The sequence below is a fragment of the Sturnira hondurensis genome, unplaced genomic scaffold (assembly GCF_014824575.4).
Source record: "Sturnira hondurensis isolate 20B ecotype Veracruz unplaced genomic scaffold, ASM1482457v3 Scaffold0005220, whole genome shotgun sequence".
Classification (NCBI taxonomy): Eukaryota; Metazoa; Chordata; class Mammalia; order Chiroptera; family Phyllostomidae; genus Sturnira; species Sturnira hondurensis.
In genome coordinates, this window is record NW_028077851.1 from 2989803 (window position 1) to 3061891 (window position 72089).

General features: G+C 38.1%; 1 pseudogene; it reads left to right on the forward strand.

Annotated features, from left to right (window-relative positions):
• The first annotated feature begins 20954 nt into the window (after nt 1-20954).
• On the forward strand, nt 20955-53056 carry LOC118987268 (lysine--tRNA ligase-like; annotated as a pseudogene).
• Nucleotides 53057-72089: the final 19033 nt, after the last annotated feature.

Here is a 72089-nt window from a genome sequence, read left to right on the forward strand (position 1 = left end):
AAGGCTAAACTGATTAAAATGAAGGGAAATGCACAGGAAACCAATAATGATGGAAAGGAAACTGGGACTGAAATCAATGGAGTGGATCAGAAGGAAGAAACAACCAAACAGAAAAGAAGGAAGAAACAATAATTCAAAAAAATGAGGAGAGGCTTAGGAACCTCCAGGACATCTTTAAATGTTCCAACATCTGAATTATAGGGCTACTGGAAGGGGATGAGGAACAGCCATGGGTGGAAAACTTATTTGAACAAATAATAAAGGAGAACTCCCCCAATCTGGCAAAGGAAATAGTCTTCCAGGAAGTCCAGGAAGCTCAGAGAGTCCCAAAGAAGGTGGACCCAAGGAGGAACATACCAAGGCACATCATAATTACACTAGCCAAGATTAAAATGAAGGAGAGAATTCTAGAAGCAGCAAGAGATAAGAGGACAGTCACCTACAAAGGAGTGCCCATCAGACCATCAGCGGATTTCTCAAAAGAGAGCTTACAGGCAAGAAGGGGCTGGGAAGAAGTATTCCAAGTCATGAAATCCAAAGACCTACAACCAAGACTGCTCTATCCAGCAAAGCTTTCATTTAGAATGGAAGGGCAGATAAAGTGCTTCTCAGATAAGGTCAAGTTCAAGGAGTTCATCATCACCAAGCCCTTATGATATGAAATGTTAAAGGGACTTATCTAATAAAAAGAAGATAAAAATATGAACAGTGAAAGGACAGCAAACTCACAATTATTAACAACCACCCCTAAAAAAAAGCAAACTAAGCAGACAGCTAGACCAGGAGAAGAGCCACAAAAATGGAAATCACATGGAAGGTTAGCAACAGGGGAGTGGGAGGAGGAGAAGGGGGGAGAAGGTACAGAGAATAAGTAGCATAGATGGTAGGGAGAAAATAGGCGGGGGGGCGAGAGTAGTTTGGGAAATGTAAAAGCTAAAGAACTTATGACACATGGACATGAACTAAAGGGGGGAATGTGGGTGGGAGGGGTGAATGGGAATGAAGGGGGAACATGGGACAACTGTAGTGGCATAATCAATAAAATATATTATAAAATAAATAAATAAATAAATAAATAAATAAAATGCCCAAATGGCACTTTTGTAGTTCCAGAAAAAAATCCCACTGGAAACTTCTCTCTATTTACAGTTTATGGAATAACTGGCATATTTCTATGAAGGCAAGTATTTGTTTTACTTTTTAGACATTTACTTTGCCTTGCCCCAATATACTAATTTTCTCCAATTGTGAGTATATTCTGCCTCAAATTCTTTGTTGGAATGAGGTAGGATGTAAATCTATACATTCTTTCCAAGGATTCTTCAGGTAAGAGAAAGCACATGCTATAACAGGGCCTGAGGCAACTTAACTAAGACAAAAATAGTGTTATATAAGCAATTTCCATAAGGTTTTATTTTTGTAAATATATTTCTAGTGGAAAAATTTTAAATCATTTTCAGGTTTTTACTTGGCACAAACAAAACTCAAGGCTATTATCTAGCTGGGGCTTAATGAAGAAGCACAAACAGAACCAAACAAAAGCACAGACTCAAAAACAAATCAAAGACCAGAGAAATAGACTCTGTTGCTCAAATCCAATATTTGTCCAAAAGCCTAATGGATGCAACAAAAAATATTTTTAAATCAAATGCCTGCCAGTTGATCAAGAGCCACAGTGGTAGAAAACTTCCCCCAAAGACAAGAGACTAGAAGTACATTGTCTCCTTAGTGAAATGAAAATGGATTATAAGAGAACATGGAAAACATGCAAGTGAATTTAATCACTCATTTCACACGTAAGATGGAGCAACTCTGTGTGTCAGTCTCTGCTCAAGATGCTAGAGGCATAAGTGAACATGTCAGATTAAAGTTTTGTCTTCATAGAGACTATATGCTAGTGAACAAGACACTAATAGGCAACTAAAACTAAAGAAATAAATATAAAACAGTGTCTGGTGTATCTGTTAAAAAATAACAAAAAGTAAGGAGATGACCATTGAGAAGAGGTGCTATTTCAGCCAAGGTGGTAAGAGAAGGCTGTATAAAAGGGAACATCTGAGCAGAGGTCTAACTGAAATGGAGGAGTAAGTTTTTCAAGGATTTTAAGGGAAAACATATAAGGCAGATAGAACAGCAAGAACAAAAGCTCTGAAGTACAAGCCACGTTGGAGTGTTCCAGTGTGACTCATCAGAGTGAGCAAGGCTGAGAAAAGCTAGAGATGAGGTCAGAGGCATCATAAAAGCTAGGTCACACAGCACTGTGACAGTTGTTTAAAATGGCCACAAATTGACATTCCTCTCATTGAGAATTGCAGTCTAAATTCCTTCTTCTTGATCTGGTGGTCTTTGACTGCTGCAACCAATAATGTACAGTGGAAGTGACACTAGGTGCCTTCCAAGTTGAGGTCATAAAAAGACCATGTGGCTTCTACTTGGTCTCTTGGATACTCATTTCAACTATCCTGATATTGTCATGCTGGAGAGGCCATAATGTAGGCATTTCACTCAAGAGTTGCAACTGAGCCCAGTCTCGCAATCACCCCACCAAGGAGGCAGGAATGAGAATGAAACTATCTTGGAACCTCTAGATCAGTCCATTCACCAGCTGAGTCCCCCTGAGTGACCTCAGTTGATTCCATGATAATGCAATAGAAACAAGGAAGCAATGCCTGCTCGAGTTCCTAAAGTGTCATAAAATGGTTGTGGTTTTAAGCCACTAGGTTTTGAAGTGATTTGCTATACAGTGATAGTAACTGTAACCAGGGCCCTTGGGCTACACTAAGGATTTGTTTTTCATTCTCATTATGATAGCAAGCCATTGGGGAATTTCAAGCAAGGAAATATTGTGATATGATATACAGACTTAAAAAGTCATTCTGGCTGACACATGAAGAATCAGAATAGTATTTTAAGAGTGCATGCAGGAACAACATTATGAGGTTCCTGCATAATTTTAGCAAGAGAGGATGGAGTCTTGAACTAGGGAAGTTATAGCAGAGAAGTGAGAAGTGATTGGATTTACATTATACTTAGAAAGTAGAGCCCACAGGATTTGCTGATGGATTATATGTGGGATGTGGGAGAAAGATGGAACTAAAGGATTGCATCTTAGTTTGTGGTCTAAGCAACTGGGTTAATTGTGGTAGTCTTTCAAGACTAGGGGAGGAGAAGAAGATTTGGGAAGAAAAATGGGGTATTAAGCTAATTTTGGGATGCATTAGGAGTCTTAATGCCCAAATTGGAAGTGTAGAATTCATATATCAGTCTGAAGTTATAGGGGAAAAATACATAATAACTGGGATTTATGTATCTGAAGTTCAAGGAGAAAAATCTAGGCTGGGGACAAAATTCAGAAAACATCAGTATGCTTTTAAAACTGTGAGAGTGGATTAGATCACCAAGGGAGGTCCTCTAGATATAAAGGACATAGAAGAGCAGTGGACTAATGTAAAAAAGATGCTGAAAAAAACCTGGAAATCCACATGGAAAAGAATGAGTTTGGATGCTTGCCCTTTACCATGTGCAAAAATTAAAATAAATCAAAGGCCTAAACTTAAAAGATAAACCTATAAGACACTTATAAGAAAACAGGGGAGAGTATTACATTATTTATGGCAAAGACTTTTTGAATATGACACCAAAAGTACAAACAACAAAAGACTATGGTGGTGGTGGGGGGGGATGGTGGGGAGTTAATGTAGACAACTATACTTGAACAATAAAATAATTAAAAAATAAAAATAAGCCCTGGCTGGTGTAGCTCAATGGATCGAGCATGGGCCTGTGAACCAAAGGGTTGCTGGTTCGATTCCCAATCAGGGCACATGCCTGGGTTGTAGGCCAGTTCCCCAGTAGGGGGTGTGCAAGAGACAACTACACACTGATGTTTCTTCCCCTCTCCTTCCCTTCACCTCTCTCTAAAAATAAATAAATTTTAAAAAATAAAAATAGAAAAAGAAAGACCAGCTAAATTGGACTTCATCAAAACTTAAAAAATCTGTGCATCAAAGCACACTAACAAGAGAGTGAAAAGACAACCCACAGAAGGGAAAAAATATCTACAAATTATGTATGTGATAAGGGATTAATATCCAGAAAAATAAAAAAGACTTCTACAACTCAATAACTAAAACCACAAATGACCCAATTCAAAAATGGTCAAAAGATTTGAATAGACATTTCTCCAAAGAAGATAGACAAATAGCCTATAAGCACATAAAAAGATGCTCAACATCATTAGTCATTAGGGAAAAGTAAGTCAAAACCACAATGAGATACCACTTTACATCTAATAAGGTGGGTATATAAAACAAAAGGAAATTAACAAATGTTGGCAAGGTTGTGGAGAAATTGGAATCCTCAGGAAAAAAAAAACAGCACATTTCTGGTGGGAATAAAATGTAAAATGGTGTGGCATCTGTGGAAAACCATTTGGCAGTTTCTCAAAAATTTATGCAGAGTTACTATATGATCCAGCAATTTGATTCCTAGGCATATAGCCAAACAAATTGAAAGCAGAAACCCAAAGAGATAGTTGTAACTGATATTCATAGCAGTATTATTTTTAAAATATATTTTATTGATTATGCCATTACACTTGTCCCATTCCCCCTTTCACTCCCCTCTACCCTGCACACCCCTCCCCCACCATTCCCCCCCCTTCCGTTCATGTCCATGTGTCGAAAGTTCTTCAGATTCTGTATTTCCCATAGTATTCCTGCCCTCCCCCTTGTCTATTTTCTACCTATCATCTATGCTACTTATTCTCTGTACCTTCTCCCCCCTTCTCCTCCTCCCACTTCCTTGTTGCTAACCCTCCATATGATCTCCATTTCTGTGGTTCTGTTCTTGTTCTAGTTGTTTGCTTAGTTTGTTTTTGTTTTAGGTGTGGTTGTTAATAATTGTGAGTTTGCTGTCCTTTCACTGTTCATATTTTTCATCTTCTTTTTATTAGATAAGTCCCTTTAGCATTTCATATAATAAGGGCTTGGTGATGGTGAACTCCTTGAATTTGACCTTATCTGAGAAGCACTTTATCTGCCCTTCCATTCTAAATGAAAGCTTTGCTGGATAGAGCAGTCTTGGATGTAGGTCTTTGGATTTCATGACTTGAAATACTTCTTTCCAGCCCCTTCTTGCCTGTAAGGTCTCTTTTGAGAAATCCACTGACGGTCTGATGGGAATTCCTTTGTAGGTGACTGTGCCCTTATCCCTTGATGCTTCCAGGATTCCCTCCTTCATTTTAATCTTGGCTAATGTAATTATGATGTACCTTGGTGTGTTCCTCCTTGGGTCCACCTTCTTTGGGACTCTCTGAGCTTCCTGGAAGACTATTTCCTTTGCCAGATTGGGGGAGTTCTCCTTTATTATTTGTTCAAATAAGTTTTCCACTCATGGCTGTTCCTCATCCCCTTCTGATAGCCCTATAATTCAGATGTTGGAACATTTAAAGATGTCCTGGAGGTTCCTAAGCCTCTCCTCATTTTTTTGAATTATTGTTTCTTCCTTCTTTTCTGTTTGGTTGTTTCTTCCTTCTGATCCACTCCATTGACTTCAGTCCCAGTTTCCTTTCCATCACTATTGGTTTCCTGTGCATTTCCCTTCATTTTAATCAGTTTAGCCTTCATATGTTCCTCTAATTTGTGGCTAAAATCAACCAATTCTGTGAGCATCCTGATCACCAGTATTTTGAACTGTGCATCTGAAAGGCTGGCTATTTCTTGGTCACTTAGAATTATAGGCTCTGGGGCTTTGAGCTGTTCTTGAGTCATAATGTTTGGTCTGTTCCCACCTGTTATGTATGAGGGGTGGAGCCTTAGGTAGAGCAGTTCCAATGGTTTCCCCAGTTCACCAGTGTGGGGCAACCCAAGTGGCTGGGTTGTGATGCTGTATGTGGGGGCAGGGTCAGAGAGGGGAAAAAATGGTGCTTTGCTCTGCTCTGCTCCCTCTCAGATTTGTGTCCCCTCTGCGGCTTCCCACAAGGAAATTGAGCCCCTCTGGTGCTGGTTCCTGGGTGTGTGGGCCCATGTACTCTCCAGGACCCTGTGGGTCTCTCCAGCGAACTCTCTGTGAGCCTGGGAGCCTCTCCTGGCCCCTCGACCCCGAGAAAGTCTTTCCAGTTGGTGCTTTCAGGGTCTAATTCTCGTCACTTGGGCCCTAGCCTGAGCGGTCTGTCTCACTGTTCACTCCTTCACTTGGTTTGTCTGCACGCGAATGTGTGATTGCAGTCAGCCAGCCGCCCTGCGCCCTCACTGGGTCCACCCATTGCCACCCCACACCTGGGATTTACCAACCACATAGCAGCATTATTTACAATAGCCAAAAGGTGGAAACAACTGAAATGCAAATGTCCATCAATAGATAAATGAATAAACAAACTGTGACATTTATTATTTGATCATGAAAAAATGAAATTCTGGTACATTATATATAACATGAATGAACCCTCAAGACATTATGCTAAGTGAAATAGGCCAGAAACAAAAGAATATTGTATGATTCCACTTATGTGAAGCACCTAGAATAGAGGTTGCCAGAGGCTGGGGAAAGGCAGAAAGGCAGAAATGATGACATGGTGTCTAATGAGTACAGAATTTCTGTTTAGGATGATTAAAATATTCTGGAAATGGATAGTGGTGATGGTTGCACAATATTGAGAATGTACTTAATGTTACTGAACTGTACTCTTAAAATGGTTAATTTGGTAAATTTTATATTATATTTAGTTTTCTTTTTTCTTTTTTTCTTTATTTAACTTATGTTCAAGTACAGTTTTCTTTCTTGTATTCCCAGCCCTGCACCCCCCCAGTGCTCCCCACCCCCCTCCCATCTCCGCCCCCGTCTTAGTTATTGTCCATGTGTCCTTCATACTTATTCATGTGAGTCCATCCCCTTTTACTCTGTGCTTCTCTCCCCTCTACCCTCTGGACCCTGTCAGCATGTTCTGTATTTCAGTGTCTTTGGTTACATTTTGCTTGCTCGTTTGTTTTGTTGTTTACATTCCTGTTAAAGGTGATATCATATGGTATTTGTCTTTCACTGCCTGGCTTATTTTGCTGAGCATAATGCTTTCCAGCTCCATCCATGATGTTGCAAAGGATTATTTTTAAAAGTCAGGAAGTGGAGGTGAACCAGCAAATGAGACAGAGAGGAAGAAGCCAGGGAGATAGGATAAAATCCAGAAGAGTGTGTGGAGCCCTTGAAGCAATTGGGAAACAGAGAATTACCAGTTTTCAATGCTACTGAAATGGTGGGTAAGATGAGGGCTGAGAATTGTTTAGGTTCAGCAATGTGGAGGTGAAAGTATTCTTTATAAGAGCAGTTCCAATGGTACAGTGGGGACTAAAGACTTAACCCAGACTGAAACAGCTTAAAGAGAGAATATGAGCTGAGGAAGTAGAGACAACGAGTACAAACTAACCTTTAGTGAAGTCATGCTGTAAACAGTAAAATCCAGGGAAGTAAAGTAAAAGAGTGACAGCAGGTCTAAGGACAGCTTTTGGTAATAAGCCTGATTGTCACTGGGAAGTAATTGTCAGTTGAACCAGAAGTGATTTTATGTCAGATAAAGACCTAATTTCCATAACCAATAAAAGACTGAACAGTATACACTAAAAAGCAAACAAAACACGGAAATTGTAACTAGTAAGAACCATGAACTAATGATTCCAATTAGTCACATGACTTGACCCCTTTCCAGAAGATGGGGTTCATTTACACGTTCTATAGGTAAGCAAATGTGGAAAATTTAGAAGTCATCCAGGGAAAATCACAATTATGAGAAGTCTTGACAAACAAGAAATAGAGAAGTGAAAGAAAAAAGAAAGAAGAGAAAAATAAAGGATTTTTTAATAATTTTTTTCATGTAACTATAGGTCATTTTTACAGGGAATTTGTGAATATCTTCATCATATAATGAGAGGAATAATAAAACATATTAGTAAAATGATATAAACAACAGGATTGAACTTGAGAAAGGCAAAACAGAACATACTACATATTACATACCAATTATATATTACACCGAAAAAATTGAAACATTGGAATGAGTTTCTGGTTACAAAAGCTCTTTGCTATTGTTTGCAAAATCAGTCAAGTTCTATTTAATATTGTTCTAGAATTTCTAGCCAATAAAATAGTATATTAAAACCAAAAAAGAGGTATGACTATTAGCAGGCACAAGAAAGAATTTTTATTATTTGCAGACCTTAACATTACACACCTAGTTAAGGCAAGAGAATCAATAGGAAAACTATTAGAATTAAAAACTACATTCTAAAAAGTGACTGGATGCAGGGTTATTATCAAGAAATCAATAGCTTAGGTTATAAGCAGCTAGAAACATAATGAAATGCAATAACATAGCCTAAAAATTACCCTAGAAGTAACATGTAATAAGAAAAACAAACACCATATGATCTCACCTATAAGTGGAACCTAATCAACAAAACAAACAAGCAAGCAAAATAGAACTAGAAACTTTGAAATAAAGAAAAAACTGACATTAACTTGATGGGAGGGGAAGGGGGATAACGGGGAAAGAAGGGGAAGGGTTGTCAAAGAACATGTACAAAGGACACATGGACAAAGCCAAAGAGGGGATGAGATTGAGGCTGGATGGTAGGGGTGGGTGGAGTGGAGGGAGTGATTGGGGGAAAATGGAGACAACTGTACTTGAACAACAATAAAAAAAGTTAAAACAGAAATACTTGGAATATATACATATATACACACACACACACATACACACACACACACACACACACACACACACACATATATATATATATATATCTTTTATTAAGAGAAATAAAAGAAGACTGGGATACCAAGTTCCTACTTGAGCAGACTTAATCTTGTAAATATGTCCATTCTTCCCAAGTGAAGGGTGTTGCCATACCAATCATAATCTCATGAGGATCAATTTTAATTTGATGATATATTTTAAAGTTCATCTGGAAGAATAAACAAGCAACACTAACCATGAAAACTTTTTAAGTGAAATGAGAGTGAGCTATTTACAAATCTCAAATAAGTGAAATAAGACATCAGTGAAAGATTTATGGAGGGAGAAATAAAACATAAGAAATAATACAAGAACAAAACTCTAGGATTGATAGGTATTTATCACATGATGGAGTAGGCGTTACAAATTACTTGGTAAAGGATGGATTTTTCCATAAGGAGTGTATAGTAGAAATGACAGCTATATAAGAAAATCATATTAAACTGTCACAAACCATGCACCAAAATTAACTTTAATAGATTAAAAAATAAACATAAATAGTTGAACTATATAAAAGCTAGACTAGGTATATGATTTGTGAGTGAGGAAAGATTCCTTAAGTTTAAAAGTAATTTTTAAATGGCAAAGAAAAATATACACAACAGAAAAAGTAAATGAACAACTTGAGAAAATACTTGTGACAAATATGAAGGACTAAAATTAATACCCATAATATGAGTTCTTAAAAATTGGTAAGATAACCCTAAGATATGATACAAAAAATGGCCAAAGGGCAACTTAAAAAAGAAGGAATACATTATGCTAAGTGAAATAAGCCAGGCAGTGAGGGACAAATAGCATATGATCTCACCTTTAACTGGAACATAATTGACAAAAGAAAAAAGCAAAGGAAATATAATCAGAGTCATTGAAATTAAGAATAATCTAGCAATAGCCAGAGGGGAGGAGGGAGGGGACAGTGGGGAGAAGGGTTTTCAGGAACTACTATAAAGGACACATAGACAAAACCAAGGGGGAGGGTGGAAGCGAGGGAGGGAGGTGGGTTTGGAGCGGGTGGGGGAAGGGGTGGAGAGAAAATACAGACAACTGTAATTGAACAACAATAAAATAATTTATGTTAAAAAATAAAAGAAGGAATACAAATGGCTAGAAATAACCTCGTTCACAATTGAAAATAACCAAATTAAATAACAAGTGTGGTAGAGAGTAATAATAATGGCTCCCACTGAATCACACCTCTCTGTGTCCATGCCCCATTGCAATGTGACTTTAATACTCCTTTCAAGAAGAAAGACAATGTATTTCCCTACCCCTTAAAACTAGGATAGCCTTGTGACTTGCTTTGATCAGTAGAATGAGGTAGAAATTAATCTGTGCTAATTCTGGAGTTTAGGCCTTATGAAGCCTTTCATTTTTCAGTCTTGCCATCACATTGGAACAGTGAGACTGTGAAGAAGCTCAGTCTAACATATATTTCAGGATGAGAGATCATTATGGGGAGAAAAAAATGTGCTCCAGCCAATAGCTAGAAGTAACTTCCAGATATTTAAGGGGCCATCTGAACCCCTTCATCCCCAGATGAGCTGTCAAAAGACTACAGATACATAAATTATCAAGACCATGAGAGGAACCACATTCAAAAGTTCACTTCCAGACAGTATTTAATATGGGTGAAAGAAGATACTTAGAAAATATTTGTGTCCACAACCACCTGAAATATCATGTCTGGTATTTTTGGATTCAAGTAAAATTCTTTGATGAGGAATGTCCCTGGCCAGGGGGACCTGTCTGGCATGTAGTAGGTGTTTAATAGGCGTGTATTTGTTAAAAGCACAATACACCTTTCATCTTAATCCCTGATTCTGTAACTGAGAAAACACCCCCTACTTTAGGCTTGGTATTCCCCAAACACTCTTCAGATTTAGGCTCAAGCAATATTGACCACATTATGTTCTAGGCAATGTGCTAGATATTTCCATATAACTTTATCTCATTTAGTACTCATCCAAACCCCATGAGATGGGCACCTATTATTTGGTAGGTGAGAAAAATAGAGGTCAGAGAAGTTAAGTCTTTCACCAAAGCTAGGATGTATACAAACAAGATTCCAAAGTCAGGGACTGGGCATCTGTTTGTTGGTCGGTTGATTTTAAAGGCCTCAAATTCTTTGACACTCCTATTAAGAAGGGGCTCCTTTAAGATTGGTTGCCTTGACTATAGTCAGGCTTGTAAATGTTTGGACCACAAAGAAAGGTGAAGATGATTCTATGTGATTCCTGAGGCTATGTCATGAAAGGCCATGCAGCTTACCCTGGCTCTCTTGGGGCAGTTTTATGCAGAGCCTCTTCTCAGAACCCAGCTGTTGTACTGTGAGAAGCTGAAGCCACATAGAGAGGCCATGTGTAGGCCCTCTGGTCCACAGTTCTGCTGAGTTCAGGCACTGAATCACTATAGCCCAGACCCCAGGCATGTGCCGGAAGAAGCCTCCACATGATTCTAGCTCTCAGCCATTTTAGACACCCCACACCAGCTAAGAACCACACGTTGTGGATCAGAGACAAGCCACCCACACTATGCCTTCTCTGAGTTCGCAAAAGCTCTGAGCATTATAATATGATGGTTGTTATTTACACTACCAATTTGGGGTTGTTTGTCAAACAGTGATACTAACTTTAACAGCAACCTTTCCCCAAACTATATATTCAGTGCACTTGTGATGACATAAGGGTCTTAAACTCCCTTAAGACCCACAGACTGTTGGAGACTCCATGATGTCACACAGATCCCTCAAATTTACAGGGGAGCAGAAAGCAGGGATTTTGGCCCAAACTTTGATTTGAGCTTTATTTCTCAAATTCTGGCCTTTGCAATTTATCACTCTTTCCTGATAGACCTTTTCAGTATTTTTTTCTATCTGGTATCTCGTCTTAGTCCTACAAAGCATCCTTTGCCCCTCTGGCCCTCCTTTGCCCTTCTGATCCTTCTCAGCACGGAGGTTTCTGTGTTTGTTCTTCATAGTTCTCCCTCTGTCCCCTAAAATCAGAAAAAAGGCAGTTTTTCTTGCTGACAGTCTCAAGACCTGACTAGTAAACCTATTTAAGTTGAAGTCACTATTTTCCACAGATATCCAAGCCTCCCCACCCTAGAGGCCTGCCTCCCATTCTTTCAACCTAAGCATGAGGCCAGGATGGCACCCATCCTTTTCTCCTCTAGGGTCTTCTCTCCCACAAAGAACATAAGTGTCAGATCAAGGGTCCATCTTGACGGAAAGGGCAGAGCATCCTTAATAATCATTGAGACTTAGTAAGAATTTAATTTATTTTTAAATTACCAGTACCATTCAGTCCCCGTATTTCCCTCTCCCCCCAGCAATCACCACACTTGTCCATGCCCATGAGTCCTTTTTACTTTTTGTTCAGTCCCTCTGCCCCCTAATCTCCCCCTTTAATTTATTAAGCTTTTCAAATATATGCCATTTGTTTATTTATTCAATTACAGTTTACATTCAGTATTATTTTGTATTGGTTTCTGGCGCACAGCATAGTGCTTAGACAATCATGTGTTTTATCAAGTGTGCACCCCCCAACATTCCCAGTACCCACCTGGCAGCATACATGGTTATTACAATATTACTGTCTATATTTCCTATACTGTACTTTAACATCCCATGACTATTTTGCAACTACCAATTTGTACTTAATCCCCTCATCTTTTCCACCTAGTCCCCCAACCCCTCTCCCCTGTGGTAACCATCAGTCTTTTCTCAAATACGTGACTTTTTTAAAATGAAGTATGTATGGTATTGCATTAAAAATTTCAATCAGATAAGAACAACGAACTCATCACAGAAGACTGAATTCAACATAATTATCCTAACACTTTCTCAAAATAAAAGCAGGGCTTTGGAGGATCTTTCTGTTTCAGAGATTTTGATCAGGAACAACACTTCCCTGAACAGAGCAAGGCACACCTGGGGCTAAGCCAACGGGCTCTAAGTTTCACAGTCTGTGGTTTCTTATCTAAGCAGGCTCTAACCTACACCCTCAGATAGCAGGCACGTATTCTGCAGAGCGAGAGCTGAAAGGCAACAGAAATTTCTCATCTCTAGACACAAAGACTAAGTACACAGTAGCTAATGTCTAAAATTCTATTCTATTTGGCTTAAGGCTTTGTCCCCCTTTAAAATACAAATGTCTTATGAGTTACTTAAACTGAGTGATAGTGGCAGGTCCTGCTAACTGCCTACCTAATATTCATTTTCCTCTTCTTTTTCTTATTAGAGCACTCCAATTTGGGGGTCAGGGGTAGGAATGTGCCCAGATTCTATCTCAGCTAGGGGTAGTCATGTGACCCACCTTTGGCTTCTGAAATGTAAGTGGAAATTATTGGGAGAGATTGCGCAGAAAGCTTATTTAAAAGGGTAGACTTCTAAAAACAATAGTCCTTTCTCCTTTGAATTCTTCCTTCACAAAAGATGGATACAATTCACGGAGGCACGGCAGCCAACTTGCAAACCCAAGAACAAGAGCTACAACTTAGTAATGGCATAGCGGGAAGATAAAATAAGCCTCATTTGTTGATAGTTTCACAGAGCCACTGTACTGGCACTATAGTCAGCCTACCCCCTCTCAGATGAGGGGCACCCTATAGGGCTTCCATCTCTAACAGATGCAGTGTTGCAAAAATTTGGGAAATTATCCAAACAGTAAGTTTTGAAACAAGCAAGAAGGCACAAAGAAGTGAAATAAGCCAGGCTGTGAAAGACAAATACCATATGATCTCATCTATAAGTGGAACCTAATGAACAAAACAAACAAGCAGGCGAAATAGAACCAGCTGACAAAGAACAAACTGACAGTAACCAGAGGGGAGGGGAATAACAGGGGAAAGAAGGGGAAGGGTCATCAAGAAACATGTATAAAGGACCCAGGGACAAACCAAAGGGGAGAAAGATTGAGGATGGGAGGTGGGGCAGGGGAGAGTGCTGGGTGAAAAATATAGGGACAACTGTAATTAAACAACAGCTTTTTTTTAAAGGAAGGCACAAAGAAATTATGAGCTTTAAGAACTGTATTAAAAAAAAAGGTATCCCTGAAGAAGAAAACAAAACTGGAATTAGAAGGTATGTGGCCCTGAAGATTAGTTTATCATGAACAACTTTAGTTATATTCTACCCTGCATCTAAACTAAATAAATGGAGAAATAAGTCCATGACTTTCTGTAAGTGGGAGAAAGAGAATTTCTTTATAGTATCTTTATGTAACAATAATTTGAATACTCAACATGCTAACACTAAAGGATAGATTTTCTGGGACAAATCTAGGTGAATTACAATTCTAGTCAAAAGGCTTTCATAAGCAACCATAGAAAGCCAAAAATTTCTGTGAACGATAGCTCCACAGGAACTGGTGGGGGGTATGAGGTCATTGATTAAAACAAATGTGAATTGCTGTTTTTGTTCTCCTGAAGTGCAGTTATTATTGGCTGGACATTGGCAGTGCATAAATGGGTGTAAACATAACCTAAGGCCACTTGAAATTTTTACCAAGAGTTTTGTTATTTAAGAGCTGGAAGATTAAATGACACTGAAGAGAAAAATATGATCTAATTTTAACTATTAATCTAAAATATTAGTGCATACCTCAATTTCTTTTATGATTTCATGCATAAAATTAAAGACAGGCCAAGATTCAAAATAGTGGTGTTTCCTTTAATTTGGAATTAACTATACTATCTATCATCACCTCTCTTTTAGGAAAATGTTGCCATAAGTTGTAGGTATTGTTTGTGAAATCCCACCAACAAATCAATAGGAAGGAATCAAGTAAGTTACAATATTTTTAGTTTAACCCCACAAATAATTAGCCAATTCTATGCCATTGGGGTAGAGCAGTGCTTCTCAAACTTTAATGTGCAATATGAATAATCTAGGCCAGGGGTGTCAAACTCTTTCACCAGGGGTCACATCAGTCTCACAGTTACCTTCAAAGGGCCAAAATAATTTTAGGTTTGTATAAATGTACCTACTCCTTAACTGTTAAGGAGTTGAAATTATATTCAGCCTTTTGAAGGCAACCGTGAGGCTGATGTGGCCCCCTGGTGAAAATGAGTTTGACACCGCTAATCTAGGCCTTTTGTTAATATACAGGCTCTGATTCGGTAGGTCTATGGTAAGGCCTGAGATTCTGCATTTCCCAGGTGGTGATGATGCTGCTGATGCTGGTCAATGGACCACACTTTGACTAGCCAGAAAGTAGAGCATAGGCTAACCTGGCTGCTTATCAGAATCACTAAGGGACCTTGTTAAAACAAAAACAAACTTAAAAAAAAAACTCATAAAGTCTTGGGTCACATCCCAGCTCTGCAGAATCAGAATCTCCGGGAATGAGGTGCAGGAGTTTGTATTATTAACTGTCTCCCCAGGTGATTCCTATTCAACTGTAAGCTGCACCTGGTCTGCAATGAGTAGATCAGCATGGCTCAAATAGTAGCTGTGCACCTCCTAAATCAGAACCGCCTGAGGAGCTTGGTGATCATGCAGATAGTGCTCTGTAGATACCTCCCTTCTGCTGCCCAGGAAGGAGGCAAAGGGTGGAGGGAGTAGAAAAAAATAAGGAGACAGTATAAAAATAGAGATTGACGTCACTTCAACTCCCACCTGGCAGGAGTAAAGAGGGCCAATTCTCCTGGAAGTGACAGCATGGAACGTGCCTCCCGCTGCCTGACCACCTGCACCTCCTTCCTTTTCTTCCTTTCCCTGGCAACTGTAGCAGCCAAGGCAGCCCCCTCCGGGGCTGCTGAGGGGCCTGGTTAAAGAGGAGGAAGAGGAGTGAAGAGAAAGAAATGGGTGTGTAGCTAGAAAAATAAGATGAAGGTATAGGAATTATAAACAGCCTTAGGCTTTTCTGTTCATATTGCAGTTCAATTAAATGCAAATAAACTGATACTTATATTGATATCTGTGCTTGGGAAAATAACAATATATATATCATTTGGCCAAAAGAGTGTATTCCAATTGTGTAAAATTGTGTCTATGTATGGAAGAGTGTCCGGAAGATTTTGAACAGAATTAATCTCCAAGTGGTGAAATTTAAGGTAGTGTTTTCCTTACTTCAGTATACTAAACTGTAATGTTTGAACATTTTAAACTGAGCATGGATTGTTTTTATAATGAGAAATAAATAATAAAGCCATTTTAATTTGGGGGAACAAAAACAAAGGGTCACTAAGGCTGAAGCACTATAGGGGACAAATTAAAGAGTAGCATACAGGCTCTTTCTTCAAGAAGCTCACATACTCAGTAGTGAGAATCGTGAATGCATTTTGAGTTGCAGAGATATGAAGCTAGGTGTCCCCACACTCACCTGCAGGGAACAGCATTTGGTTCAAAAGTCCAAGATGGATTTCAAGTATATGTTATTGAGTGCAGATCTGGAGAGGAGTATAGTATACTAGAGGAGGAAAACTTATCAAGGTTAGTTAGTATGAATAAAGTAGCTCTTGGAGGGAAATGTATGGGTCACAGGGATCTAGGAAAAGGAACTATAATGCTACAGAAAGATAGCATTCTTGCAGCTATAACAATGAAATGAGCCAAGAGCTCAGCTACAGATTAATCAAGTAAACCTGAGACCTCATCAAAGAGGGAACCACTCCTGGTTGCCCTTGGGCCTACTCCTTGTGGTCTTAATATAATAGAATTGCCACATGCAAATGATTAAATAGCAATTAGGTGTTGTGAAACAGTGATCTCAGTAGAAGTTTTGGTTGGCTTTGTACATCAATGGGAAGATGAGCTCATGAGGGCAAGAATCTGGGTTAAACAGGGTCTGTTTACTTGGAAATTTCTTGGGTACTGCAGACCTATGGTATCTCCCACTGACTTTAGCTGTAGTCATGGAAAATAATAAAATAAATGTTTGTGGGTCCATACTGCCTCAGTTTCTTGCTTAAAGCGTAGGGAGAAAAACTGATAAAGCAGCCTGGAGGGAGAAAGTCAACAAATTAAACGACCCCTGTGAATTTGAAAGGTCAGAAAAATTCCCTGAAACTCCAAGTTTCTGGACTTGCATTTTTGCCATCCACAACCTAAAGAGATTTTTCTGATTTAATTCCATTATGAGGCACCTTTTTAACAGTGGTTAATGAGGCAGAGAAAAGGGAAGAGGTTCCACTTTGGAACTGTATGATATGCTTTGGCCTCATGGAGACAACTGATTATATAGTACAATATCATGACAGGTGGGTGCAGTGGGCATCTATGGGTCATATCTTGTCTTCTGATATTTCTATTGTTTATATTACCTGTGTGAGCAGCAGTTAGGTAGTTGCAAAGGTAATTACCATGCCTAAGGATAATTTTACTGCTAAAGTAAGGTAGAATTTACTAGGTTCTCTGCGGTGACTTTGAAAATACCTGTGATAAAACATCAATACCTGAAATCAAAAGAAGCACCTCAAGGAGGGGAATGACTGGTCAAAAATAGGACATAAGTTTTGGTTTATGAGTTTCAATCACTTTGGTAAAGTATTCCTTCTGTTAATTAATTTTATTCTTGAACTCATTGAACTGTCTGAATTTTCTTGAGTTTCTTTATGACAACTATTGTGAATTCTTTATAGAAAGCAAAATCAGTCAAATGAAGAAAGACAAATACCATGTGATTTCACTTATTAGTAAAATATAAAACAAAATAAACAAACAAAACAAAAACAAACTCATAGAGGTAGGTAACAGGTTGGTGGAGACCAGAGGGAAGGTGGTTAAAGAGGGTCAATTGTGTGGTGACAGATGGAAACGACACTTTTGGGGGTGAGCATAACGTAGTATGCACAGATGACAAATTATAATGTTGCACACATGAAACTTATATAATGTTATAAACCAATGTTACCTTAATAAAAAAGGAGATGAGAAATAGTCACTTCTTTGCTACCAATTCTAGTAACCTACATATCAATGCATTTGCAATTTGAAAGAATACTGCATCTAGGAGTCTTTGACTGCTACTGATTACTTCTTTGTCTCTTGGGGTCTCAGATCTAAAATACCTGAACACATTCCCTGAGGAAGCTACTAGTTCAGCTCTAACTCCCAAGGCAACATCAACCTGAAATATTTCTGCAGACAGAAATGTTTCTGGATCAAGTCTAACCTTCCTTCCTCTTTTTTAGCACCATCAGAAGAGCTGTCTGAGAAGATGCATCAGGAAATTTCCCAGTTGGTCATTATCTGCCTGTAGTCCAGAGTTCCACCAGATCCTTTCCAAAATGAGGTACATGTAGTAGAAATGCCTGTGGAAAACTCTGGGTCTTAAACCCAACTTCCCTTAGTTTCATGGTTGTTCATTAATCATGACATCTGACATCTACTTAAATTGTAGTTCCTAGACCACCAGCAGCAGCATCTTGGGGCTTGTTGGAAATGCAGAATCTCAGACCCCACCCAAAACCTACAGACTGCATTTTAACAAGACCCCCAGGTGATCTGTGTAGGTTCCCAAGCTTAAGAAGTACTGCTCAAGATTCTCTCTTTTAAGGAGGTCATTTTCATCACATTCCTAATGGGAAAGAGATTGAGAAGTAAAAAGCTCAACAGAGCTACAGCTCTAAGCTGGAAAATGTGACATTTTTAGTGAATAGTGAAAACAAGCCAGGCAACAGCAGTTTATAAAAGCTAATATACCCTGTACTGAGGTCAAAAGGCAGGTGCTATAAGGAGAGTGGCTCTAATTATGAAGATAGTTATTTCTACAAGGACAAGCATGGAATACCACACCCTTTCTTTTCATGCTTTGAGCCTTTCACTGAAATGCCACATGGCTCTTTTGGCATAATTAGCACTCAGATTTACAGTGGGAATTAGACAAGAATATATTTTTCTTCCTTTCCTTCAAGGTGCAGGGATGGGAGTTAGAGCATGTAACAGGGAGTGCTTCTGAGGCCAAGAGTAAGCAAAATTGAAACTGTAAAGGGGGTGCCAAAATACAAATGGCAGAGAAAACACAAGGGCAAAAAATTGCAACAGAATAAAGGAGAATGATACATTGCCAGGTACCTGGGACCAGCGGGGCAAGAGGCTGTGGGATCTCAACAAGGTACTTGGAGTAGAGAATTGTCTTGGGGTGGGGTGGGTGAATGGCCACTCTAGGTTAAAGCCACTATTTTAATTTTTATTATCCAGTGCCTGATGGGTAGGCTCAGTTAAAGAACCAGGATGAAATCGGATAGATTCAACATGGGAGTGAAATGATGAAAGAGGTTGAAAGAAGCATGGAGATAAATTAGTATAACATCTCTGGATAGATAGGTGGATTTGAAAGAATAGATAGATGTGGTCTTGAAGAGTGCAAGCCAAGGTAGATGATGATACTCATAGAACTACACCTTATCAAAAGAGTGAAACAGATATTTTGCTGTCAGCCTCCTATCTCTGCTCCTACATTTGTTTCCTTCTTCTGGCCCTTTCTTCCAACCCTGGTTTAACATCTGTCCAACAAATTTCTTTAAGCCTATAGGTGTCAACCAATAGATATATAACCACTTTTTAAGGAGGTTGAGTTTTACTGTGTACTGTTTAAAGACCAAACCATCTTCCAGACCCACAATAAGGATGCCCCCTAAAACCCCTCAAATCTGTGTCAACATACACCTGCTCCATCTATCCCAAGGTCAGATTTGTGTATGTGATATTCTGAAGGGATTATAAAAAGGACCTTTATAACTAGCTAAGAGGTTAAAAGAGATGGGTGACCTCAAAGGTTCAACCCTAAGTTCTTGGGATAAGGGAGATAATTGATTTTTACAAAAGGTAGAATTTTTTAAATTTATTTAAAATACTGTAATTTATTTTAGGTCTGATCTCAGATTTCTCTTTTCATACTTTATAGTCTTTTCTTGTTAGAATATTTATAATTTTTCCCAGATAATCATTATACTTCCTTTTGTTATCCTTGAAAATACCACTTACCCCCTGTTAGTTCAAATGATTTGAATTCGTGGAAGACAGAATTGGCAAGAAACAAACATCCCAACGTTTGAGAGCAGAGGGTGAATGGTTTCTTAACAATGGTAATTAGAAATTGGTTTCCCTCATGAATCTTGTAGTTTAACCAATTACACTCAACTATTAATTTGAGAGACGAGAAGGAGGGAAAAATACTACTCTGTCATTACTTTCCTAATATCTGTCATCTTCATAAGGTTTTGTTTGACACACACAGATAGTGCTGGTTTGCAACACTGAACTCCACAGCAAATATTGGCCAAATGATATAGTTCCCATTTCATGTTTACTCCCAGCATTACTTGTCAAATTAGACATGCTAGTACAATAATATCCATAATTACATGTTGCCAGCAGTCGAGCTACAGTTTGAAGTATAGTTAGATGCTAATCAGACTTCAGGGAAATCCCCATGAACAATGCATTCAAACCTAACCTCTCCTCTGGCTTAGAGGCCAGGCATAGGTTCTTTTATGATACCAATATTTTGCCCATAATTTCTAGTTGTCCCTAATAATTTAGAATGCTTTTGATAGAAAAAAATAGTGAAAATCTAATCCCTAGGGGGTTGGAGAACCATTTTCCAGTTTTACCAAGTTTATTTGGTGTTAATGTTCACCTTTGCAGGCCATACCAAACATTGCAGGTTGGGATTAACCTTAATACCAAGGTTTTGCTACTCAAGGATTTATGTGCCTTAACTTTCCATCTATCCTTTCTGAGACTCTGCTCCACCCATGACCCTTCCCCAACCCTATCATTTTCTCCTCCCTTGTGCTTTTAATCTATACATATTTACTGAACACCTATTGTATGCCTGGCATTGTACTAAAAAGACAGATGATTCATATACTCTAGGAGGTCACAGTAAAATGAAAGACATTGATACATGAAGAAATAACTTAAAATATAGGGTAACTGCAATGATGGTGATATAGCCTGGATATTATAGATGTACTGAGGAGAGGAACCCAAACCAGCCTGAGGGTTCTGTATGTGTGTGTGCGTGTGTCCTCATGTACATACATGTGTGTTTTGTAAAGCAGGGGATATGCCAGGCACTGATCAGTATCTAGTAGAATCCCTATGTCATTTTCATGCACATTAGCTTCAGGACTTCAGGCTGCTTTCATTCTCAGCAGCCAGCACTGAGCTTCTTATTTGGAGGACAGCTCTCAGGTTGCAGAAGCCAACGTTGTGTACATGCACAGAGAGCTGAAGTGTCTGGAAAGTTACTTCTCCAGAGACAGGTTTATGACTGACAGGTGTGAGGATGTAAGTACACCAGCCCCTTTACCCCTGATCAAGATAACTCTCATGAGTACCTTAACGCTGTCTCCAAAAGTACCCATGGGATGGGGCCAAAGGTACTCTTCATGGTAACATTGCATCCTTGCTTGTCCCTCTTTCCCTCTCAGTCCCTCTTCCCCACTCCCCTACTGTTTTTTTCCTGGAAAAAACTAATAATAAATGATATGATTCATCATCTCAGGGTCTGTTTCTGGGATACCCCAATTAAGACAGGGAAAGTATATCACAAGAAAAAAAAATTCAACTTTGATTTTTAAAAATATATTTTATTGATTATGCTATCAACAGTTGTCCCATTCCCCCCTCCTTTATCCCTCTCCACCCTGTACATGCCCTCCCACCCACATCCCCCCCCACCCTTACTTCATGCCCTGGGTCATACATATAAGTTTTTTGGCTTCTCCATTTCCTATACTATACTTAACCTACCCCTGTCTATTTTCTACCTACCATTTATGCTACTTATTCCCTGCACCTTTCCCCCATTCTTCCCCCATCCCCTTCCCATCCCCTTCCCAACCCCCTCCCTGCTGATAACCCTCCATGTGATCTTCATTTCTGTGATTCTGTTCCTTTTCTAGTTGTTTGCTTACTTTGTCCTTGTTTTGTTTTGCATTTGGTTGTTGATAGTTGTATTGGTTTCTGTTTCACTGTTCATATTTTTGTCATCTTCTTTATCTTAGATAAATCTCTTTAACATCTCATATAATATAGGCTTAGTGATGATGAACTCCTTGAATTTGACCTTATCTGGGAAAGAGTTTATCTGTCCTTTCGTTCTAAATTAAAGCTTTGTGATAGAGCAATCTTTAATGTAGGTCTTTGGATTTCATGACTTGGAATACTTCTTTCCAGCCCCTTCTTACCTGTAAGGTCTCTTTTGAGAAATCTGCTGACGGTCCGATGGGAACTCCTTTGTAGGTGACTGTCCCCTTATCTCTTGCTGCTTCTAGGATTCTCTCCTTCATTTTAATCTTGGCTGATGTAATTATGATGTGCCTTGGTGTGTTCCTCCTTGGGTCCAACTTCTTTGGGACTCTCTGAGCTTCCTGGATTTCCTGGAAGTCTATTTCCTTTGCCAGATTGGGGAAGTTCTCCTTTTTATTTGTTCAAATAAGTTTTCCACTTGTTGGTCTTCCTCTTCCCCTTCTGGTAGCCCTAAAATTCGGATGTTGGAACATTTAAAGATGTCCTGGAGGTTCCTAAGCCTCTCCTCATTTTTTTTGAATTCTTGTTTCTTCATTCTTTTCTGTTTGGTCATTTTTTTCTTCCTTCTGGTCCACTCCATTGATTTTAGTCCCAGTTTCCTTTCCATCACTATTGGTTCCCTGTGCATTTCCCTTCATTTCACTTAGTGTAGCCTTCATTTGTTCACCTAGTTTGTGACTAAACTCAAACAGTTCTGTGAGCATCCTGATCACCAGCATTTTGAACTGTGCATCTGATAGGTTAACTATCTCTTGGTTGCTTAGAAGTATTGGCTCTGGGGCTCTGATCTGTTCTTCTGTTTGAGACATAATGTTTTGGTCTGCTTGTGCCTGTTACATATGAGGAGCGGAGCTTTAGGTGTTCACTAGGGTGGGGCAACCCAGTTGCTGGGTTGTAACACTGTATGTGGGGGTGGGTCAGAGAGGGAGTGATGGCTCTTGCCCCTCTCTCTCTTGGATTTTGGTCCCTCTGCCACTTCTTAAAGGCAAATCGGGCCCTTCTGGTGCTTCTTCCCAGGTGTTGTTGCTTTGTTTATGATGGCCATTCTTACTGGTGTAAAGTGGTATCTCATTGTAGTTTTAATTTGCATCTCTCTGATAGTTAGTGATATTGAGCATCTTTTCATGTGTCTCTGGATCCTCTGTATGTCCTCCTTGGAGAAGTGCCTGTTCAAGTCCTTTGCTCACTTTTTAATTGGTTTGCTTGTCTTCTTAGAGTGCAGTTGTGTAAGTTCTTTGTATGTTTTGGAGATTAAACCCTTGTCTGCGGTATCATTGTCAAATATGTTTTCCCATACAGTTGGTTCTTTTTATTCTAATACTGTTTTCTTTACCTGTGCAGAAGCTTTTTATTTTAATGATATCCCATTTGTTTATCCTTTCCTTTTTTTCTTGCTCTAGAGGACATATTGGAAAAAATGTTGCTGCGTGAAATATCTGAAATTTTTCTGCCAATATTCTCCTCTAGGACTTTAGTGGTTTCACAGCTTATATTTAAGTCTTTTATCCACCTTTAATTAATTTTGGTGCATAGTTTAAGTTGAGGCTCGAAATTAATTTTTTTTGCATGTAGCTGTCCAGTTCTCCCAACACCATTTGTTGAAGAGGCTATTTTTACTCCATTTTATGTTGCTGCCCCCTTTGTTGAATATCAATTGAATGTAGAGACTTGGGTTTATTTCTGGGCTCTGTGTCTTTATAGTAATTTCTTACAATCCTTTGTATTTCTGTGGTGTTAGTTGTAATCTCTCCGCTTTCATTTCTGATTGTGTTTATTTGGGTCCTCCCTCTTTTTTTTCTTGATGAGCCTGCTTAAAGGCTTGTTGATTTTGTTTATCTTTTCAAAAAACCAACCCCTGGATACATTGATCATTAGCATTGTGCTTTTAGTCTCTATGTCATTTAATTCTTCCCTGATCTTGATTATTTCCTTCCTGCTACTTGCTCTGGGCTGTCTTTGTTGTTCCTTGAGTTCTTGTAGGCATATTGTTAGGTTGTGTGTTTGAAATGTTTCTATCTTTTTCAGGTTGGCCTGTATTGCTATGAACTTCCCTCTCAGGACTGCCTTTAATGTGTCCCATAAGTTTTGGGTTGTTGTGAGTTCATTTTCATTTGTTTCCCGAAACTTTTTGATTTCTTCCCTAATCTCATTCTTAACCCATTCATTGTTTAATAACATGCTGTTCAATCTCCATAATTTTGAGTGTTTTGGGGTTTTTTTCTTGTGGTTGGTTTCTAGTTTCAGTCCCTTGTGGTCAAAGAAAACGCTTGGTATGGTATCAATTTTCTTGAATTTGTTGAGGCTTGTTTTGTGTCCTATCATGTGGTCTCTCTTTGAAAATGTTTCATGTGCATTTGAAAAGAATATGTATTTAGCTTCTTTGTGATGAAGGGCTCTGTATATATCGGTTAAGTCCATTTTATCTAGGGCGTTATCCATGCCACAATATCTTGTTGATATTTTATTTGGAAGATCTGTTCATTTTTGACAGTAGGGTGTTAAAATCCCCTATTATGATTGAGTTGCTGTCAGTATCTTTCTTGAAGTCCTCTAAGATTTTATTTATATATTTGAGTGCTCCTATGTTGGGCACATATATATTTACAATGTTTATGTGTTGTTGGTGGATTCTTCCCTTGAGTATTATGAAGTGCCTGGGTGTCTTTTTTGGCCCTTTTTTTAAGTCTATTTTGTCTGATAGGAGTATTGCTACCCTGGCTTTTTTTTTTCCTGTCTGTTTGCTTGAAAAATTTGTTTCCAGCCCTTCACTTTTAGTCTGTGTAGATCTTTTGTCCTGAGGTGGGTCTCCTGTAGGCAGCATATGTGTGGGTCATGCTTTCTTATCCATTTAGCTATTCTATGGCTTTTGATTGGAGGATTTAATCCATTTATGTTTAAGGTTATTATTGATAGGTACATATTCATTGCCATTTTTGTACCTGTGTTCCTCTCTGTCTCTCTCTTTTCCTTCCTTTCCTTAGAGCAGTCCCTTTAGCATCTCATGCAGAGCTGGTTTGGTGGAGGTGTATTCTTTTAGACTTCTTTTGTCTTGTAAGCTCTTTATTTGGCCTTCTATCTTGATTGAGAGCCTTGCTGGGTTCTCATTACTTGGACTATTTCTTGGCATTCTCTTCTTGCTTGGACCATTTCCATTGAGAAGTCAGCAGCTAACCTTATTGGGGCTCCCTTGTATGTTACTTCCTGTTTCTCCCTTGCTGCTTTTAAGATTCTCTCTTTGGAGCCCTGACTGGTGTAGCTCAGTGGATCGAGCATGGGCCTGCGAACCACACAGTCACGGTTTGATTCCCAGTCAGGGCACATGCCTGGGTTGTGGGCCAGTTCCCAGCGGGGGACTCACGAGAGACAACCATACATTGATATTTCTCTCCTTCTCTCCTTCCCTTCCCTTCTACTGATAAATAAATAAAATCTTTTAAAAAAAGATTCTCTCTTTGTCTTCGAATTTTGGCATTTTAATGATGATGTGTCTTGAAATGGGCCTCTTTGGTTTCCTCTTGATTGGGACTCTCTGTGTTTCCTGGATTTGTGTGACTTTTTCTGTCATAAAATTAGGGAAGTTTTTCATCATTACTTTTTCAAATAGACTTTCTATCCCTCGTTCTTCTTCTTCTCCTTCTGGTATTCCTATTATTCGGATATTATTACATTTCATATTGTCTTGCATTTCTCTTAATCCCTCTTTATTCTTTCTGAGCTTCTTTTCCTTTTCTTGCTGTTTCTATGCGTTTTTTTCCATTTGGTCCTCCAACTCGCTAATCCAATATTCTGGTTTATTGATCCTGCCTTGGATTCCTTCCACTGTGTTCTTCAGTTCAGAAATTTTATTCTCCATTTCCTCTTGGCCCTTGTTGATAGTTTCTATTTCCTTTTTCATGTTGATATAGTTTGCAGTGAGTTCATTGTAGTTCCCCTGTAGTTTCTGGTAGCTCATTGTGAGCTCTTTGAAATTCCCGATAACCAGTGGTTTGGATTCAACATCTGATATCTGACTTGCCTCTGTTTCATCTAGCATTCTTTCTGAGGTTTTTCCTTTACTTTTATTTGGAGATTGTTTCTTTGTCTTCCCATTGTTTGTGAGACTCTTCTTATTAGCTTCAGCTTCTTAAATTGATTTGTTCTGGCTTCCTGGGTTTGTGGTGTGAACTTCTGTGGTACAATACCTCTGAGATTCAGTGGTGTAGTCTTCTTGATCTCCCAAGCTCACTGGTGCTGGGCTGTCCTTTAAGTTGGCTCTGTGTTTGTCTTTGGGTTTTGATTGTTTTGGTGTCTTTCTTTTGTGGGTCCTTCCCACCAGCTGGTTAACTGACAGTCCATCTGTCCACCACCTGTTGTAATTTGTTGTGCTGGTGAAGGCAGGTTGTGTTGGAGCTAGTTCTTCCATGTGTACAAGGTTTTGAGGATTCTCTTTTTCTCTTGTTCATGTGTTTGTACTGGGTAGTTTCTCCACTATTTAGTTGTATTTCCAGATAGGTCTTGGACTGAGGTTTGTATGGTTTCCATTCCCTCCTTCACCTTCTTCTGTTGTTATCTATTGGTGGTTTCTTTGTTCTTGGGTTTCCTCTGCCAGTGGGTATCCTGGTGTTCACCACTTCCACTGCCTAGTTTTTTAGTGTCTGCTACAATATCTTGTCTCTTATTTTCATATATGCTAGGGTACTGTTGGCCGTTTGTTCTATTCCTCCATAGATCAGCCAGGCTTTTCTCCCATGTGTCTGCATCTTATTTCTTCATATGAGGAGAATATTTAAAGAAAAGAGATAGCTATGGTAGAGTGAAAAGACCACCATCTTCAGACCAAAAACCACTGGGCTTGAGATCTGGTACATTCACTTTTTGAATAATGGAAAAATTAATATTAGTATTTAATTTTTTGCAAGTTACTTAAATTCTCTTAAAATTTTTCTTACATGTTTTTAAAGTTCTCTGGCATGATGCCTAATATACAGTAGATGCTCAATAAATAGTAGCTACTCTACTTTATTATGTTTTCATTTTTCAACTGCAGTTAACATACAATATGGTAGTTATCCTACCTTTAAAAACCAATAGCTCCCCATTATACTCAAATTAATTAACATGGCTCCAAAAATCTTTCATTATCTGGCCCCCCTTTATCTCTTACTTCTTCATCTTGTAATTTATGCCTTTGTACTACCTACCCACTGGTAGTTTCTAAATTGAGGTATGTGGATACCAGTGGACGTGTAGTAGACCCTTTTTGTTACCTATTTATACCTTTCAGGCCTTATCACTGCAATGTGCAACAGTCAATTCTAAATGGCAACATCTATATCAGTTTGTCTGTGGCTTTCTCCAAAGTTGTAGAAGGTCACTCAGCCTTTTTTATGCAGAAAGCTGGACATGTTAGAGATTTGATACCTCCTATGAACAGCCTTCAGCCAATGACTGAAGGTTGTTATATACCCCAGCTTTATCATCCCTCAGGAGAGGTAAGTCTGAGACATCTGTCAAGGACTGTGAAGGGTCTGAGGTTTTGCCCCACCTGAAACTAGCAGGTTAACCTGCCACAGTTCCTTGGATGCTGGCAAAAGACAAGAGTCCTCTGAGTCTGAGACAAAAGATTTCATTACTGCACATCAGACAGCATGAGTTTCATGTACTCATTGGTTTCCCCTGACACACAAATCCTATGGAGGTTATGTGAAGTGGTCCAGGTGGATCTGTGCTGAAATAGTTTTAGGACTGTATAAATGTAACTACACCTTAACTGTTAAGGAGTTGAAATTACATTTGGCCTTTGAAAACAACCACAAGGCTGATGCGGCCCTCAGTGAAAATGAGGTGACACCCCACCCTAAAGCTTAGAAACTACTAATCTTATAAGGGGCTATTAGGCAAATCTATACAACTTTTGTCCCAGAGAAAGATATTATCTTTATTATCTAGTGAGGAAACACATTTGCCCTCTGCCCCTGGAGATGGACACTATTTCTATATCCCAAGGCTGTTTGCTATGTAAACATCCTTGAAGACATAGAGAAGGTCAAAAGCTGTCACAAGATGTGTAGAAGCAGCATGGAGAATTGTCTCCCAACAGCATGCCCTCTATCATCACTACACTGAGCTCCACAGAACTGATCTCTACCATGCTAACTCATTTGATAATATTCCCTTGATTGGCTTTCTTCCCTTCTCTGTCTCATTTCTCCCCTCTGTAACAGAGTTTCCTGAGATCACCTCGCAAATGAATGACTTGCAGATGCCTGAACAAAATTGGAATGCCATTGGGAAGAAATAAATGAGAAAATAAATGTGGATCAATGACCAAAAACTCGACTACCCTGCTTACATTTCTCCTGCAGGAGTTAGAAGCATTTACTTTAGGTATTGTAGTTGAGAGAGTAAACAGAGCTTTCTATCTTGCATTAATTCAAAATGCACAATTTTAATTGAAATGCATGCTGCAGCATTTCCTGAGCAAGTGATTAGATAACCTCATTGGCATCTGTTAAGAAATTCATTGATCCTAATTATTATCCAATAAGATGACCCTGTCAAGGAAGAGAATGGACTTTATGACATATTCTGATGTATATGTTTAGAATAGAATTTGGTGACCATGTTACCATGCATGAGAAAACTAGATATATTCCCTCATTCTAAATAGTAGGATGTTCCTTATTTTTAAGCCACAATGATAGGATTCACTTTAACACACATACACAAAATCCAGAAACACCATGCTTTTAGTAGATAGCTATAGTTCTTGGTACCATCAAAAGTAAGGATACTTTCAGTTTGTTTCCCCAAGTGGTATCTAGCTTTCTCAACTTTCAACTTTCATCCCTTTTATATCCTTCAGTTTTAGCCGTGATGTTCTAAATGGCAAGGTCTGTTCTAGAAAGAGCTGCCTTACTGTGTCCATAAAACTGCTCAAGGACAATGCTCTTCTAGTTCATTCTTCCTCAAAGTGTGGTGTCTGGACTAGCAGCATCAGCGTCACTGGAGTGGAGATTCTCCAGCCCCATCCCAGACCTACTGAATCAGAATCTCTGGGGGTAAAACTCAGGCTCTCTTTAACAAGTCTCCCAAATGCTTCAGACCCACACTGAAATGTTAGAACTGCTGCTGTAGAGTTTTTACCCCGAAGTCCCAATTCTAGTAAGAAATTCCTAATGGCTTCTAAGTGAAGGAAATCAACTACCAGCAGCCTGATCATACTAATTCAATTCTGCTAAGAGTGGATTACCTCAGAGATTATATTCCAAAATCTGTAAACTAAATCATGAACATTGAATCATTCAGTTTTTATCTCCTTCCTTTAATGAGCAGTTTGAGTGGCTTTGGTTTTAGTTTTGGTGTTTGGGCCTTTTTTGTATTTTAGAAACATGACATTATCCTCATTTCATAAAGTGACATTCACATTTTCAAAAAGGTTTTTCCCGATTAACCCCATCCTCCTTTGATGTGGTATTTTACTTTGTGACTTGGTATCCTGTTAACATTTGCATATTCATTTTGTATGGCATTAATCTGCATTCAAACCATGTACTTTGAAAATACTATCTGAGTAGGTTACATTCATCTGTCAGACTGGAGCTCATGGGCACAGACCATGATTTTTTTCTCATCTTCTCAGAATCTATTTGGCCTCCATGCCTATGTACATCAATGCTGTGCCAAGCAAAGAGTGATATGTGCATGTTGGCACTACAACTCTTTTTTTAAAATAAATTTAAGAAATTAAAATCAACTATTCAGTTGTTCAGTATGCATCCAGGATCATGTCTCTTCAAATTCCCCACCATCTTCACAATGGCTGGCCCTCATTATCAACAATGAATGAAAAACACTTAACTCAAGGATGTCAGTTTTCTTCCAACTAACTGGCCAGAAGGGAACACCCACTTCTCTGTGGTGACCTCACACCAAAATCTGTGCCTCAGCCACAAAATCCGGGTCTCAGCCAACTGTCTTGGTTTGCTCAGGAATGAGAAGTTTCTTGGGACACAGTATTTTCAGTGCTAAATCCAGAACAGTTATGGGTAAACTGGGATCGTTGGTCACCCACACTTAAGCATTTAATCCATAGAACAATTTTTAAAAGTTAGTAGCCTCACCTTTCACATCACGCTCTACCCACTACTCAGACGAACTAGCCAAGAAGACCTTATGAAATCCTCCAGTGCCAACACTCTCCATGGTAGCCCTGGGCAAAGTTGCACAGCGTGCAAAACACTCAGGTCCCCGCTTTTCCCATTTCAAAGCTTTCTTCACATCCCTGCCCTTCATGTGGACCCAGTTTTCTGAGCCTTCCACCTCTTGTCTTCTTCACTCCCAACCTAAATCTTGCCTACAGGAGATTTTACCTACATTACAAACTTACAAAAACTGTTTAACAGAGCATTGGTTCTCAAACCCCACCACACATTCAAATCATTCAGGATGCTTTCTGAAAGCACTAACGCCTAAATCCCAATGGCTAAGATTTAGATTTAATTGATCTTGGGCAGATTCAGGCATTGGTATTTTTTGAAAAGCTTCCTTGATAATTCTAATCAGCATTTAGGGTTGAGAACCTCTGGTTTGAAGCACTTGTTCTCAAATGTGGCTGCACATTGGAATTTCTCGGGAAGCTTTAAAAAATAGTTACGTTTGGGTCCCACCCCCAACAGTCTCATTTAATTGCTCTGGGGCACAGTATGGACTTTTGGATTGGCAAAAACTCTCCAGGAGATTCTAATGTGCAGCCAAGTTTGAGAACCATTGATCTCACCTTGTCACTCAAAGTGTGGTCCACCCACAAGCAACTTTGGCTCCACCTGAGAGTTTGTTAAAAAATAAACTCTTGGGCCCCCCTAGATGTGCTGAAACCACATCTGAAGTTTAACAAGATTTTCCAGATGATTCATATGCCTGTTAAAGTTTGAGAAGCTCCAGTTTAGATGGTACCCACTCCCAGAGCATTTAACAAGAACTCGAACCTTAACCAAAAGAAGATGGCTGTCTTGCAAGAATTTTAGGCATCAGACAGAAGACAGGAAAGCATTTTGGTAAAAGGAGGGTTTCCCCAGTGCTCTGAGTCATGTCCGTAGAAGCAGTCACCTACTCCTCCCACTCATAAGAACATTCTGCTGTTATTAAATGTCAGCTGAAGATATACATCTGGCTATGAATCAGCCAAGGGGAAAATAGATACTGTGGAGGGCTGTCACTGGTGTGCATGCTTTCTGGAAATGTCTGGCAGAGTTCAGGAACTGGAACTAGTATTAAAGTTATTATGGGGCACTATTATGTTTTTAAAAAGAGATATTTGATAATGTCCCACTGGGAAAGCAAAGAGTATGATGGGAGGCATGATACAAAGAAATAGTATTATAGAGCTTGAAATTAACCTAAATTAGAAATTGTATGTATACTGGTGGGCAAGTTAGCAAATCTTCTATGCTTAACATATTGAATATTACAAAAGACAGCCTATGCAAGAAGAAAGGGTAATGACCTTTACTTAGTTTAATTATGGTTAAACATTATTTAGTTTAATTCCTTTGTTTCATTCTGAGAAGTTAGAGTTGAAGGGCTCCTGAATGTCTGAGCTGCACCTCCATTATATTGCTGTCTCATTTCACTCCTTCTCTATTTAGACTTGTTCAGAATTACACCCCTTACCCAAGTGGAGCTGAAGGGTATAAATGAGAAGCACTGCTCTGAATCACACCCTCAGTGGCTTTAGTCTAAAATACCCCATAAAGGAGTGATAGCCAAAGTTCTTTATGGAACCAGGAATGGGGAAAAAGATGACAACAGAACAAAATGCGCCACCAAATTTGGTCTTTGGAAAGGGTATCCTTCCAGGTTAAGTGCACAAATTATTGCATCCTAGATTCCAATTATAGGATAGTTAGCACATTAATTCCAGGATCTTCAGTATCCCAGTGTTATCCAAGAGGAAAAGGCCAACCCTGAGACAGTTGAACAGGAGGCCAGCCTGCTGAATTGAAGCACCTGTGTACAATCCCAAATGGATTCCCAGAGCAAAGGCAGAATCAACTCCACATACACAAGAATCCAGGGAACAGTGAACACCACATTGGAGGTACCAGTGATAACTTGGAGAATATTTTTTAAAATTTACATTAGGGGCTACTAAGGAGGGACCCATCAGTTTGAACCCATCGATTTAAATGTATCAGAGGAAGCAATGCTTCTGACTAGATCCATCACCTAGGCATTTGTCAGTGAGTATGAATTCAAACTATATTTATAGCAACACTATAATGCAATCATTTTAGATTAGCAAGGTCATCTCCATGGATGACCCACCCCAGACTGGCTGAGTCAAAATATGCATTTTACAAAAATCCCCAGGTGATCTATATGCTCATTGATGTTTAAGAAACACTGATCTAGAACAATGATTTTCAATTCTAGCTGTTTATTTGAATTACCTGGGAGGTTCTCAACCTTGCGGCTATCTAAGCCCCCCTCCAAACTAATTAAAGCAGTCTTTGGGAACAGGCTGAAGACACCCCTGTATTTTCAAATCTCCCTCACTGTTTTAATTGCTCCTGAACCAGAAGAGACCCTCAGAAAGAGGAAACTGTTTGGGAGCAGTTGTTGAAATCTGATTAGCCATATCAGTTGTAACAGACTCAGATCCAGCCTAGAAGGCAAAGACCTGGTTTTAAAGGATATAAGATCTTGACAAGTAGAAATGTTAATATAAAGCAACCCCTGCAGCCTGAAGAACCATTAGTAGAAAATTGCAAAGTATTTTTTAAAAACTATAGAAATTTTCCAGTCTTGAAGAAAAATAAGTCATAATCTTTACATTTGTTTCAATCATGCCTCTAAGGTAGAATGAAATAATGATCAGAAAGGCATAGGTTAGTCTCTCATCTCTCAAGGGTGGGGGTGGTAGGTGTATACAGAAGTCAATAGATCCTTGCAACTCCAAAGAACATGTTTCTTTAGGTAAATTATTATTACAACAAACCACCCTATAGATTTCCAGTAAGACCTGTGGAAGGAAGCTCTCTGAGCCAGCTCTACATAGGACTCTCATAATGCAATGGCACTGCTAAGAGCATAGTTTCTCATTGCATCCCTAAAGCCAAGCCTAGCCTTGATTTATAAAAATCCTGGCCTTGCTTGGACAGTAGCCTCACAATTCATATCCTGTGTTCACTCCTGCCTCCATTTTATCTATTGTCTGATGTGTAAGTCCAACTGACACATCACCACATTCTTGCTAAAAACCCTTCAGTGGCCACCCATTGCCCTCAAGATGAAGACTCAAACTCAACAAGCCTCATCTCTTACTTCACTCTCCCACATAATCACCATGGCCAGTCAAACACAGTAATCAGTCAGATTCATATTTATTGTTTAGGTAAGCTTTCTCTCCCTTTATCCCCACTCCAGTTCCACAAAGGCTGGGTCTTTCATATATATTAACACCCTGTTCCTTCCCTTCTGGGAATTTCACAATTGATAATTACACATTTATATGTGAATATTTTATTAATATTTTTCTCCCCATGGACTACAAGGCTACATTAGCAGAGAAGTGGTATATTCTCTCCCTTGTATCCTATGTCTTTATTGGCACAGATATAGGACACAATAGGCACTCCATGAATGTTCACTGTAGGAAGGAAGAGAAGAAAGGAAAGAAGGAGGAACAGAGGGACAAAGTTAGAGACAACAGTATTTTTATATTTTGTAGGGGGAAATATGCTTTAATGGAAAATTATTCATTTTCTAGAGCAGGATTGGCAAACATTTTCTTTAAGAGCCAAATACTAAATATTTTGAGCTTTGCAGGGCATAAAGTTTCTGTGGCCACTACTCAATTCTACCACTGTAGTGTGAAAATGGCTACAATACATAAATGAATGGGCTGTGTTCTAATAAAGCTTTGTTTATAGGCAGTGAAATTTCAATTCTATACAATTTTCACATACCACAAACTATTATTCTTCTTTTGGCTTTTTTCAACCATTTTAAGTTCATAGCCATGCAAAAATAGGCTGCAGCTGGATATGATTCTGGGACTATACTGCCAATCCCTAGTCTATAGCACATTCTTCCAGGTTATCTGATTCTGATTTTATGGAGCTCATCTACAACTCCCCGAGTTGTGGATAAATGATAGAACTAATTCTTTTTATAGACAAACTAATTCTTGTCTATAGACAAAATAATTCTTGTCTATAGATATCTATAGACATGCCAATGAATTTCATCTGATTAGTGGGACAAGTCCCACCCTGCCAAAAAAAAAGAGCCAGCTTTGCAAGCCTGCCTTTTGCAATTTATCTGAACATGCCTGTACTACATATAAATTTGTACTTTTACGACTTCTCCCTGGACTTCTTTTGTCTTCTCTTATTAAATTAATAAGTTAAAGTTAACACTTTGATTTTATTTTAATACCTTTATTTTATATATGTATTATATGAGAAGTGATGTTTTTACCTTTTTAAAAAAAATCTCTCTTAAGATGCAAATTAAAACCACAATGAGATACCATCTTACACCCGTCAGAATGGCCATCATAAACAAAGCATACTGGAACAAGAATTAAATTTTAAAAAATCTCTCTTAATACATTTTACCCGACTGTCCTTCCCTGACACAATAAGACCTGTGATAGAACCTATAGTAAATTCTGTGGACTCTTTCTAAATACACCCCCATGTGTAGATGAAAGCCCATAGTCTCTCTTTATAAATGCCTTAGTGTGTCTCATTCATTTATACCTCCTTGTGTCAGAAATCAAGTAATTTCAAGGAAATGTATACATGGGGAAAATGAAATTAGGAAATATAGGTTGAATCCAAAAGTAAGGTTAGTATACAAAATACTATATTGAGAAGAGGGCCATAACTTAGACTCTTGATTATCTAGAAATAGACAGAGAGAAGAAATACAGTCAGTTAAACTTCCTGTCCAGTGTCCATGAGACAAAAATATACCAGGAGGCTCAGAGGAAAGAAGAGTTTTCTGGATCAGAAAAACAAGAAGTTTCTCCCTTTGGTTCTCACAAAGCCGGAGCTTCCACAACCCACCAGTTATTACTATTGAGCACTTACAAGACCCAGACCCAGTTGTATTTTTAATTTGTTTTTAATTATAGTTGACACACAATATATTAGTTTCAGATGTACGTCATACTGATTAGACATTTATATACCTTACAAAGTGTTAAGCAGTTAAGAAATTTGTAGGCCTATCACTCATGCCCTTGTTTTAGGGAATTTCTTAGCCAAACATGAGACCTAATTTGATTAATTGCTTCTTTGTATAAGACAGTGAAAGAAAGATTCAGAATGCCAAAGGACAAATATAAAAAGGTTTTTTAATCAAGTCCATATTTTTTGGTCAAAATAATAATAAGGGGAAATCAGATGTTATCCACACTTGATTCACAACCATCTGGTCTCTCCCTCAAACTGTTTGACAAGTACTAATGCTGAAGAAAAAAGCTGCCTTAGGAGAAGTGGAAAAGACAAGCTTGTCCATGGGCAGTGTCTGAGGGAAGTCACTAGAATTATGGAGTTCATCTTCAAAAACAGGCTCTTCCTGTTTTGTACACATCTATACACAATAATCTCATCTGCCCTTGTTGTAATTTGCATAAATTCACTTGCAAATATAAAGGCCTCAATTTTGCACTCCAGTGGTCTCCTGGGGGCAATTAAGAATATACTTTACCAAATAAGTAAATAATTATTATTTACTAAATGGTCAAAAAAACCTCTCCCACTTCCACCTCCTGTTCTTCAACATATAACATAGGACTTACCAAACTCACAAATATTTTCTACAAATCTTGCTTGTTTCTCTCTGTAAGTTTTTAAATATAGTTTTGAAAATAGGTAATACAGTCATATGGCCTCAAAAGCAACCCACGGGAGTAGATACAAACATAAAGGATCTACACAAAAGGATCTCCTGGTGGTGATAAGACAATTCTATGCCTTGATTATGGCTGTAGAACATCAATCTATACATGGGATAAAATTGCACAAAACTACACACATACACACACTTGAGTTTATGTAAAAATTGATGAAAACTGAATGAAGTGAGAAGACTAGTTAACAGTAATTTACCAAAGTCAATTTTCTGGGTTTGATATTGTGCTATAGTCATATATGATATCACCATTAGGGGAAGCTGGGTGAAGAGTTCATGAGACTATACATTATTGCAACACTATGAGTCTAGAATTACTTCAAAAACACCTTTAATAAAAGGGGAAGGGTCATCAAGGAACATGTATGAAGGACACATGGACAAAGCCAAAGGCGGGTAGGATTGAGGGTGGGGGTGGGGATGGGGAGGGCAGAGGGAGTCATGGGGAGAAAATGGAGACAATTGTACTTGAACAACAATAAAAAATTGTATTGTTTGCACTCTTTCAGATGTCTCCCATTCCCCCTCCTTTGCCCCCCTCCACCCAGACCCCATTCCCCCAACCTTCCCCATATTGTTGTCTGTATCCATGAGCTATGCATATATCATATATGGTCTTTGGCTACTCTCTTCCATCCCCTTCACCCTCCTGTCCCCTTAGATCTGTCAGTCTGTTCCATAAAAAGTTTGGTGGTGAAAGTCTCTATTCCATTCCTCCACCGTCCCAGTTTTCAACCCACACATTCCTATCCAGGCAACCAGCACTCCTGGTTCCTTACAGATCCATCTAGATATTTTTTTTCTTTATATCACCAAATATGAAGAGAGATTTTTATCCCCCCTTTTTACACAAAACGTATACATTCTACATTGTTCTGCACTTAGCTTTTTTACCTAACACTATACCTTGGTGTACTTTCTATGTGGCATATAAAGAGTTTTCTTAATTCTTTGTATAGCTATGAAATATTCCACTGTATTGATGTGCCATCATTGATGTAACCAGTCCTCCACCAATATATCATTAGATTGTTTCCAAAATTCTTGGTTTGTTTTTGGTTTTACAGGTTTACTGACATATGATTGTACTGTACCTACCTATAAAAAGTAAGAACAGACTACACACATTTAAAATGTGAGATTTGATAACTTTTAAAATGTGTGGACACCCACAAAACCATACCACAATCAAAATTATGAACATATACATTCCCAAGAGTTTTATTTTGCCCCTTTGTAATCCCTCCTACCCGTTCTTCCCTGGCACTCTGTGCTTCATATGCCCAGGCAACCACTGATCTGATTTTTGTCAACTATAGACTAGTTTAAATTTCTAGATACTTTATATAAGTGGAATCATATATAAATATTCTTTTTTGTATGGCTTCTTTCACACAGAATACAAATTTAAGATATATTCATGTTGTTGTATATATCAAAGGTTTATTCCTTTTTACTGCTGAATAGTATTCCATTATATACCATATTGTATAGCACAGTTTATTTATCCATTTGCTGTTGATGGACATTTGAGTTGTTTCCAGTTTCTGGTAGTTACAAATAAAGCTTCTCTGAATATTAATACATAAGACTTTGTATGGACAAGGTATTCTCTTGAGGAAGTACCTACGGGTGGAATGGCTACAGCATATGGCAGGTATACGTTTAACCTTTTTTAAAACTGCAAAACTTTCTCTAAATTATTTTTATGATTTTACATTCTCACCAGTAGTGTAAGAGAGTTCTGATATCTACATATCTTTGCCAACACTTGGTATAGTCAGTCCTTTTCATTTTAGTCATTCTACTGAGAATATGGTGGTGTTTTGTGGTGGTTTTAATTTGCACTTCTTTAATGACTAATGATATCAAGCACTTTTTATGTGTTTGTTTGCCATCCATAAATCTTCTTGGGGAAGTCTCTGTTCAAAATTTTTGCTCATTTTTGTAGGGTTGCCCTATTTTTGAGTTTTAGTGTTCTTTATATGTTCTGAATACAAGTCCTTCATTAGATACATGATTTGCAAATATTTTTTCATCCTGTGACTTGTCTTTTCATTCTCTCACAGTGTATTTCAAAGAATAGAAGTTTTTAATTTTTATGAAGTCCAAGACTTATTATAAAGTAAAAGTAATCAAGACAATGTGGTATTTCTGTCAGGATACACAAATGGATTATTAGGAAAAAAGCATGGTTTGAAATAGACCCCCAGATATATGAACAACTGATTTTTAAATTTATTTTTAACTGATTTTTAAATTTATTTATAGTTGATGTACAATATTATATTACATTCAGAGGTACAACATTTATATACCTTACAAAGTAATTACCATAATAAGTATATTACCCATCTGTCACCATACCGTTATATTATTGAGAATATTTTCCATGCTGTACATTACATGCATGTGACTTATTTTATAAATGGAAGTTTGTACTTCTTAATCCTCTTACCCTTTTCTGTCTATCTCTCTATCCCCCGCCCTTTCAGCAACCATCAGTCTCTTCTCTGTATCTATGAGTTTCTTTCCTTTTTGTTTTTTTTTATTTTGTTTCTTAGATTCCACATATAAGTGAAATCATAAGGTATTTGTCTTTTTCTGTCTGCTTTACCTCACCTAACATAACTCACTAGATTCATCCATGTTGTTGATAATGGCAAAATTTCATTCTGTGCTATGGCTGAGTAATATGTCATTATTTATAGTATATACTATATATTATATGTTATATTATCTCCATATATATGAGGTCTGTCCAGAAGGTATCCATCCATGTAGTATGAAAATAGAGACATTTATTGAAGAAGATACAAGATACAAGAAACATTGTACATAGGACAATTATGCCTCAGTCCCATTCAAAGTAGGCACCTTGGGACCTCACACAGTTCTCCCAATTTTCACAGCTGCTGCGTTATATTTTCCTGAATCTCATTGACAGTCTGAAATCTCTTCCCTTTCAAAGGTGATTTTAGTTTCAGGAAAAGCCAGAAGTCACAGGGCACCAAATCTGGTCTGTAGAGGGGCTGAGTCACCTGGGTGATATGATGTTTCATCAAAAAACTGCACAAGAGGCCCTGGCCGGTGTAGCTCAGTGGATTGAGCGCGGGCCTGCGAACCAGAGGATCACGGTTCGATTCCCAGCCAGGGCACATGCCTGGGTTGCAGGCTGGTTCCCTGCAGGCCAACTCCCAGCAGGGGACACATGAAAGGCAACCATACATTGATATTTCTCTCCCTCTCTCCTTCCTCTCTCAAGATAAATAAATAAAATCTTTAAAAAAAACTGCACAAGATGTGGTGCATGAGTGGGCATGTTATTATGATGAAGCTGCCAATCACCAGTTGCCCGTAGCTGTGGCCTTCCAAATCCTTCAAATAGTTTCCATGGAAAAATGTTCAAGCTTAATGCAAATTTGATGCAGATTCATTGCTCTACTCACTCAGTCATTTGAATGCAATAGTCATATAGTACACATGCTCACTCAATGGCACCTACTGCCCCACTGACTATGAAGTTGTCACTGTTCACACAGGCTCATTCCAGTCCACTTTCCTTGTTTGCCAAGTTACATGGATGTAATGCAAACTGTTCTCATTATATTAACAATGGCTGGACTGTTTCTGGATAGACCTCATATCTATAGCGATATAAATATAAATATAGATATAGATACAGATATAGATATAGACATAGACATAGACACAGACAGATATAGTAGCTCTATTTTTAATTTTTTTGAGGAACCTCCATACTGTTTTCCATAGTCACTGTACTAGTTTATAATTGCAACAGTGTACTAAGGTTTCCTTTTCTTATGGACAACTGATTTTGACAAAGGTGCAGAGGCTATTCTCTTTCTGCAACAACTGTATATCCGCATGCAAAAACAATGAAGTTCAATCAATAATATGCAACACATATGAAAATGAACTCAAAGTAGGTCAGAGACATAAATGTAAAGCCTAAAATTCTGAAACTTCTAGAAGAAAACACAAAAGAAAATCTCTGTGTCCTTAGAATAGGCAGATTTCTTAGATATAACACCAGAAGTACAATCCACGAAAGAAAAAGTGATAAATTTGTTTCCAATCTTTTGTATCACCAAAAAAATGCTACAATGCATAACCTTCAATATATACCATTGCACATGTGTGCAATTATATCTAAAGGATTAATTGCTAAAATTCCAACCAAGTATTAGATAAGTATTGAATGACAGCAAGCTTGAGATTCTTCATATAGATGAGTTCTTGGTGTTGGTATATCCTATATTGCTGGCTGAGTGTAGAACCATATGTTTTAGTGATCAGCTGAGTGGGTAGCAGTGATTAACCTTTTATGAAAGTCAAAGAGTTGAATAGACCAAGGGACTACCCCATGGGCAGGGTCAGCATTCTTCTTTAGAAATACTATTGGGTTGCCATTAACACAGAGAGAGTAGACAAAAAAGATCACAAATCCTAGACCACAATAAATTAATCCTGAATTAGTTTTGAAATGTATGCCTAGGTATCTGAGCTGATTTACAACATAGTTTGTTATCTATAAATTAGTTAAACATTGGTAAACTGTTGTCATAAATGATCATATTGTTTTTAAAAGAGTTACCTATAGTTCTTCAGTTTATCAGTAATTAGATAGTAAGGCCAAGAGTTTAGCAGGATCCCTTTATGACACTAACCCAGAAGGAAAGCTTATATGTATGTATGTTCATGATAATTAAGAATAAGAAAAGGGGATTTACTTTTATTCTGAAGAAGATTTACTGATTGGTGGGTTTTTGTACAAGAATTCCATTATTAAGCCCTGGCTGGTGTGGCTCAGTGGATTGAGTGCTGGCCTGTGAACCAAAGGGTTGCCGGTTTGATTCCCGGTCAAGGCACATGCCTGGGTTGTGAGCCAGATCCCCAGTTGGGGGCATGTGAGAGGCAGTCACACATGGATATTTCTCTCCCTCTCTTCCTCCCTCCCTTCCCCTCTCTCTAAAAATAAATAAATAAAATCTTTTTAAAAAGGAATTCCATGTTAATTTATTTAAAAAAGGGAAAAAATCATCTGTAATCCCACTTTTCCAAAACTTTTGTACTGATTCTAAAATAAATCTTACTGCTACCAACACAAAGAGAAATTTTGACTATGTTACTATGATTTTATTTTCTTAACATTTTACCTGTGGAATTGGGTGAACTTCTGTTGTTCTTAGTGAGGGACAATCAAATACAGTGGTTCTTCACACTGATTGCACATTGAAATCACCTAGGAACCTTTAAATTTTTCTGATGCCTGAGTACCATACATACTCTGATATGTTTGGCCTGGTACAATCTAGGCATCAGAATTTTTAAAGCTCCCCAATAGGTCCTAATGTACAACCACTATTGAGAACCACTGGTCTGAATATAAAGGGAGTTTGTTACAGGTTGAATGGTGTCCCTCTAAAATTCATGTCAGTGTCCTAACCCCCAGTACCACAAAATGTGACCTTATCTGGAAATAAGACTGTTGCAGATATAATTAGTTAACATGAAGTCATAGTGAAGTAGGATGGGTCTCTAATACAATATGAATACTGTCCTTATAAAAGGGAGACACTTGGACACGGACACACACAGAGGGAGAACACTGTAAAGATTGGAGGTATACTGCCACAAGGCAAACAACTATCAGAAGCTTGGTGAGAAGCCCTAGAAGAGATCCTTCCACAGTGCCTTCAAAGGGAGCATAGCTGTGCTGGCATCCTTGATCTCAGACTTCTAACTTCCAGAACTGTGAGACAATCAATTTCTGTTTTTTAAGCCACTCAAATTTGTGACAGTTTGTTATGGCAGCCCTAGCAAGCTATTACATATTTATAATCATTTTAAGTGGCCTCACTCCTGACAAGCCTGTAACATTAACTTCATAGTATGACTAAGTAAATGGCAAGAATAGAGTCATGGGAAGCACCCAAACTGGAAACATTTTGTCACATGTCTACACAAGAATTAAAGGGTTCTATTCCTGGCAAATCATCACCTTCAAAAGGCTTACATTTCCCAGTTTGGTCACCATCTACACACAGTATTGACACCCCTGTAAGGTTTTCATAAATTCTTACTGGCTATTGGCCATGGCCATGCCCACACCAAATGTCAAAAACTGAAGACTTCCCCAAGCCAGGACAAGAGACCATCTGAGAATAATTCAAAACACAAGCTGCTAACAAGTAGAATTCTGAATAAAGCTACAACAAAATAATGTGCATATAGTCCCCAACTTTTGGCTTTGTCATGTGAGTAATCATAGAGTTCCAGACAATACTGCTAAGATACTTGTTATAGTCCTACAAAAGCTTCAGGTGAATGCAGGTGCAAGGAATTTAACTACAAATATTTTATGATGAATTAAGTTCCCTGAAGATTTATTTGTGGTATGTGAAAATAACATAATTTTATAGCCATTTATACATACCTGCCAGAATTCACTCTTTCATGTGATTTAATAATCAATTTAAATTTTTTAAAAGCTATTTAAGTTGAATATGTAAATGACATCTGGCTAGCAATCCAGTCTGAAGACAGCACCCTCCAGATCCCATGAAAATGTCTATGAAGATGCAAGAAGAACAGACACATGCCACAAAAAAATTAAAGTTGGCAGAACCGTTATTGTCGCAGCTAAGTACAAAACAGATGGATCGTGGGGGAAAAATAAGAAAAAAGCAACTGGTCCCTTTCCATGCTTTCCTCACAAAATAAAACAGTCCCACCTGCCAGAAAGATTTTTTTTAAACTTGTATTCTTTTATCCGTAGTTTGATCCATTTTACCCAAGATGTCATATTGTCTGTGATTGGCTATCTTAGTTAGGGAGTGGGAGTGGGAGTGAGGTATACTTTCAGGGCTCCTCCACAGGTCAAGAATCCAATATAAATGTTGTCAACTGCTATGTATGTCCATATTAAGTGTACAGGGTCTGGCACAAATAACACCCCTTTTTATTATAAAACCCTTTATGACAAAATCATATGCATGTAACTCTGTAACATAACAATATCACACTCAAGCACACCATATGACATTTTAAGTGAAATGTTCAAATGAAAATATAAATTCTTACAACTATATTATTACCCTGCCAACCATACTCAAGCAGGCCTCACTTCTGCCAGACCCTATGCTTTCAGATGGGTTTGTGGACCCAGGTGGACCCACTGTGAGCTAGGACTCCATTTATTGTCTGGCATTATATACCTCTAAACTAAATGTGGAAATCATAATGATACTTGGGGTCCTAGAGTACCGGTGTCAACTAGGATTCTGAATCAAACAACCTTGGAAAGATCTGAGTATTCCCCTTTCCCCCATGCATGATTACTTAACAAAATGTCCATAAGTTTTTAGGGAAGAACTGGGGGAATTACTACTGTATAGTGCCATGATGTGCTGGGATCGTTCCTCATGAAGACCCAGTCTTCAGTCCATTCATTCTGGATCTAAGAACTGACATGGGTCTAGAAACTGGTCATAGGATTGTAGCTTTCCATTAGGTTGTTGACCTCAGCCTTCTGATCATCCATTCTTGATCTTTCATTATTAGCAATAACAAGGGTGGTTGCCTGTATATGATGTCTCTAAATATACCATGTTCTATTATCTCTGTAGGTCCCTGCAAATCAGAGTCCCTTGGCTGCTACTGTGAACTGGCTGCCCATTGTGATCATTATGCCCATTTTGCCTCTGCTCTTCTGGGATCCTGTCATCCCCATTGCTGCTAGAGAGCCAGGTCTGAAGCAGCATTTCCTATCAGCTTTGGCCTTCAGAGAAAAGCCAATATTAAGCTGTTCAATGATGTTGGTACCTCTTTCACCTTGGAAAATAGGTGCTTCCTCAGGAACATAGTCCACTGGTTGGTTGTTTTTTTCTTTTTGTCTTATATGATAGAGCTGGTCTAGCATGCCCCCTCTGAAAGCCTTTTGACCCTTTCCATAACATTGTCTTGATAACCCTGACATCTCCATTTCATTTAATATACGCCATTACCTTTTTCCCCCAAGTTTGCAAGAGCTATCCCAGGAACACTCTTATAAGGTCTCCTGGGACTACACCAGGGTGGTAAAACCTGTGTCACAAGAAATTTCTCTAATATTAATGAGGTGGGTGAAATCCTGAAATGGTCCCCAAGATTTCCACTCTCTTACTTAGCAATTATACAGTTCCAGCATGCCAGGGACTGTCAATAGTCTACCTTCCACAGTGATAAGGGACTCATTGCCATCCAGCAAGTAAGTGATCTGACTCCAGACTCTCATCTTTAGAGTCTTTTTCTATAACCATTCCTACTTACCAACTGTCTTAGGTTGGTATTCCTAGAAGCAGAAGCTGTAACAAGATTGGTTCTTCACAGAATTGATTGAGGAAGACCCTTAGGAGAAAGGAAGTGATGGAAGCAGGCTAGGGAAGAGGAAAATCAACTAAGCACGGATGCAGTCTCAGTTGGAAACTTGCTTTGGTCTGATCCCACAGGGAACTATGCAGCAGAAATGGCACCACAGAGTTAGACCCACCTTGAAGAGGGGGAATCAACTTTTTATAACTCTGTGACTATACTTAGTCATTGGCTGTGGGATGCCTCTATTAAGGGATGAGAAAAAAAAAACCTCATTAACATGGTGCTTCCTGCTAAGCAAATTTGCTGCAAGAGGAGCAACTATAAACAGCTATTAACAGGCAGCACTTGAAGCAGCCAGGGAATAGATGCATCAGCTGACAGAAGAGATCTGGGTGGACCACCCACAGCATCCACTACATAGCCCCTATATCATCTCAGTTTTGAGCACCCTATTCTGACAACCACCTGCAAGATCTGCTCCCTTAAGTATCTTACTTCTGACACCATCTCCTATTACCTTCTTCACCCTCAGCTACACTGAAATCCTTGCTGTTCCCCAAACTGGTCAGTGTGGTCCCACATCCAAGCCTTTCCATTTACTGATTCCTTTGCTTGGAATGTTATTTCCACATCTTGGTACAATTAGGTCCCTCACATTTACCTTCTAAGACCTAGTTTAACCATCTACTTAAATTATAAACCACCCTCAGAACTCTCTATTCCTTTTTCTTATTTTGTGATTTTCTATTGTACTTCTTATCACTATCTGACATTCTATATATGTCTTACATATATGTTTATTGTCTGACACACCCCCAACTAAAGTGTTAGATCTATAAGGGTAAAGACTATTTCTATTTGCTACCATATATCTTAGAACAATGCTTGTTGTTATATACAGTAAATGTTTGATGAGTTAATTAACTGACTAGTTAATATCTTTTAATTAAATGGTAAAAGAGAGCCTCTTTTTATGAATTACTCTAAAGTTGAATTAAAGCAGTTGAATTACTCTAAAGTATGAATTAAAGCAGTGGTTCTCAGGAATGAGCATGCATCAGAATCATCTGGAGGGCTTGTTAAATCACAGATCTCCAAGTCCTTCCTCCAGAGTCTGATTCAGTGGATTTGGTATGGTGCCCCCAAATTTTCATTTCTAACAAGTTCATAGATGTTTCTGCTTGGCTTAGGCACCAAAAAGAGAACCACCGGTATAAAGACATATGGATGAACTACATGATGTAAAATGGCTTAAAAATCAGTACGGCTGTCTCACAACTTACAAGATTCCAATATGGGAATAAATAAGTAAATGTACTTTCCCAGAATTTTTCTCTGGAAGATTCTAATCACATCTTAAGTTTTCTTTAAATTTGTTAAACATAGATCATAGTAATTGGGTCAATCAATAAATTATTTTATTAAGATTTTATTTTTTTCTTTTTAGACAGAGGAGGAGGGACAGAGAAAGAGAGGGAGAAAAACATCATTGTGTGGTTGCTTCTCATGCACTTCCTACTGGGGACCTGGCACACAACTCAGGCATGTGCTCTGACTGGGAATAGAACCAGTGACCCTTGGTTTGCAGGTTGGCTCTCAATCCACTGAGCTACACCAGCCAGGGCTCAACCAACAAATTATTTACAACATTTTTAATAGCATTTGGGAATGCTTATGTTTTAATATTAAACAGGAAAAGAAAGTAAAACAGAACATATGCATATTTAATCTCATCTATATAAAATAAGCATAAAAATTTTCATCAGTGATAATTGATTTTCTTTGGGTAATGGAATTATTATGACATTTTGTTTTTCTTTTTTATGCCTTTCTGTTTTTCATTTTTATTTGTTTATTTATTTATTTATTTATATTATTCAAGTATAGTTGTCTCCATTTTCTCCCCACCACTCCCCCTGCTCCACCCATCCCCACCTCCAATCCTCAATCCTATTCCCCTTTGGCTTTGTCCATGTGTCCTTTATACATGTTGTTTGACAAACCTTCCCCACTTTTCCCTACGTTATCCCCTCTTGCCTCCCCTCTGGTTACTGTTAGTTTGTTCTTTATTTCAGTGTCTCTGGTTCTATTTTGCTTGCTTATTTTGTTGATTAGGTTCTACTTATAGGTGAGATCGATATGGTATTTGTCTTTCACCACCTGACTTACTTCACTTAGCATAATGCTCTCCAGATCCATCCAAGCTGTCACAAAGGGTAGGAGCTCCTTCTTTCTTTCTGCTGCATAGCAGTCCCTTGTGTAAATATACCATAGTTTTTTGATCCACTCATTTACTGATGGGCACTTAGGTTGCTTCCCTCACTTGGCTATTGTAGATTGTGTTGCTATGAATATTGGGGTGCATAGGTTCTTATGGATTGGTGTTTCAGGGTTCTCAGGGTATAGTCCCAGCCAGGAAAGGAAAGGAGGAATGGAACTGCCAGGAAAGGAAAGGAGGAATCCTCAGAAAGAGTGCCTTTCCATTTTTCTACAATAAGCATATATTACTTTAACAGCCAGAAGAGTAAAAGTATATTTTTTTTCAAAACTTAATCTTTTCAGAAAAGATAAAGGGTCAAAGATAGAACCCAAGAAGATAGACACAAAACTATTTTAAAGTGATAATAACAAGTATTGGTTACACTTAAACTGTCATGTTTCTCATTAAAATTAAAATATTCATAAATATCCAAAAGACTTAAAGTAACAACTTGTATTTAATTTTTTAATTGAATTACCATTGAATAACAATTTATTACCATCCCCCAAAATTGATTTTTAAGAAATATTAATTCATTACTTATTCTCACAATTCTAAAACATAAAAAGTACATATAGATTTGTTTAAAATAACAAGAACACATTAGGGTATCTTTTAGAAGCTGCTCCTCAGGCCTGCCTGAGTGGGTTTTCTAGCCTGTGCTGTAGTCACCAGGAAAATTCTAGTGTCATTCAAGAGTAGTCAAGGCCTCATAAGATTTTAATTTTGAAACAACTGTATGGGAAAACTAAAAATAAAATAAAATATAATGTTAAACAGGCTCTCTTCATGTAATCATTCTGTTTCATAAACATGTTTTATAAAATGTGATACCTAGAAAAATGATAGTGCATCTGCTTCTAAAAACATGAAAATGAGAAAACTAATTTCAATTAGTTTGGAAAACAAATGCATTGAAATTTTATTCATGTAAATGACATTAGAAACATGTAAATTTCTGTAAAACAAAATTAAATTTGAAAGCAACTCCTAAAATTTTCAAAAGTGAAATGACAGAAATGAACAAAACTATGTATCCAGTTGGTGTTATAACATTGACAAAGAACAACTACAAGTATTCCAAGTAACTTTAAAACACAATAATTTGGCCCTGGCTGCTGTGGCTCAATGGATTGAGTGCCGGCCTGTGAACCAAGGGATTGACAGTTTGGTTCCCAGTCAGGGCACAGGCCTGGGTTGTGGTCCAGGTCCCCAGTAGGGGGCACATGAGAAGCAACCACACATTGATGTTTCTCTTCCTCTCTTTCTCCCTCCCTTCCACTCTGTCTAAAAATAAATAAACAAAATCTTTTCTAAAAAATAAAACCTAAGAATTTGAATCTATATCCCCAGCAAGATATAGCCTATTTTTTTAAAAAGCCCAGCTAAATTTGAATTTCAGATGAACAACTAACTTTTTAGTATAAATATGTCCCGAATATTAGATAGGAAAAATTTATACTAAAAATTTTATACTGAAAAAGTGTTCATCTTTCTCTGAATTTTCATTTTAAATGCGCTTTCTGTTTTCTTTTTTCAGTTGTTGTCCAAGTACAGTTGTCTGCCTTTTCCCTGCTCCACTCCACCCCCCCCCAGCCATGCCCACCTCCCTCCCCTGATTCCACCTCCTTGGTTTTGTCCAAGAGTCCTTTATAGTTGTTCCTGAAAACCTTTCTTCCTTTTCCCCACATTATCCTCTCCCACCTCCCCTCTGGTTACTACTTTGTTTTTAATTTGACAACCCCAGTTGGAAACTGAGTAAAGGATGTAAAAAACTTCTCTGTGCCAATTTTCCAATTTTCTGTGAATCTATTATAATTTCAAAAAAATTTAAAATCAGAGAATAGAGGTTGGAAAGCAATTGTTTTATGAAATGGGAATCTAATTCATCTCAAACTACCTGTAGCTAAAGAAATAAAATATACTTAGATTATTCTAAAATAGTAAATGCAAAGAGGCAGAAGTTATGGGTAAGACTTGACATGAAATTATTTAATATAAGGGCAAGGTGGACTGAGAACTGAACAAACTGTTTTTTACAAGTAAATATGTTACTGCAAGCTAACCCAGAAGGAGAGGAGAGAAATGAAAAGTCATTTCTCTGTTCATGGTGCTGGACTGACACCAAATATTTTCTTTCAGTTCAATACAAATACATCTTAATTTAAGTCACACCTAGGATCATTGTAAAGAGCATGACTTGATAATTTTTTCCTTCAGAAAATTCTTCTTCAGACCTCAAATTGCATGAAAGGCAGTAATAGCAGAAAGAATTTAAAGAAATTTGAAAATATAAGAAAACTTCCAGATACACTAACATTGTTTATTATCATTGATATAATTTTTCTTCCATTGAAGAATTGTTTTTACATAATATCAAGCTGTTTACTCTGAATCATTTTAACATCAGCCTGAAGCAGGGAAGAAAAATAACACTACCCTCCTTCCTAATCTCAGTCACATTTCAATTTGGGAAAAAAATTGAAGAACCAACCTTCTTTTTTCCTGGGCTTAGGAGACGAAAGAAGGTACGAAGAAGAGAGTACTATGAGAGTGGACAAAAATATCACAGCACCAGAACACATGGTGAGTGGGTAAAGTGGGAGAACACTACAAAAATAGATATGCATGACCTCACCATGGGCATCCCTAAAATATCCTGTAAAGATGGAAGGATTAACAGCTTATTCAACACTGTGTAAAGATGCACAGAGCAGACCAAGAGCTCAATAATCATTCTTTACCTGCCAGATTCTTCACTGAATATTAGTACTTAAAACTCAAGATAGTTTTGCTCAGAGAATTAAGAATATGTTTTAAAAGTATATTTTCCACTTAGCAACAATGTACCTTAAACAGGTTTCTCCTCTTGAAACCAATGTAGCCAAATCCCCCACCTATTATATGGGTACTACTTTGCAGAAAATCACCAAAAAGGGAAAGAGTCAAAGGTTTTCATAGTGTAAAGATTTAAACTATAAAATTTTTCAAGTGTTTGTTCTTTATTGAGCACTAAGATAGATACCAGGGATTTACAAAGATGAAATAATGTATGCCTAACTTACAACAAGCTTATGTTCAATTTAGAGAGAAGGCAAAATCTTACCAAGTTGACAACTTCATTAAATAACTTTAATAATTTGAAATTTGACATCTTCATAAGCTTTTGCTTTACATTTTTAAGTTTTCAGATCACTTGTGCATATTCTATCATTTGACTCATGTAGTAGCCCTATGAGGTAAGGGTAATTGTTATGCCCCTGAAACCTGCAGGAATTCAGCTTTGGAGAAGAAATAAAAATATTCCTAACAATTCTTCAAATAATATTAATTTATTTGATCTTCTGATTTAGGGGAACATGAAAAGTAATTGACCATCTTGGGAGCATATTCATGTACTCAGTAATACATTGCCTAATCTTTTGTACACAGTAGATGCTCAATAAATGACATTGAAGGCAAGCTGCATTAATGTATAAATAAATGTTACAGTGTATTCCTTAATGTAATATCCACTGCCCTAGCCCAGTGTTTGACATAATTAAGAATATATTATATAGAATTAAACTAAACTGGTAAGAGACTGACCCTAAAAATATAGTGCTTACTACATCCTGTTCTAAGCCCTTGGCACTTATCACTTCATGTAAACCTCATGACAATTTTATAAGGTATGGACTGTTATCATGACTGTTTTTCAGGGGGGAAAAAGTGACCTCAGACAGGTTAAGTAACTTATCCAAAGTAATACAGGTATTACGATCTTGTGATCTTTTCATTATTCACCAAGTAAACCATAAAGCTAATAGTCACATTAGAAATTTGGAGGTGGACCTTTCAGGTCAGACCCTCCAGAGAGATAACTGGGGCGGCAGGGGCCTGAGGTGAGTGTGGATGGTGGTGAGATGAACTGAGCAAAAATAAGTTAAAGAGATTCCTGAAGCTGAGAAGAAAGTAGTGGAGAAGAAGGTTAAATAAGAGGAGCTCAATGAGAATCAACTAAGCCAGGCCAGTGCTGCTGCCGCCAACCATACCACTGACAACAATGTGGAAGCCAGGGAGGAGAGCATGGACCCAAACCAGCACTACAAAATCTTTGGCCAAGCAGTTCACCAAATAAAGGTCAATGGGGAAGACCATTACCCACACAAGTTCCATGTAGATGTCTCGCTGACTCACTTTATTCATGAATAGTAACTTGCAGCCTGGGGACCATCTGAATGAAAGCACCTTAAAGGTGGCAGGTAGGATCCATGCCTAAAGAAGTTCTATGGGGAAAACTCATCTTTAGTGACCTTTGAGGAGAGGGGTTCAGGTTGCAAGTCATGGCCAAATACAGGAATTTTAAATCAGAAAGAACTTATTCATACCATTAACAAACTATTTTGGGGAGACACAACTGGAGTTCTGGGAAATCCTGAGAAAACTAAGAAGGGTAACCTGAGCATAATTCCCTATGAGATCACATTGCTATCTCCTTGCTTGCATATGTTACATAATTTTCACTTTGGCCTCAAAGACAAGGAAACACAATATGTCACAGACACTTGGACTTGATCCCAAATGACTTTGTGAGGCAAAAATTTATCATCTGCTCTAGTATCATCACATATATAAAAAGTGTCTTAGATGAGTTGGGATTCCTAGAGATTGATACTCCTATGAACATCCTCCCAAGAGGAGCTGAGCTCAAGTCTTCTATCACCTGTCACAATGAGCTGGACATGAATTTGTATATGAGAATTGCTCCAGAATGTTACTGTAAGATGCTGGTGGTTGATGGCATTGAACTGGTTATTGAAATTGGATGCCAGTTCTGGAATGAAAGAATTGACAAGACTCACAATTCTAAGTTCACCACCTATGAGTTCTACATGGCCTACGCATACTATCACAATCTCATGGAAATCATGGAGAAGATGATTTCAGGGATGGTAAATCACATTACAGGCTGTTACAAAGTTACTTGAAATCCAGATGGCCTGGAAGGCCAAGCCTAAAAAATTGAGTCCATCCCACCCTTCCAGAGAATCAGCATGGTAGAAGAGCTTGAGAAAGCCCTGGGGACGAAGCTGCCAGAAGCTAACCTCTTCAAAACTAAAGAAAGTTGTAAAATGCTTTCTATCTGTGTGGAAAAATATGTTGAATGCCTTCCACCACAGACCATAGCCAGGTTCCTTGATAAACTTGTTGAGTAGTTCCTGGAAGTGACATGTGTCAATCCTACATTCACCTGTGATCACTAACAAATAATGAGCCCTTTGACAAAATGGCACTGTTCTAAAGAGAGTCTGACTGAGTGCTTTGAGTTTTTTGTTATGAAGAAGGAAATATGTAATGCCTACTCTGAGCTGAATGACACCATGCAGTGGCAGATTTTTGAAGAACAGGCCAAGGCCACTGGCAATGATGAGGCCACATTCATAGATAAAAATTGCACAGCATTGGACCATGGACTGCTCCCTGCAGCTACCTGGGACACAGACATCAACTGAGTCACCATGTTTCTCACAGATTGCAATAACATAAAGGAAATACTTCTGTTTCCTGCCATGAAACCCAAAGACAAGAAGGAAAATGTAGCAACTTCTGATACATTGGAAAGCACAACTGCTGGCACTTTGGTCTACAAAATAATAACTGCAAGTGGTATGGCTCAGGCATTTTTGCATTTCTGGAAAATATCAAGGACTGCAAGGGAATTTTTGTATGTTGCTACCCATTTGACTACCATAGTTACGTCACCAGAAAAGAGAAAGGGAATTAAGAATTCCTTTTTTACTCCTTGTTACCAAATAATCCATTTGTCTCTTTCCCATAAAAAAGCATTTGAAGGAGAGATTGCCTCAGGCTGAAGTAGAAAATATTTCATGCTAGAAAAAAAATAGAAAATAGATCATCAAAGTAGCTGTCAACTTGGATACATTGAGAAGAGAAACTCCAGGAGAATGAGGAGGAGTGACCAAATTTGTAGAGAGAAAAAACACATAGAGAATGTGTATTAGTTGGAGTGATAATATCAGCAAGCTGTAATAAACAGACCCCAAAATCTCAATGGCTTAGTAAGTTGATTTATTTTTTCACGTAAAGTAAAGAGTATGTTCCTAGGTATAATACAATATTGACTTTCGCATGGTCTTCAAACACTTAAAGTAATTCCATCTTGTGGCTTTACTAACTCCAAAATCTTGGTATGTACTGCAGGATCCTCTCTCTGTACCTTGGGAAGCAAGGGAAGAGATAGCATGGAGAATCATTCTAGAAGTTCTTATAGGTAAAGCCTGGAAGATAATCACTTTACTTCAACCCTTATTCTACTGGCCTAACTTCAATATCATAGCCACATAAGCATCCTATGGTAAAGGAAGCTTAGAAATGTAATCTAGCAGTGTATCTGGGAAGAAGACAAGGCATGGCAATCTCAACTACAGTGTGCAAACTGGACCTTCTTCCATGTCCCATAGAAAGCTCTTATTCTCCTCTGAGAGTTCTAGTCTAGTCTTAGGTGTGATTTACACTGACCATGATGGTAAGAGTTGACTGAAAGGATAGTAATCAAACATAATACTCACCCTAGAGTTAGCAACCACCTACAATCTTCTCCATGAATATCTACCTTACTCTAACACTGTGTTCTCATATAGGAACATGTGACAGCAATATAATGGATGTACAAAAATTACTTAGCCAAAGGAACTTTGCACAAAGCCCAGGAGGAAAAAGGCAGAAGAAGGAGAGGTAATGGGAACATACATGAAAACTAACCACAAGAAAGAGAATTTTATTTAAATTTACAAAAGGAGAGGAAAATGAAAGAACTAAAAGACATTCAAGAGTGTTTATAATACATACAGAGCACATGCCAAATGTGTATAGAGCACAAATGGAGTGAACATGCTAAAAGTATTTTATTCAAGGGATAAGTGGGAAAAATTAAGCAAGAAGAGAGGACAGGAGGCTTAAGACAAGGTTCACCTACCACCCTAAAAATAAGGTAATGAGAGCTTCTAATAAAAATATGATTACCACAAGCCCTGGCTGGTGTAGCTCAGTGGATTGAGCGCGGGCCTGCGAACCAGAGGATTGCGGTTCGATTCCCAGTCAGGGCACATGCCTGGGTTGCAGGCCAGTTCCCTGCAGGCCAACTCCCAGCAGGGGACACACAAAAGGCAACCATACGTTGATGTTTCTCTCCCTCTCTCCTTCCCCTCTAAAGATAAATAAATAAATAAAATCTTTAAAAATATATATATATATGATTACCACAGATACTTGAATTTGTGTTTTATGACACATACTGCTCAAATAGGAGACAGAAATTCTTCCTTTCCCCCATGCCATTATCCATCCCCCAGGATTGCTCCAGGGCATCCAAACAAGCCTCAAAAAGATAACAGCACTAAGGCTGTGAAAGCTAAAACTGATGTCTATATTTGTTTACCTCCTTTCTTCCCCTCCCATTCACTCTGCCACAGTGTCACTTCTCTCCCTACCACATTACTGAAACCATTCTAGTCAAGTTCACCAGCAAGCTCTATCTTGCCAGATGCAGGTGTCACTGCTCCATCTACACTCAACACAATTGATCACTTCCTCCTTGGAATAATTTCACTTTGTGGTTTCAGTAACATCCCACTTTCCCTAGCTGGTTCTGCTTTCACCAACTGACCTCTAAATATTCATAAGCTTTAGAGTCCTCTTCCCTGTCTCACCTGAATGGATTTATGCAGTCCTATAGCTTAAATACCACTAATATTCTAGTACTACCAAATTGTATTTTTGCTGACTTGTAGAATTCAGATAGGTTGCTTTAAAAGATTCTCTAAATTACCAACTTAGACCAAAAACTCATAATTTCCTTCCTCTACAAAATCTACCTCTTTTGCATTCTGCTAGATGGCACCATCAATAAACCAGTTGGTCAAGCCAAATCTTGGGTCACCCAAGTTTCCTTTTTCTTCTTGAACTCCCACAGCCAATGTGACAGATAGTCCTTTCAATTCTACCTCTAAAACACCCTAAATCTGTCCATTGGCCATGTTTTCTGGTCCATTCCATCAGCACCTCTCACCATCAACATCTTCCAGAAGATCTCCTTGCTTCCATTCTTGCCAAGTTTTCAACTCTTTTCTATTTAAAAGTCAGAGTGATCTTTAAACCATAAATCAGATCATTTTATTACCCCCATTTAAAACCTTCTTATAATGTCACATTGTTCTTAAAATAAAATCTAAACTCCTGAGCATCACTGAAAAGATGGTCTACCTTCCTAAACTCATCTCATAAAACCCTGCCCCACCTTATCCTGTTCCAGCCATACTAGTAGTCTTCTTTCTATTCTTCAGACCAAGTTCCACCTCTTCTAAACTACATCCCATTGCATTCTATCTTATTACCCTAGTAATTTGATTCTTAGTACCTGTAACAACTTTAATTATCTAATTTACATGTTAGTTTCCTGATTTATTATTTGTGTCTTTCACTAGATTATGAGGTTCATCAGGACAGAGGCCATATATAGGTTTTTCACTGTTGTATGTTTAGCATCTAGCACCAATAGCTTATGGAGATTGTCCTCAGTAGAATATGTCATGATTTAAAGGGAGTAGTGCTGTGAACACAATAAAAATGGAAGAAATATGTCTCCTTTGCCATCTGAATCTTCCACCTGTACTGTCTTCTGACCAAAGTTTGAAATATGCTGAGATCTCATAAGAAAGAACAACACAGTAGAAGTCTGAATAGTGGTAGTCCAAATCAAAGCTTAGATGGAGGTATTTTGGTGTGGGGGAGGACCACCAGGGAAAGTAGAAAGAAGCAGAATAACGTTTATATGCCCCACTGGGGCTCAAAGAAGCCAGAGGGGATGAAGCATAGAAATCACAAAGTTAAAGTTTTAGAACCACCACTGTTGGCTTTCCCAGACTGCAATAGCCACCAACGTGTAATCATTCTATTTCCAGGGTTCTATTTCTAAGCTTTAAGAATGGAGCAAATTTTAGAGTATTACAGACTTTCACAGGAAAAAGAAAAGATTTCCTAAAAATATTCTCACCTTTGCAAAGAACTGCTTCCAAACATAAACTTTAGCTTGTCACACCTGTCCCATTTCCCCCTTTTCCTTTCTTCCCTACCACCTATTCTCTCATTGCACCAGATATATCTGCTACCATAAGAATTAGCTAACGTGTCCCAAGTAATTTGAGCTCTTTCAACAGAAAGTATTCCAGAAATAAAAATAAGGTGCTAAATAGTTACAAGCCATTTCTACCAGAATTATTGTTGAAACTTTCTATTTTTTTATTTTTCAGTTTCACCCTTATGTTCTATAGAAGATAATTCCAACATATTTAATATTTCACCATATGATTTGTTCTCAAATAAGGGACACAAAGCTAGTATTATCTGGAATCACATTTTCTGTTTTCTCTTGAAAATATGCACCATCCTAAAAGAATAAAATCTTTTTCTCTGTTCAAAGGGTCTGACAAGTTGGATTTAAACTCTCTAAAATATACAGGTTTTAGGTATTAATTTCAATTTTCATTCAGGTATCATTTGCTAAGTACCTACTGTGTGCCAGGTATAGTGGTAAATTTTTTCACATTTTATTTAATCTTCATAACTATCCTCTAAATGGGGTGTTATTGCCTCATTTTAGAGATGGGAAATTTGAAAACTAGTCTTTAAGTAACTTGACCATATTTATAAATGCCATGGCCAGTAGATAAATAGATAGACATATAGATAAATGTAAAGATCATGAAAATTGTTGTGTGCTTATACTATGTGGTAAGTAGTATAATTGACCCCCACAAAATGTCCACATCTTAGTCCCTGGAACCTATGAATATATTGTCTGAATGGTAAAAGGGGCTTTGCAGATGTGACTAATTAAAGAATATCCTGGAATTCGGCAAAGATGGAGGCGTAGGTGGAAATACTGTACCTCCTCGCACAACCAAATTAAAGGACAAAAAGATTTAGAAACAAAAACATAACCAAAACAGACAGAAAATTAAACTGTACCAAAGTCCAACAACAACGAACCATTTATCCAGACCAGTAAGAGGGGCAGAGTCAGTGGCCGGTGGAGAGGAGTCGTGGCAGGAAAAAGCACTGGCTGCCATAACAACCCAGGTGCACAGGCGGTGACTGGTAAATCTCAGGCATGGGGAGGCAACGGGCATACAGAGTGAGGGCACAAGGCAGCTGGCTTACCATGGTCACACATTCACATGCAGATAAACCAGGCACACACACAAAAAAAACTGACAGTAAGACAGACCACACAACCCCAGGCCCCAGCGATAGGAATTAAAGACTAAAAGCACCAATTGGAAAAACTCTCAGGGGTTGAGGTGCCAGGAGAGGCTCTCAGCCTCACAGGAGAATTTGTTGGAGAGACCCACAGGGTCCTACAACGTACACAAGCCCACCCACCCAGGAACCAGCACCAGAAGGGCCCAATTTGCTTGTGGAAGGTGGCAGAGGGGACCAAGATCCGAGAGAGAGAGCTGATGGAACGCCATTGCTCCCTCTCTGACCACGCCCCCACATACAGCAGTCACATCCCAGCAACTGTGTTGCCCGACCCTGGTGAACACCTAAGGCTCCGCCCCTCATACACAACAAGCACCACTAGACAAAAAAAATGGCTCAAATGAAAGAACAGCTCAAAGCCCCAGAGCCAATATACCTAAGCGACCAAGAGATTGCCAGCCTCTCAGATGCACAGTTCAAGACACTGTTCATCAGGATGCTCACAGAACTGGTTGATTTTGGTCACAAATTAGAGGAACAAATGAAGGCTACACTAAGTAAAATGAATGAAAATGCACAGGGAACCAATAGTGATGGAAAGAAAACTGGAACTCAAATCAATGGAGTGGATCAGAAGGAAGAAACAACCAAACAGAAAAGAAGGAAGAAACAATAATTCAAAAAAATGAGGAGAGGCTTGGGAACCTCCAGGACATCTTTAAACATTCCAACATTTGAATTATAGAGCTACCAGAAGGGGAAGAGGAAGACCATCAAGTGGAAAACTTACATGAACAAATAATAAAGGAGAACTTCCCCAATCTGGCAAAGGAAATAGACTTCCAAAAAGTCCAGGAAGCTTAGAGAGTCCCAAAGAAGGTGGACCCAAGAAGGAACACACCAAGGCACATCATAATTACACTAGCCAAGATTAAAATGAAGGAGAGAATTCTAGAAGCAGCAAGAGATAAGGGGACAGTCACCTACAAAGGAGTTCCCATCAGACTGCCAGCTGATTTCTCAAAAGAGACCTTACAGGTAAGAAGGGGCTGGAAAGAAGTATTCCAAGTCATGAAATCCAAAGACCTACAGCCAAGATTGCTTTATCCAGCAAAGCTTTCATTTAGAATGGAAGGACAGATAAAGTGCTTCTCAGATAAGGTCAAGTTCAAGGAGTTCATCATCACCAAGCCCTTATTCTATGAAATATTAAAGGGACTTATCTAAGAAAAAGAAGATGAAAAATATGAACAATGAAAGGACAGCAAACTCACAGTTATTAACAATCACACCTAAAACAAAAACTGGGAATCAAACCTACAACCTTTCACTTTATGAATGGTGCTCCAATGAACTGAGCCACACTGGCCAGGGCGAGATTTGTTAACATCTTTAATTTTTAAAAAATCAGATAATTTAGCCTGGATTAGAAACTGATAGACTGTGGGGATATTAGCAGGCATTCTCCAAAGCTCCTTCAGTTCCATCCTTGGTTTAAACTAAATCATCAGAGACATACATTCTTGGCCTACCCTCCCATCATTTTATAAATGTGTTTACAGAACAATATTTTAACACTAAACATTGGCTTCCACTGAAGCCAAGGAAGAGATAAATCAAGAAATCCTACTATTTTTTGATAAAACATTTAAACAAAATTTTCTGGCATTACTGAAAACCCCCTAACACAAAGAACTCAACAATAAATTTCTCTCAGGTGTCCTCTTAAAGATATTGTTGGTTTCTCTGGAGATACTGAATTGGTTCTAAATAGAGAAAGTGTGAGTTATAAAACCTATTGAGTTTCTCTCCTTTTTTCCCCTAGCCACCAGGAGGCACAGAGCTAAATCTGGTATGTGAAATCTATAGCTTCTTATAGCAAGACGTTCTTGCTAGAATTTTTCTCATTTTCTTTTTTTGAAAATTCATTTATTTTTATCTTGCGGCCATTGTTTTACATTACCTAGCCTACTTCAAACCATTTTTGAAGGTTAGAAGAATATAAATGAGTCAACAAATATCACGCCGCATTCTAAGTTTAATATTTATTACTGCCTTGATGAACATCCAAGTTTTTCAAGAGCCATGTTGCTTCTATGGCATGAAACGATGAAGCAGCAAATCACCAGATACTTGCTGGCAGAAAGGGTGCAGAGGGGACAAATTTAACAACAAGATCTTGGGACTAATCACAGAGAAAACGACTTCTACACAGTAGGAAAGACTTTTTCAAGTAACACTCAACCCAGAAGATGTTTGTCTTCTGCTGAAAACAAGATAGGCTAAAATATATTTGTAAAGAACCAAGGAGATCTAATAAGAACAAATGGGTTGAATGACTTTGTACTTTAAAGTTTGGACTTTGAACGATTCACACAGAGGCTGAAAGGTCTGTAGAGTTAACATCAAGCCTGGTATAAGGGGTTGACCTTCCTGTGATATTTTCAGCAATAATAGACAGTGGGGAATAGTAATTAAGCAGTTGTATAAAAGAAGACAACCAGCCAGACAGGAAGAAGTGTGATGTTTTGATTGGCCATTTGATTGGCCACTAACTCCTGAGACAAGACAGACTGGGAGGATGGCCTCAGAACCAAACCATATTTAGTACATGTTCTTGTAGCCCAACTCATTTCAGTCCAAAAAATATTTCTGTGATACCTATTCTGTGCTAAATACTGCATTAGGCACCTGAAAATAAAAAAAGATGAATAATATATAGTCTGTCCCCACAAAAGAGCTCACATTCTAGTGAGAAAGACAGACATATGAACAAATAATTATAAGGTTGCATGAGAGTTACAACTAAAATAGAATGTATGAAATAAGAAGAAAAATACAGAAGGAAATCCAAGGAAAGAGATAAAATAGAACATGGTTTATGAAGAAAGATTCTTTGGTTTTGAGGCAGTGAAGGCACAGAAGAGAACACCAGGCAGAGAACAAAATATAGAAGAAGACATGGAAGCATAAAATAGTGTGTCTGATTCAAATAAAATGCAAAAATAAAGGTAGGAGTGGATAGTGGGTAGAAGTTAGGATATGAGGGGGACTCCAAAAACTGGAATTATCTTCCAGAGGGAAAGCACCTTATAGTACAGGTTTCCCCAATAGGTGAATATTCTAGGAAACTATCTGTATCAGGCACTAGCTGGTGTTGTTGTGAGAGGCTGCATTCAGCTTCAGTGAATTTTTTTGAAGACTTTCAAAACGTATGCCCATTCCATGATGGGTGATTTATGAGCACACCTCCCCACACTGTGCTGAGTGTTCAGCAGTTTTTAACCAAAAGTGGCATAACCCCATGCCCCTCTCTCTCTATTCACCCAATTTTATCCTGAGTGACTTTTGGTGGGGGGGTTAAAAAACATTCTCAAAGAGAAATATTTTGTCAATGTGGATGAGGTGAAACAAAAAAGTGGCAGAAACACTTAAAGGCATTCAAAATCAATGGGTTCAAAAACTGTTTTGAGCGGTGGGAAAGTCTCCATAGGTGTATTGCATCAAAGGAAGAGTACTTTGAACAAAAGTGAAGTTTAAACATGTAAGAATAAATACACAATTTTAAAAAGATTTTATTTATTCATTTTTTAGAGAGAGGGGAAGAAGAAGGAGAAAAAGAGGGAGAGAAACATCAATGTGTGGTTGCCTCTCATGTGCCTCCTACTGGGGACCTGGCCTGCAACCCAGGCATGTGTCCTGACTGAGGATTGAACTGGGGACCCTTTGGTTCGCAGCCCACACTCAATCTATTGAGGTACACCAGCCAGGGCTAAATACACAATTTTTAATAAATAAATTCCATTTTGGGGGTGTCCCCCCTTGTATGTTCAGGGTTTCTAGGAAGGGAAGTAGCATGACCTGATTTTTAGTTTTAAAAATTTCCTCTGGAGCAATAGCTGACTAGGATGTTTCAGACCAACAATCCAGCTGAAAACAATTAGAAAAGCTGAGGGATAAAGAAGTCTTTTAAAAAAATTTTACCTTGAATGAATCAAAGAATTACCAAGACAGTAAGAATTTGCAAAGTTAAGATTCAGAAGAAAATGGAAGTTAAAAGACTTGAGACAGGCATTTTGGGAATACTACTTTCACCAGTTACAGAATTGCCAATTTAAAAAGTGAAAGCAGCAGCTGAGAGGCTGAAAAGCTAAGCATAACAGAGCATAAAGGGACAAAAACTGGAGTTCAGACTGCCCAGGAATAGGGGCTCTGGTAAATATGTCAGGCTATCAGTCAGGACCACAAAGGGCTACACTGTAGGAGGAAGGGTGAACTGGAAATGAAGCAGCTCTCAAGAATTAAAATATAGCTTTAAGTCATCTCAGTTCCTGATTGGGAAAGGAATATTGTCCCCAAACTTAGTTCCCTAATAAATGCAAAAAATAAATTCTCTCTGGAGAAAGTTTGCATTATACAGAGCATCCAAACATCTCCAACATTTTATATCTGGCACTCAATCAAAAGTAATCAGACATTTAAGGAGATAAGATGTAACTAAAAACCAATTTGTAAAAACAACAGAAAAGGACCACAGGAAATCCAGAGAATGGAGTTATAAGACACAGACTTTAAAATGGGCCAGATAATGTGTTCAAGAAATTAAATTACAATTGGAAATTTTTGGCAGAGAGCTGTAAATAAAAAGGAAAAAACAGCACTACACTATCCATACATTGACCACATTACAATTCAGAGCTTCTCCATCATCAAAAAACTGAAAAGTGCCCTGGCTGGTATAACTCAGTGGATTGGGCTCAGGCCTGCGAACCAGACGATCGCAGTTCAATTCCCAGTCAGGGCACATTCCTGGGTTGCAGGCCAGTTCCCAGTAGGGGATGCATGAGAGGCAACCATACACTGATATTTCTCTCCCTCTCTCCCTCTCTACTTCCCTTCCCCTCTAAAGATAAATAAATAAAATTTAAAAATAAAATAAAAAACTGAAAAGAAATCCACACACTAGGAGAAAATATTTTTCAACACATAAATGGTAAAGGATTCAAACCTAAAATATATTTTTAAAATAAGAAGAAACAAGAGGGGGAAAGTGAGGCAGAGGAGAAAGAAATAGGGAGAGAAAGAAAGAAGACATCTACAAATTCATAGGCAAAAGATAATGCGATGTAAAATGTGCCAAAAGGCTTGAATAAGTATCTCCAAAAGGTGGATATCCAAATAATCAGCAAACATAAAAATGTCCTCAATTGTATTAGTCACCAGGAAAATATCAATTAAATCTACCACAAGATACAACTACATACCTAATAAAAGGGTTAATTTAAAAGACTAACAATGCCAAGTATTGGCAGAAATGTGAATAGTTAGAATGCTCATATACTGCTGGTGGGAATGTAAATTGGCCCAACCACTTTGGGAAGCTGTTTGTCATTTATAGTTGTTGAACATATGTCTTCCTATAACACGAACTTTTACTCTTACATAAGTACATAACCAACAGAAGTGAGCATGTATATGTACCAAAAGGCTCTCAAGAATATTTACAGAAACACTGCTTTTAATAACCCAAAATTGGAAATAACCCCAGTATCCACCAATATTAGAAAGATAAACTGTGGTGCACTTCATACAGTAGAATACTATATAACAATAGAAAATTAATGAACTACATCTACACAATGAGGTGGATGAATCATACACAACAATGGATGAATGGAAGAAAACAGATACAAAAGAATATATATGGTTTTATTCCATTTATTTAAAGTTTAAAATCTTGAGAAACAAATCTATGGTTTAAAAATTTAGGATATTGGCTACCTTGACAAGAGGAGAAAACGTCTGGGAGTTTACAAGAGGGGCGCTTGAAGAGTGATAGTAAAGCCTATTTCTTGACCTAGTTGATGATTACACATGTGTCTGTTTACTCTGTAAACTTATCAAGCTGTGTATTTATAATTTCTTTACTGTTTAAAGTGTTATATTTTAATTCAAAAAGTTAATCTTAAAAACCACATTTATTATAGAAGCACAGTAGCAATAAGATTAAAATAATCAATACGTTTAGAAAATTGTTAATTTAAAAAGTATAAGATGTGTCAATATTAGCATTTAATGCATAAGTGAATCACTGCTTTTGTGAAACTTTTATTTATTGATTTATGAGTTTAATTTCACTTCAAGTATTAAAGCAATTTACAGATCTCTTAGTGTTCTCAAATTTTCACCCAGGATGGTAAGCATGAGGGCATATTAAAAACCCACAAATAGTAGATCTGTCTAAACTTGTTGGACTTCTGAGTTTAAAGCAATTTTCGCAAAAGCCGAACTTAAAATATTTAAGAAAGCTATTTCAACAACTCAGTTTGAAATTTAGATTAGAAGTGTTGAAGCACAAAATTAAAAAGTATATAGTAAATGTTTCAGCCTTCTGATTCAAGATAATTGAGTGAACACAGACATTTAATTCTTACAAAAACCAGTGAAGAAGAAATACAAAAATAATCATCACACAGTCTATCAGGAGTCTGTGATGGGTGTCAGCAATAGACCAGAAATGAGAGAAGTATCTAGTAGCTATAAATTCAGTTGAATCGGACTGACATTAACACCCATTAGAGCTGGGAAATACAGGAAATCCTAACCCTTTACAGTACAGGCAAAAGTAAAAACCTTTCAATGAGACTTTTCCCACTAAAAGCTTGGCATAACCACAAAGTCAGAGACAATGAGGCTGAGAGAAGTAGGTAGTGGGCAGGCATTCACCTAAGAACATTGGTTGGGGAAGGACTCAGTTGATTATATTCCTCTGTGACATACTGTCATCATTGGTCCGTGCACAGTCCAGACCTTGTTGTATTTTATTTTATTTATTCCTTTAGTCTCATTCCTCACCCTCACTTGCATGCCCTCCTTAATTTTTTCCCACTCAGCCCTGCATTTTTAAGATATCCATGTGACTACAACTAGTAGTCACATGGGTATCTTAAATATCCAGATACTTTGATTACTGTACAGCATTCCGTGAGTTACACCATTGACACTTTATTAATTCACTTCAGTGGTGAACATCTGGATTACCCACTACTCCCCATACAAATATTACTGTTATGAGCATCTTTGAATGTAGCCACCTTACAGACCTGTAAGAGATTTCTGTGGAATATATAACCAAAAGTGCAATTTCAGAGTTGTAATATATACAGATTTGTAATTTGGGTAAAAGCTGCCATATTGCTCTAGAATACCTGCAACAGTTTAGGGCCCACATTCTTTCTAGTGATGTATAATGGTTCCTATCCCCCCACAGGCTTAATGTTATTCATCTTTCTAATGTGATAGGTGCAAAATGATATCCCTCGTTTTAATTTGCATTTCTCTAATTGCAAATTACTAATGACTTAGAATATATCTTCATATACCTAGTATGGTCATTTCCTTTTCTCTTTTTCTTTTTTCCTCTGTAAATTGCTACCTTTTGTGCTTTTGCTTAGTTTGCTACTATGTTATCATTTCCTAAGTTATTAGCAAGAGTTTCTCCTTAATTTGGCATGCAAATATTTTCCCCCATTCTATCACATACCTGGCTGTTTAATTGTCCATATTTTCTCCATTGGATAGAAATCTTACTTTTTTTAAAGGTTTTATTTATTTACTTTTGGAGCAAGGGGAAGGAAGGGGGAAAGAGAGAGAAAGAAATATCAACATGTGACATATACATCCATCCATTGCCTCGCACATACCCCAAATGGCGAACCTGGCCCACAACCCAGGCACGTGCCCTGCCCAAGAATTGAACAAGTAACCTTTCAGTTCATAGTCCAGTGCTCAATCCACTGAGATACACCAGCCAGGGCAGAAATCTTCACTTTTTAATTAATTTAATTCAACTTCATAGCTTTATCTTCTGCATTTAGCTATTTCATATATCCGGAGTTAACTTTTGAACATGCTATAAAGTACAGTCCCAGTTTCCTTTTTCTTCATATAACAATGAGCTGTTTTTCTCAATATCATCTGCTAAACATTCCAACCTTTTGTCATTAATTTCCAGTGCCACTTTCATCCCATATTAAATTCCCATCTATCCAAGGTCTGTCTCTTAGTTCTCTGTTGCATTCTATTGATCTATTTGTTCTTATTCCAGTACCATATATATTTTTCTTTTTTAAGTGAAAACTAGAGACATTTATTGAAGAAGATACAAGATACAAGAAACATTGTTTATAGGACAATGACACCTCAGTCCCCTTCAAAATAGGCACCTTGGGACCTCATACAGTTCTCCCAATCACCATCAGCTGCCCTGTAGTATTTTCCTGACTCTCATTGACAGTCTGAAATCTCTTCCCTTTCAAAGGAGATTTTAGTTTTAGGAAAAGCCAGAGGTCACAGAGTACTAAATCTGTGCTGGAGGGGGACTCAGTCACCTGGTTGATTTGATGTTTCACCAAAAACTGCACAAGATGCAATGTATGAGCAGGCGCATGGTCATGATAAAGCTGCCAAGTGGCCCATAGCTGCAGCCTTCTGAATCATTGGAGTAGTTTCCACGGAGGAATGTTAAGGTATTTTTTTAAAGAATTTTATTATTTTTTATTGTTTTTCAAGTACAGTTGTCTCCATTTACCCCCTCCACGCCCACCCGCCCCACCCAGCCCCACTTCCCCCTACTCTTATTTTTTTTTACTATGGCTGTGTAGTATGTCTTGATATCTGAATGAGTAACTGTTCTCCTTATTTTTCTTTTTCAAAATTGATTTAGGTATTTGCAGAGCTTTATTCTTCTATGCTAATTTTAAAGTTTTTGAACATACAAAACAAATAAGATTTATTCTGGATTTGGGTTATATTATACAATTAATGAATATAAACAATTATTTTACATCAATTGCATAATTGAAATTTAATTATTTAAAGATAACAGACATTCTAATAAAATTTGGTCGTTCAACCTAAGAGCAAGAAATGTCTGCCCATTTATTCTGATCTTTTTTTTTCTGTCCTTTAATAGAGCTTAAAATTTTTTTCATAGATGTGTTGTGTATTTTGGGTTATGTTAATTCCAGTATACATTAGAGTAGAGGTTAGCAAATTTTTTCTGCAAAGGGCCAGATAGTAAATATTTTAGGCTTTGTAAGCCATACAGTCTCTGTTAAAGTTATTTAACTCTGCCATTGTTGCATGAAAACAGCCATAGACAATATTTAACAAGTGTGTCTGGTACGCCAAAAAAATTTTATTTACAAAAACAGGTGGTTGGGCCCTGGCTGGTGTAGCTCAGTGGATTGAGTGCGGGCCTGCGAACCACACGATCGCGGTTCGATTCCCAGTCAGGGCACATGCTTGGGTTGCAGGCCAGTTTCCGGCAGGGTCCAGTCCCCTGCAGGGGATGCATCAGAAGCAACCATACATTGATGTTTCCTTCCTCTCTCCTTCCCTTCCCCTCTAAAGATAAATAAATAAAAAAAAAACAGGTGGTTGGCTGGATTAGTCCATAGGTTATAGTTTGTCAACTGCAATTTTATGGGAATTTTTTGGTTTGTTGGTAGGTTTGTTCTATGTATTTGGTATTTTATTTTTTAGTTTTGTATTTTTGTTATTATAAGTGGTGTCTTTTTTAAATCATATTTTATTGATTATGCTATTACAGTCATCCTGATTTTCCCCTTTTGCCCCCCTCTACCCAACACCCCCAACTCCAACAGGCAATCCTCCCACCATTGTTCATGTCCATAGGTCATACACATAAGTTCTTTGGCTACTCCATTTTCTATAGTGTACTTATTTATTTATTTGTTGTTCAAGTACAGTTTTCTGTCCCTATACTGTACTTTACGTCCTCATTATTATTCTGTAACTACCTATTTGTACTTCTTAATCCCTTCACCTCTTCACCAATTCCCCATAACTGCCTCCCATCTGGTAACCATCAAAACACTCTCCATATCTATGATTCTGTCTCTGTTCTTCTTATTTGCTTAGTTTGTTTTTTAAATTCCATTGTTGATAAATATATATTTATTGCCATTTTATTGTCCATAGATTTTATATTCTTGTTTTCCTTAAATAATCTCCTTTAATGTTTTATATAATAATGGTTTGGTGGTGATGTCTCGGAAGCACTGTATCTGCCCTTCCATTCTAGATGATAGCTTTGCTGGGTAGAGCAATCGTGTCTGTATGTCCCTGCTTTTCATGATTTTGTATATTTCTTGCCACTCCCTGCTAGCCTGCAAAGTTTCTTTTGAGAAATCAGCTGACAGTCTTATGAGAACTCCCCTGTGGTAAGTAACTGCCTTTCTCTTGCTGCTTTTAACATTCTCTCATTATCTTTAACCTCTGGAATTTTTATTATGATGTGTCTTGGGATGGGCCTCTCTGCATCTATCTTGTTTGTGACTCTCTGTACTTCTTGGGCTTGCATATCTATTTCCTTTACCAAATTATGGAGGTTTTCTTTCATTATTTTTCAAATAGATTTCCATTTTCTTTCTCTTCTCCTTCTGGAGCCCCTATTATGTGAATGTTGGACTTCTTGAGATTGTCCCAGAGGGTGGTTATTCTAGCTTCCTTTTTTTTTTTTTTTTGCTTCCTTATGTTCCAAATCATTGATTTGATTTTTGGCTTCATTCACTGTACTGTTGTTTCCTTGTAAATTGTTCTTTATTTCAATTAGTGAATACTTTATTTCTGACTGGATCTTTTTTATGCTGCTGACATCCTCACTAAGTTCCTCAAACATCCTAATAACCAGTGTTTTGAACTCTGCATCTGATAGATTGCTTATCTGTATTTTGTTTAGTTATTTTTCTGGAGTTTTGATCTGTTCTTTCATTTGGGCCCTGTTCCTTTGTCTCCTCATTTTGGCAGCCTCCCCGTGTTTGTTTCTATGTATTAGGGTGATCTGCTTTGACTCTGTTTCTTAGTAGCATGGCCTAATGTAGTAGGTGTCCTGTAGGGTCCAGTGGCACAGCCTCCTCTATCACCCAAGCTGGTTACCCCAGGTGCACCCTTCATGTGGACTGAGTACACCCTCATGTTGTATTTGGAACTTGATTGCTGGTGGAAGATCAATGGGAGGAATTAACCCAGGCCCATCGGCTGCAAGGATTGGTTTTGACCACTGGCCACTAACCTCCGCTGTTCATGGAGAATCAGTTGTGTACTGGCAGGGTGGTGTTGCTCCTATGTAATCTGTAGCTGTCCACTGGCTGCACCAGCCCTGGGGTTTCCCGGGTGATGCAGGCCAAAATCAGTCCCGACTTGTGTTTTTCCCGTGGCCACTCTGCCTGAGCTATAAAGCAATCTGAGATGGCTGATACTTGTGCTGGACTTGGAGATTCCCAGGGGGAGCCAAGCTGTGAATCTAGGCTGCATGCTGATAGTGTCAGGCCTGGGGTTCACTGAGGCCTACTGTTGCTTGTTTGAGGTGGATTTAAGAAGCTGTGAAGCATGAGCCAAGACCAGCCAATCATATGGAAAAGCAGCTTGGGTTGGCCTCTAAGTTGAGTGGGGCAGGTCTCTATGAATCTCCAAGGTAGATCAAACAGTGTTAGCCAAGTTGATGAAGTCTCAAATATGGCACCAGCTTGCCAACTCTGTGAGGGGAGGGTTTAGAAAAGGGACAATTTAGACAAGGGAGGGTTTAGACAAGGTCCTTTTCTCACCTTGATGCCAGATACTTCAGTTCCTCCCTGTATGTCACTGGTGCCTTTCAAGCTGCTACCCTGGTGCTGGAGCTCAGAGGAAGTAGGTCTGAGTAGGTGAGTCCATAGGTGGGATCTTTAAGAAGAACTGCTTTGGGATCCAGAAGTTTCTTCCACTTACTCAATCCCCACTTGTTTTTACAGCCAGAAGTTGTAGCAACTTAGGTTCCTGGCACTGGAACCCTGGGCTGGGGGTCCTAGTGTGGGGCTGGGACTCCTCACTCCTGATATATCCTGCCCAAATATTGATCCACCACACATGGGTAAGAGACCATCTCATTCTGCATCTGTGCCTCTCCTACCAGTCTGTATGTGTGTGGTTTCTTTAATGACATAGTGGTCAGACTTCCATTCAATGCAATTTCTGACAGTTCTTAGTGATAGTTTTATATTTTAGTTGTAATTTTGATGTGGTTGTGTGAAGGGGTGAGCCATGTCTGCCTATGCCACCATCTTGACTAAAAATATATAAGTGGTATCTTTTTAAAAATTCATTTCTAGGCTGTTATTGTTGATATAGAGAAATGCTATTGATTTCATGAGTTGATCTTGTGTTTAGAAAGCTTGTTTCTTGATTCTATGGGTTTCTCTAAGTAGATGTTTATATCATCTATAGATAATGATAGCTTTATTGCTTACCTTCCAATTTTCATAAACTTGTTTTGTTTTGCTTATGACTTATCAGGTTCCAGTAATATGTTCAACAGTAGCTGTGATAGAGGCATGTTTTGGTTTTTCCATTAAATATAATATTTTCTTTAGGGATTTGGTATATAAACTTTATCATAATAAAGCTATTTGTTATTCCTACTTTGTGAAAACATATGTCATAAAAATATTTTGAATTGTCAAATGCATTTTCTGTATCAATTTTTCCCCTTAGGATTTTGGCCTCTACAATCATAATTGAGATAGGCCCATAAATAATTGTTTTCTGTATTGTTTCGTGTTTGCAGTTTTCAAAACCAGAGTTTGTTAGCCTCATAATATGAAATGGACATATTTTATATCTTCCAGAACAACATATATAAGATGAAAATTAACTATTCCTTCAGGATTTAGTAGAAATTACCTATAAAAATAGATGATTCTTCAAAGGTAATGGGAGTTTTTAGTTGCCATAAGTTTTTAATGCTTCTTGCTCTGTTTCACCAAATTCTTAGGTGAGTTTTAGCATTTAAAATTATTTTTCCAGAAAATAATCAACTCTTGTAGTTTTCAAATTTAATTACTTAGAGTTATTTATTATGCCCTTTTATTATTTTTAGTTTCAATTTTAGCCATAGTTTAAAAAAAAACTTCTTGACTTAAAATTGTAGCTCATTTTATTTCAACATTTCTGGTTTCTTTTCTTTTATTTTTTAATATATTTTACTGATTATGCTATTACAGTTGCCCCACTTCCCCCACTTCATTCTCCTCTACCCTGCACACCCCTTTCCCTGCACATTCCCCCCTTTAGTTCATGTCAATGTGTCATAAATTCTTTAGTTTCTACATTTCCCATACTATTCTTGCTCTCCCCATCTATTTTCTACCTACCGTCTATGCTACTTATTCTCTACACCTTCTCCCCTCTTCTCCTCCTCCCACCCCCTGTTGTTAATCCTACAGGTGATCTCCATTTTTGTGGTTCTGTTCCTGTTCTAGTTGTTTGCTTAGTTTGCTTTTGTTTTAGGTGTGGTTGTTAATATCTGTGAATTTGATGTCTTCCTACTGTTCATATTTTTATCTTCTTTTTCTTAGGTAAGTTCCTTTAATATTTCATATAATAAGGGCTTGGTGATGATGAACTCCTTGAACTTGACCTTACCTGAGAAGCACTTTATCTGCCCTTCCATTCTAAATGAAAGCTTTGCTGGATAGAGCAATCTTGGCTGTAGGTCTTTGGATTTCATGACTTGGAATACTTTTCCAGCCCCTTCTTGCCTGTAAGATGTCTTTTGAGAAATCTGCTTACAGTCTGATGGGTACTCCTTTGTAGGTGACTGTCCCCTTATCCCTTGCTGCTTCTAGGATTCTCTCCTTCATTTTAATCTTGGCTAATGTAATGATGATGTGCCTTGGTGTGTTCCTTCTTGGGTCCAACTTCTTTGGGACTCTCTAAGCTTCCTGGACTTCCTGGAAGTCTATTTCCTTTGCCACATTGGGGAAGTTCTCCTTTATTATTTGTTCATATAAGTTTTCCACTTGTTGGTCTTCCTCTTCCCCTTCTGGTACCCCTATAATTCAAATGTTGGAACGTTTAAAGATGTCCTGGAGGTTCCTAAGCCTCTCCTCATTTTTTTGAATTATTGTTTCTTCATTGTTTTCTGTTTGGTTGTTTCTTTCTTCTTTCTAGTCCACTCCCTTGATTTGAGTCCCAGTTTCCTTCCCGTCACTATTAGTTCCCTGTGCATTTTCCTTTATTTCCCTTAGTGTAGTCTTCAGTTTTTCATCTATTTGCAACCAAAATCAACCAGTCCTGTGAACATCCTGACCACCAGTGTTTTGTACTGTGCATCTGATAGGTTGGCTCTCTCTTGGTTGCTTAGATGTATTGGCTCTAGGACTTTGATCTGTTCTTTCATTTGAGCCATTTGGGGGGGGTCTGGTTGCACCTGTTGTGTATGAGGGGTGAAGCCTTATGTGTTCACCAGATCAGGGCAACCCAGTTGCTGGGTTGTGATGTTGTATGTAGAGGTGGGGTCAGAGAGGGAACAATGGTGCTTGCTCCACTCTCTTGGATTTTAGTCCCTTCTGCCTCTTCCCACAAACAAATCGTGCCCTTCTGGTGCTGGTTCTCAGGTGGGTGGGCTTGTGTATGTTCTAGGACCCTGTGGGTCTCTCCAATGAACTCTCCTGTGAGGCTGGGGATCTCTCCTGCTACATCAACCCCCCACAGGTGTTTTCAATTGGTGTTTTTAGGCTTTATTTCCCAGTGCTGGGGCCCTGGGTTGCTCAATCTGTCTTGCTGCCCATTTTCACCTGGTTTATCTGCACAGGAATGTGTGACTGCAGTCAGCCAGCCTCCTTGCATGCTTCACTGGGTCTGCTCATTGCCACCTTGTGCCTTGGGTCTGCCAACAGCCACCTATGCCTCCAGGTCCACCAGACACCACTTTTTCATGGCATGACCCATTACATCTCCACTGGCTGCCGACTCCGCCCCTCTTACCGATCTAGATGGATAGTTATCGGACTTCTGTACAGTTCAATTTTCTGTCAGTTCTGGTTGTTTGGGTTTTTTTTTGTTTCTAAGTTTTTGTTGTCCTTAATTGTGGTTGTGCAAGGAGGCACAGTGTATCTACCTATGCCTCCACCTCGTCCGGAAGTCTCTAGTTGCTTTATAAATGCATTAAAAGCTATATATTTCCCTCTAGGTGAGAACATTGCTCTCTGTCCCACAAAATTTGCAAGTAGTGTTTTCATTGTAATTCACTTGAATCTCATTTTAATGCTTTACGTATTAACTAAAACGTGTTTTAGAATGTTATTCAGTTTCTAGTCCCAGAGGAATTTTTAGCAGTTATTTTATTTTATGTTCTCATTTTATTATATTATTGCAGGAGAACATAGATTTTTAATATGGATACTTTGAAGTTCATTGAGGCTCCCTTTGTGGCCTATTACAGTGTCAATTTTTGAGAATGTGCTAAAAATGTATTGAGTTGAATTTAATTAATATCTAATGGCTGAAGATGATTAATTTGTATATTCAAAGCTCCCCTGTCCCTACTTGTTTCTGACTGCTTGATCAATTTTAGAAAGGAGCATACTCAAACATCTAAAATCATTGTTGAATAATTTATTAATATTATGAGTAGTTGCCTTATACATTTTGAGGTTATACAAGTATTGTTA